We start from the raw sequence: 71,128 nt of genomic DNA, 5'->3' as shown, positions 1-71,128 counted from the left end.
AAGATAAACAATATTACTTTATGGGCTGCGCTGTGGTTAGAGCTGTTGCCTTGCAGCATGAAGGTTCTGGGTTCGCTTCCTGGCCTGGGATCTTTCTGCATGGAGTTTGCATGTTCTCCCTGTGCATGCGTAGGTTCTCTCCGGGTACTCCAGCTTCCTCCCACAGTACAAAAACATGACTGTTAGGTTGATTGGTCTGTCTAAATTGTCCTTAGGTGTGAGTGTGTGTGCTTGATTGTTTGTCCTGTGTGTCTCTGTGTTGCCATGCGATGGACTGGCTCGCTGTCCAGGGTGTACCCCGCCTGATTTCCCATTGACTGCTGGAGATGAAGTGTTATTTGGTATTTTAAATAAGGACACTTGTGGTTGAAGTTTTCAACATTTACTTCTTCAGCCAGCAACACACATACCACCGCGACAGACGTTGCCCGGCAACCCTCTCCTGTATCACTCCGCGCTGTGCGCCTCCTATTGTAAAATAGTCCCTATTACAACATCCCTCCTGTCAGCAAAGAAATATATGTTCACATTTCACATTTTACTTTAACTGTCTGTATAATAGAGTGTAAGAAATAAGTAGATACAATCTGCTGAAACTGAGATTGGAAAACATCTCCTAGTGATGAACAAGATTAGCTGGCCAGAGCATTTCAAACAAAGTCATTATAGTAGGCTGGCCTGCTTATGACTCTGCCACGTCTGGTGCGTGTTTGTAACATACTTTTGTCTGCTTCGAGGCTTTTTTCTTCTTCAAGTTGGGGAATGGTGTCTGTTACTTGGTCAGTTTTGTCTTTAACTGATACGGAAAAATGCTGTCGCTCCCCTGGGTTGGTCTCCGTGGTGCTTATCTCCATGTCAGTCCCTTGGTGTGGTCGGAACAGCTCCCGCAGATGCCTCCTGCAGCGTCTGACCTGATTTCCATTTGGAGTTTGTACTATGTAACTCCTTGGCTCGCTACACTTCTTTACAATGGTCGCTGGGTACCATGTTTTCCTTTCTGGGTGTAGTACAGTCACGTGTTGTCCAGGATGGAGTGGTGGAAGTTCCCTGCCGCTGGTTTTGTCATGTTGTTCTTTCATGTTTGTGGATCTTTGTTCCAGTTGCAACCTGTGTGCCTCCTTCCCAGGCTCAGATCGACTTGGTAGCAAGGTGGTGATTGGTCTTCCGAAAAGTAACTCTGCAGGTGATGGCAGTTTGCTGTCGATAGGTGTCGCTCTAATCTGCAATAATACTACCTGCAGATTTCCACCGTGTTCTAGTACCTTCTTCACTGTAGATTTAATGTGCCTCACATGTCTCTCCGCAAATCCATTACTTTTTGCATTGTGTGGTGAACTTGTGATGTGCTTTCTTCCCCAGCTTTTTGTAATGTCCTGAAATGGCTGTCCTGTGTACTGTGGACCGTTGTCTGTCAGGATTTCATCAGGACGCCCAAACATTGACATGCATGTTTCCATTTTTTGTGTGATAGCTCTACTAGATATTGTGCGTATTTCATCAAGCACAGGGTATTTGGAATATCGGTCCACAGTCAGGAAAAACTGGCGGCCATTTACTTCAAACATATCTGATGTTAGTGATTGCCGCACCTTTGTTGGTACTTTGTGTGGGTGCAGAGGTTCTTTTGGAGGTGCATCTTGGTGTTCTGCACATACTCTACAGGATCTGCATGTTTTCTCTATGTCCTCAATGATTCTCATCCAGTAGACACTCTCTCTTGCAAGTTTGTGCGTTTTCTCTATTCCTTGGTGACTTGCATGTAGCTGTTCTAGGATGTTCTTGGTCAGAGTCTGGAATAATAATCTGTCTGCCTTTGAACATTACTCCTGCCTCCATTGCAAGTTCATCTCTGAAAGGCCAGAAGGCACGCAGATCTTTGGCCAGATCGGTCATTTTCTCTGGCCAACCCTGGTAGATCACTTCCATTAGAGCATTTAATTTGAGGTCTTTGTTGGGTTCCTCACGTACGATGCTCTGTTTTTCTGGTGAGAAGTTTATAAGTGCCACAGTGTGCATCTCAGGGTCTTCTGTTTCTAGGGTGATTCCATCTGTGCGTTCATCTAGCTCTAAATCCTTTCTGTTTTCGGGGTTTGGCATCCTGCTGAGTGTGTCTGCTAGGATCATCTGTGGTCCCGGCCTATTCATAATCTCAAAATTGTATCCCTGTATTTGCACTAGTGGTTTGCATGTAGTGGTTTTCTGCATATAGTAACAAGCAGGTTGTGATCCTTTATCACTACAAATGACTTCCCATATAAATAGGTGGGATAACGCTGTATGCCATACACAATGGCAAGCATCTCTCGTTCCATGTTACTGTATCTCGATTGCGTTTTTGTGAGTGTTTTGGATCCAAAAGCTATAGGCTGGTTGTTTAGCACTAGGGCCACGCCCAAGCCTTTCAGTAACGCATCTACTTCCAGTGTCAGGGTCCCTTTGGGATTGTAGTATTTGACATGCATTCTCTGTGATCATAGCCTTTAGCTCATCAAAGCATTTCTGGTAGTTGTGGTCCCAACACCATATTGCATCTTTTCTTAGAAGACACCTCAGTGTGTGCACTTTGTCTGTAAACTTGGAAATATAGGGTGATAGGTACGTCAGCATCCCTATAAATCTGTGTAGCTCATCTTTGTTCTTTGGATTTGGCATTTCTTGGATGTCCCAGATTTTAGCTGGATCTGGTCTGATGCCGTTAGATGTGCACTGATTTCCAAAGAATGAGATCTGAGTTTCTTTTATGGTGCATTTATCACTGTTGAACACTAACCCTGTCTTTGCAGCACGTTCCATCAGTTTGATCAGGTTCTTGTCGTGTTCTTCCTCTGGCTTCCCACAGACAGCGATATCATCAGCTATGCTGACTACACCCTTCAGCCCCTCGAGGATTTGGTCCATCCTGGCCTGAAAGATATCTTGAGACACACTTAATCCAAAAGGTAGGCGTGTCCAGCAGTACCTATCAAATGGGGTGCGAAACGTGGTTAGGAGTTGTGATTCTGGGTCCAGGTGGACTGACCAATATCCTGCCTTAGCATCCAGTTTACTGAATATTGTAGCATTAGCAAACTTTGGGTTGAGTTCCTCTACTGTTGGAATCTTGTGTGGGCATCTTTTCAGGCTGCTGTTGAGCTTTTGGGGGTCTAGGCACACCCGGATTGTACCGTCCTTTTTTGTGCTGTACACTAAGCTGGAGCACCAATCCGTGTGTCCTTCCACTTTGCTTAACACACCCTGCTCCACGAGATCATTCAGTTCCTTTTGAAGCTTGTCTTTAATGTGGATGCTGCATTTATGCAGTGGGTCTTGGAACGGTTCAGCATCTTCTTTCAGTATGAGTCTGGTGGTTCCACTGAAAATACCAATTTAGTCAAATTGGTCAGGGTATGTTTGCTTCAGATCCTTTATTGTGGATATGTGTATTGGTGAATTGGATCTCTTTGGCTTCTCAGGGTCGTTTAGGCTGCTTATCGAGTCCACATTCACTCTGACAAGCTTCAGCGATTCACATGCAGTCCTACAATCGCTGGTCCAGGTACATCCACAAAGTAAAACATGGCTCTGACCCACTCTGAATCCTTCCACTGACATGGGAAGTCTATTTTTCCGAAGCATTGAATTCTATGGCCACTGTAAGCAGCTAGTTTTATAATGCTCTCTTGTAGCCTGTTCATAGCTTAACAGCTGTTCCCGTACATTTGTTTGCATGTGCGCAGTGGAAGGGTGCTGCCTGATGCTCCCGTGTCAATCTTTAGACGGAGTGTGTGTCCATTATCAGGCAAACCCGGTGGCTTTACATTTAGCACTGTGTATGCTTCTTCCCAGGGCTGTTTGGTTTCAACACTGTGCAGACACTTTTCACTAATTGTAACTGAGTAAAACTGTTTTTGATACATTTCCTCTTCTCCAAGTTCACTTCTGCATGTAATGTCAAAGCTGGGGTTCTTTGCCTTAATGTGGTTGTTTCTGTATGGTTGGTGCTGATGCTGGTCTTTATCTTTGCCTCTGTGTGGTTGAGCCTTGCTCTCTTGGTGCTGGCTATGGTGTTTCTGCTGGTATTTGTTTTTTCTGCAGCATTTTGCCCAGTGTCCTTTCATTCCACAGGCACGACACTCATCACAGAATGCTGGACGTGGTTTGTGTTCTTTACCCCATTTCTGGCATATTTGTTCCTGTTTTTTATTTATAGCATCAACCTTTTCATATTTTGTCAGCCCAAGTTGTTGTATTTGCATATTTCTTGCTGTCAGGGCTTCGTGCCTCCTCCCTTCTGTTAATATGTCAGCCAGAGACCAACTTGGGGCTTCCCATATAGCATATTTCTGAATCCTTCGTGTGGTGTGCTGGCTTTTATTAGCTCAATCAGGCGTTCGTTCAGCGATTTTTAAGTGAACTGGCACTTCAATGCAAGCGTTCTTGCTCTTGTTACAAAATCATCAATACTTTCATCTGACCTTTGTCTGTATTGCATGAGGTGAAGTCTGTGGATCCTGAAGTTCACGTCCAGCTTTAGTTGTCCCTCAAAAAACGTCCACAGATTGGCAGGTACCTTATTTTCATCATCAGTTAGCCCGCTAGCACTTAGCCTCTTTAGCCCCTGATCTCCTATGCCCTGGCATATTTTCCCTGCTTGCTTGTCTTCGTCAGTTATGCCCTCATCTTCTAGGTACAATGACATTTTCTGCTTAAATAGTGAAATAGCCTCACTCAGATCCGGGTCGGACCAGTTCATCAGTTGCGACGCCATGTTATCTAGCTGCTGTTAGCACTCCCGCAGCTCCGTCACGGTGATGAAAAAACTGGAGTACGCGTTTTCCACTCACATTCGAAAAGGAGCAGTTCCCTCTCTCTTTTTCCTTCCTTATGCAGGTCCTTCACCGCTGCCACCATGAAGTGTTATTTGGTATTTTAAATAAGGACACATGTGGTTGAAGTTTTCAACGTTTACTTCTTCAGCCAGCGACACACATACCACCGCGACAGACGATGGCAACGTCACGTTTCCCGGCAACCCCTCTCCCTATGTATCACTCCGCGCTGTTCGCTTCCTATTGTAAAATAGACCCTAGCTTGTTACTGTAAAGTTCTAATAATTCCACTGTAAAAACCATTGAATTTAAAATGTGTCTGTACAGATTCTGAAATACCATTTCTAAATTTTGTAACTGGCCTCATTGTGACTAATTGTGTTAACGAACCTTTGTTTTTCCAACCTGAGGTTGATATAAGTTCTATCTGTGAGATATTAATTTAACCTTTCCACAGAAATCAGCTTTAAAAGATGCAAATTGACATTTTAACATCCAATAGTAGTTTTTTATGTGATACTACATGAATTTTACACATGATTTATCCCAAGATTTGCTCATTTATTTAGCATGGTGATGTAATACGCCGTAATAATATAATTAGCTATCAAATAATTATCATTCACAAAACTCAAAACAATATTTTAATGAATACTCTGTTCCTATTTATTTGATTTGTGGGGCAAATTGCATTTAATTTTTGACATAAATGTCAAGCGCAGTTCATCAAAAGGCAGCAGATCAGTGGGGCGTCCCAAGTGATAAACAGCTGGGTCCATTAAACCTTAGGAGAAGGCAATAAAAGGCCAAATTTAGGGGAAATAACATGGAATTAGTGATGAAAAGTGACATTTATTTTAGTTCCGTCTAGCTATAAAGAGATTAATTACCTAACTGGCTAAAAGATAAGACTGCCGCCAGATTTGCTTTGATGCCTCTTTTAAAAATGAGTGGCCGAGTGGCCGAATGGACAGAAGAGGTGGTTTTCAGTGGATTCAAAGGGAAATTGATCAAAAAGAAAGAATTAGTTTTTCTGATGTAACTGGACATTTTTAGAAAAATAATAAAGGAGATGTTAAGAATACCCTTTATGTTTCATTCTTAATAAAGATTCTCACATTCTCATATTGGGATTTTAAGGAGAAAATGAGCTTTTTCCTGTTAGACAATGGAAAGTTAACTCGTCTGAAATGTCAAGCAGCATGGGCACATAGAATGTGTCAGATGACGGAACTGGTTTTATTTCAGATTACTGTTCTTGGAACTCCCGCAGAGGAGTCCGGCGGAGGAAAGATCGACCTGATCCAGGCAGGCGCCTTCGCTGACATCGATCTCGTCTTCATGGCTCATCCAGCTCAGCGGGATGTTTCTTTCCTTCCCACTTAGGTTCTTTTATATATGTCTCCCGCATATTTTATCCTTTCTTCCCTATAACAGTTGCCTTTATAATAAACACAATACCTTTAGTGCTTATAGACGGCTATATTTGTGTTACACAGGGTGGCAGTGAAGTATCGTGGGAAAGCATCTCATGCCTCTGCATACCCCTGGGAGGGGATAAACGCTCTGGATGCTGCCGTGCTGGCCTATAACAACCTCTCTTTGCTCAGACAGCAGCTTAAACCTGATTGGAGGCTTCATGGTGAGAAACAGAACATTCAAAATTTAGCTCGACCTCTCAAGTGGCAAAATGATGGAGATTTGCATTTAACTTTTACACTGCAACAGTTGAAAGAGCTTTATCCACTAAATAATTTGGTCAGAATAATTTTTCTAAGCTGGGTTAGAAGAGTCAGGAAATACTTGATGGAAGCATAATTAATTGGCCTATTCTGGATTTCTTGAGAACCCGTGGGAATTTATGAAGATTTCACTTAAAACGGAAGACTTTAAACTTTTGGTAATAAAGTCATTTCTGGTTTCATGTACATTGCAAGATTTATAAGACAAATCTCTCTTTCCCCTTCTCCTCAGGCATCATCAAAAAATGGAGGGGAGAAGCCCAACATTATCCCAGCCTATTCTGAGTTAGAGTATTTTTTGCGCACCCCTTTGCTCAGTGAACTAAACAATCTGAAGGCCAAAGCCGAGGCTTGCTTCAGGGCAGCTGGAGAGGCAACGGGCTGCCAGGTTAGTACTCTGCTTTCTTCTGGTCATAAAGCACCTGTCTTTACTTATTAAACTTACAAATACGGGAAAATACACCTTTAGATATATATACAACAGAGGGCGTAGTGCCATTCTGTGGTGTCCTGTCATGTATCCGGTCCAAGGTAGTGTGTGTTTTATTCTTTTAAGAGACTTTTTAACACAGGCAGATTTGTCCCTTATCCTCCTCCACCTCTTCATGTGCTCGCCACCTCTAAACCCATGTTTCCTGTCATTTCTGCCCACGAATAAAATACTTGCTGTGCATTTTTTCACTTCTCCAATCACAGGGGAATAAAAAGTTAATATTTTAGAGTTTTTCCACGAGGTATTCTTCAAGCTGCTCTGTGTCTGCTGCTAGATATCCTCGGCTCTCATGTTTTTGAAGGCGCAATGGCGGCACTGTAGATGACGGCGGCGTCCTGACCAATCACAAGCTTGTGATCTCCATCTCGACGGACGGATATTTAGAAAAGAGAGCTGGACTTCGTCCGTCCTAGCGAGGGCTCTCCAGCAGGCTCGTAAGGGCGGATGATGGCGTTGCGTGTGTCCGTTCTGACGCAGATGGAGAAGTATAAATTAGACTTAATACCATAATCAGAATGGGAGCCTTTATCCTGTTTGTCCTTAAGAAAATCTAACTACTGAATGAAGTGCGTTTGGTTCCATAGCAATAGGTGGTGACAGGCACCATTTCTCGTTAGCATTCTTCTGGCTAGCTTAGAAAAAAAAGGATGTAGAAGTATAATAACAAGATTACAGGTAAAAACCAAAAAGCAATAAGCTATTGCCTGACCAGCTAGCCCCATGCTTCCTTATGGGAAGCAATGGGTCTGGGAACGCTCCTATTCGAATAACTCCACCCCCCTGAGAATTCTAACCGAGCCAATCAGAGCTGAGCAGCATACGTCACACACCGCAGCACTCAGTTTCTCATAAACAATGAAGACGGCTTCTGAAATGGAGTTTGCTGCAGCTGTTTTCTCAGTTCTAAATGACTTGGACTTGTCTTTAAAACCACAAGTAGAAGTGCTAAAAGCCTTTCTTCGCCAGACGCCATGTTTGACTACAGCTAAAAAACTATAGCGTCGCGCGGTACGGTCGGCATTCCCGCCTTTTATCTGATTGGTTATTTTGAGCTGGCTAGTCCCGCCCCTCATGTGCCTCTCTGCCTGTGAGTAACCAGACTAGTTCTCTGTGAAGAATTAAACAGAGGACTAGTTTTGCAGGCCAGGCTAATAAGCTATTATTGTAACCTTCAACCAATAAGAAATATGAACAAAAGGGAAACTTGGGGTTCTAGAACTATGCAGCATGAGGGAGAAAGATATATTAATGTACATCAGATATTGAACACATACTGAATATTGCATTGGCGTTATTGTGTAACAGGATAATGCCAGTACCAGTTAAACTGAGGAGTTATACACTTTTACTGCAGAGGGGATCAATGATCTACAGTAGCGTTCTGTTTTGCATTTTGGATGTCTCAGTCCCAGTCTGTCACTGAAGACTGATACAGATTTTTGCAAATTCTGCTTTATTTAAAAGAAATTAAATTAACAGAATACAACTGTTCTTTTTTTAAATTTCTGATTAACTTGAAAACTGGGATTCTGGAAGTAAAACCTGCTAGCATGAGCGGCTGCTTAGCGAGGGCGAGACAAATCACTGATTAGTTCAATCATGCTGGTTTGTTTTGGATGATATTCTTAATAAAATATTTTTCAGGAACACTGATGTTTGAAAATAAACAAACCATATCCAAAAACCTGTGTGTTTTGTCCTCATTCTGTCATATTGACCCAAAACACGATTCACAGAGTTTAGCCTTTTGATTGTCTGTCATTCAGACGGCACGACAAAATCAAATATGCAGAATGTAGTAAAAAAAATGTACAGTAATGCTTTTTATTTTTTTTTTACATTATTTTTGTGATAATTTGCAGCTGAAATGAAAAATAAATAAAAGTATATAACAGCACAGCTCTGTGAATTTAATTGTTTCTCACAGGTGGAGATAGACTACATCAGGCATCCTTACTTTAACATTCTGCCCAATTCCACTCTGGAAAACCTGTATGAAAGCAATGGAAAAGCTTTGGGAATGGAGTTTCCCGAGCAGCCTGCCAAGTTCTCTGGTAGGTAAAAATGAAATCTGTTTAAAGTCATTATCATCACTTTAAGGTCTGCGCATTAGCAGCAGTGCTGTGATCTGGTTTGTTGTTTCTGCGGACTGCTCTTTGAGTCATCATAGAATCGTTTTCAGAGGGAATTTGTAATTATCTGGCAGGGTCCACAGACTTTGGCAATGTATCATTCGTGATGCCTGGTATCCATCCTTTTTTCTACATTGGCACTGACGCCTTGAACCACACAGAGGAGTACACTGAAGCAGCAGGTATGGCAGCTCGTAACTATTGGCAACAGAAATTCTTCTTAATGAAGCTGAACTTTAGCAACGATCAGACATCGTCTCGTTCCAAGTCACACAGTTTGTTTGCTTCTTTTTATAGTGTTTTATTTTCTCTCACTGCTCTCTTTCCTGTGCCAGGAGCCGAAAAGGCCCAGTTGCACACCCTGAGGACAGCCAAGGCCTTAGCGATGACAGCTGTGGACGTTGTGTGCTGCCCAGAACTGCTGCAGAGAGTCAGGGATAATTTCAGGCAGGCCAAACTGGAGCAGAAGTGACTGCAAAGCAATAATACAGCTCTAAAAGATCTAAAAATATGATGACCTTGACTAGATTTAAAGTTTGAATTTAAAACACTTAAATAATGAGCTAAAAAAACAAATGTAGGGTATTAATGGTCTAAAACTAAAAGTTATGTTTGCTTATTTGATTCAATGCTGACATTTTCTGGTCAAGCATTTAAATTAAAAAGGGCTACAACTGTAGCTACAGAGGATTCTGCAGGTGTTTATAGCTCGAGCAAAGCTTTTTTCAGGCTGTAACAGAATGAAATGACTGTTTTCCACCAAAAGTCATTTCCCCCCTCTGCTAGGACGCAGAACTAGTCTGCATGAGATATTGCCCCAAGGTCTCATGCATTTGCTTATAAACTGCTTCTTTCCAGCTCAAGAGAAGAATGAAGAATTGACTCTCTCCTTTTAATAAATCAAAGAACTCTATTTTAAATAAAGCTAATCAAACAAAGTGTTGGTCAATAATAAGATGTGACCAATCTGTGAAATCAAAATATTAATTACTTTATTATAATCCTATAGAATATAATAAGTAATATGACTTTAAATGTTTCCACTAGGACTGATCTCACGTAGCGTCAAGAGGCGACACGTTGCTTTACTGATCCAATCAGAATCTGCCAGATCTGATGGAGGCGTGGTTTTGGTGGTGCTTGGTAAATCTGTCATCTTTTCATTCGACCATAAACCAAAACATCTGAAGTATGAAACTATGCCCACGCCATCTTTAACGCCAGTTCAAAGCGTTCTAGAGAAGTTGTCGGAGTGGCCAATCCGTAACTTTCTCATTACAAGGTCTCATTCACCTTAGTTACACCATACATTTAGTGTTAAAGTTAGTCTAGTTTTAATTTGTTTAGTAATAAATCTTTAAACTTGACTCTCTCTTCTGTTGTCTCTGAATTAATATGAGGTTGTTATCTAATCCCTGCAATAAAAAGTTCCAATCTTCTGGTTAAAATAACCCAACAGATCTATAAGGTTGATTTCATATTTCCTATGGAAACCTATGTCTTATGGCTTATTAAATAACATTAAATTTAAATCAATAAAAGGCCAAGCATCAATTGGCTTTCCAAACACAACTTCACCTCTCTGTCTCCCTTCTCTCGTAGGGAAGTTTTCAACTCAAACAGGGTTTTGTACTTGTATCTGCTCAGTGGTGAGTAGCCAGCAAGTGAACACATCTGAGCACTTAACACCTAACGAATTGAGATATTTCCCTCAGGAGTTCCTAGAGATCAAAAACAGAGAGGAAAAGAGAGCGCAAAGTGGAATTATAAACACCAGGTGATCAGGGCCGTATCATATGACATGAAATGAATTTTAATGCTGCTCCCTGACCGCAGGGGGTCCCTTACTTTGAACCTGATTTGGCGTCCTCCACCTTGCAACTAAATTAAACCAAAATGGGGTTTATATAAATATATTTGGGTGTTTGCGTGTGTTTTACAGATTTTAGGGAAGCTTTTGGATCAGAACACAGGCATCTTTTTGATGGAGTGACCTCCCACCCTTAGCAGTGATCAAAACATGCGAGCTATTCACAACAAATCGAGCTGCAGTATACACAATTTCTGATTTATTCTTTTTGCATACATAGGTGGGCCCCATCTGGAGTATATATGGGTAAATGTAGGCTGCTCCGAGGTGGCCCCACAGGGGGGTGCCTATTTAAAGGTACACTAAGTAACTTTGTCATATTTAAAAATTATTGTTTTTAGCCAGTAGCTGCTAAAATGTGCCTTTACAGGATGAATGAATAGTTTCTCAGCTCTTTCCTCTGCTTGTCGGGAGAATATCACCTTTGCAACTTGAGCCTCTCCCGACTGGTGACCTAAACTTTTGCAAAGTCACGTATCTTGCGAGAAGCAATAATGCTAAACGGCAATCCCATGTTTACAGCTCAGAACAGCTAGACATGGTTGGTGTTTACTGCATCTTGTTCATCGTGGCGGAGCCTCAGAAGAAACAAAGATAACTTTTATCTGATTAAGCTCAAAAGTGAAAAAGAACTTCTGACTAAGGTAGGATCAAGATTGGGAAAGCGTCTTCTGAATGGATGGAGAAAAAAAAAGATTCAAGTCAGATGGAGAACTTGCAATCACGCTATTGCACTTGTGGTATGTGGTCATTTGGTTTGCGAACACGAGCGTACAGTGAGGGTAGGGGAGCACAGTTTGTTTTTACGAGTGATTTAAAACGGACACTTGGGGGTGCTGAAGCAAGTTAAAACTGCCTGTCCCTTTCACATGTATGAGTAAACTATAAGGTTGTTTCCACCATCAGAACTTCAGGGTAATCTTACTGGAGCTCTCCACTTCAGCGGGCCAGTCGAAAGGATCGTTTTCCGGGTCATTTTTATGAACCAATGACGTACCTTAACTGGGGTAGGAAGTCAAAATGGCCCGGAAGAGCTGCTGAGCAGAACCTTTGTTTAACTCACACTGATTGGTTGTAACACAGTCGGAAATCACATCAGAAGATTTAGCAAAAACAATGCATTTGTAACACTGGAGTTGCTGGTAAAGCGCAATAGTAGGAAAAGAAAATAAGCTGTGTTCACACTGCTTTAAAATTGCCATTATTAAACTCCCTACAGAGCACTGTAGAAATTGACACTTCTTCTGGTCATTGAATGCCACATTTTACATCACAAAGCTGTACTTCGACAGAATAAAACTATTAATGTCTGTGGATGGTTCTTGACGCCATCAGTGACATCACTCAGTGCTGTAGCAGTCGCGATATGATGATTTATTAGCAAAGTCCTGAAAGGGATGAATTTGTATGGAAACACAGAAGCTCTGAGGTCTGAAATCATCTCCTGCTGTAAAGTTTTTCCCCTCCCAGAAATTCCCCAGCACTACGTTTGTGGAAACACAGCGGATGACCCTCTGCAGGCACGTGCGGGGATGGGGGGGGGGGGCGGAGGGTGCTTGAGCACCTGCCTCTTTTGTCCGAAGTGCCCTTTTTCCGGTCGTTCGTCAAATTTTACTGTACAAAACTGTTATACTGTGATACCTATCGGGCACTAGGACCATGCGGGGGAAGCTGCCTCGAGCTGAAGCCTATTTTCCCTTAGACCCGCCTACAAGCTCACTGATTGGCTCTGCCGCACAATACTAATGTGTGATTGGTTGTCCCTGCTGTCGCTCTATCTTGTAGCCATGGAGACGACAGACCGGTTTTTTGCCTGCAGGCAGGAGTCTGCATTCATCTACCTGTAAGTTTTTTTTTCTGCCTGCTTCAGGTCAGCTGGATGGATTTTAATATCTGAGCTTTTGTTTACGTGCGTTTGAGTCCGTGGTTAGTGTGTGTGGAGCAGAGTGAGGTAGCTGCATGTCTGAGTCAGAAAATGGGACATGAGAGAGACTTCTTCTGAAGTTTTGAAGAAACTCACAACAAAGAATCACAGATGTTGATATTTCTCACTCTAGATTCTCCGGCTCATAACATCTGAATTACTAATCGGATAAAAATAATTCAAACGGTTTCTAAAAGTACATAAAACGAGCTTTCCAACGAGGTATTACATGATGTAATTCATGCTACTCCAAAAATCGCTATTAGTAGGAAACCAGCTTTGCAGCGTCACAGAAAGAAACGGAGCGAACCGCGACGGTAGAGCAGAGAACCAAAGGGAGGAGATATTCTGATCATCTTCATCAGCAGCTTTTATAAAGTTATGGAAACGTCACAAATAAAATCCACCTGGTTGGTCAGGTGTCGCAGAAGGCTGTTTCTGTAGATGGTGACATGAGGAGGGACAGATTACAGTCACACTGGCTTTTATTTGAACACTCAACTGTTTACTAAATGATTCAGCTTCATTCCAGCATTATTTATACTTACAATAAATATTTATTTAGCTGAAAATATAATTTGCCAGTGCAGAATTTTATTAGTTGACTTTTTGTAACGAAATGTTTACATTTAACCTTTTATCTGCTTATTGGTCTTCATAATGCCGGTAGAAATGTAGCTACAGCTGTGAAGTAGCCTATGAGTGTTATTTTATGATACTTAGTATTTATTTTACTGTATCCCGTTCTCTGGACCAGAGCGTAGACCTGTGGTCACAGACAGGCTGCAGTCATTAAACAGGTAATCGTGAGGTCAGGGGTCACACTGTTTTCTGAGTGTTTGCAGTTCTGAGTTTAAATTGTTCATTTGACATAGTTTGCTCGAGTCATTTTGAAGTTCCTGTTTAGTAATAAATGTAAAGAAAATTCAAATCCGTGTTTCTTTTTTCATTTAAGCTGCAGTTTTACAGACTTTAATAAACATACCGGTAAACACTAAATACAAACCAGACACTGAAAGCTGAGGTTGTTCTGAAAAAAGGAGCAGAGTTACAAACATTTTACACTTTTATTACAATTTTAAAGTCATAAAACAAAAAAAAAATACCTGTTATATTTATGGTCATAAGAGGGTTAACGTGATAAATTTTCTGCCTCTCACAAAGAGATGGTAAAAGTGAATGTGAGCATAATTATATACATTTTATTACTTTATTATGTATTTTTTATTATTGACTATTACTCCAAAGAGTTCAGATGAAGGCAGCTGGACTTCTTTGGTTTCTTTAAAACATTTCACTTCTCCTCTGAGGATCTTTGTCAGTTCTAACTGGAACATGGAAGAGTCAAGCTTATAAGCTGTAGCTGTCTGTTGTTATTTAACGAGCAGAAACTACTTGTGTTGATTAGATGCAGGAAGGTGTGACCTAGACTGAAACTGAATGAGATTCAAAGCTGCATTATTGGTACTGGAAAGGTGAAATGTAAGCCCCGCCCCTATTTAAAGTGGGGTCTTCAAGTTTTGACAGAGATAGCTTCTTTTACTTCTCTCTCAAATCATCTATCTTCTCTGTCCAGAATGTGGACTTTGTCATCTTCAAAGGTGTATCCCTTGTCCTTCAGGTGAAGGTGGACTGCAGAGTTTTGACCTGAAGAGGTGGCTCTCCTGTGCTGTGTTATGTTCTTGTGTAATTGTTGTTTAGTTTCTCTAATGTAAACATCTGGACAGTCCTCACTACAATGGACTGCATAAATGACGCCACTGAGCTTCTGTTTGGGTGTTTTGTCTTCTGGATGGACCAGGTTCTGTTTGAGGGTGCTGTTGGGTTAACGTTTACAGGGATGTTGTGTTTGGAGAAGATTCTTCTAAGTTTCTCTGAGACTCCTGCCACGTATGTGATGATGGTGCCTTTGTGTAAAGGGTGTTGTTGTTAGGTTGGTAGCAGAGCTCTCATGTTTAGTGTTAAGTTCAGTGAGATCATGGAATGGGATCAAGAATTTTCTACTGACAGGGAAAAGCTCTCAGCTAACATAGCTGTAAATCACACTGGATAAGTCTCTGTGGTTGCATTTATTTTACATTTATTTTACTACCTCTTACTTGAGCTGTCTTTAGTAAGCACAAAATATATTTGGTTGTACACCTGTGCAATAGCAATAAAGTATCTTGATTTCTGTTAAATGTACTTCCTGAATGAGTGACCTTTTCAGGCTAAAATAACAAATACAGACAGAAGGACAACTTCTTTCTTCTTTTATAATGCGTTGCATCACCACCTGGTATCAGAACAGGATTCAGTATTGGAAGATAATCAAAAATCAAACAACTTGGACTCGGATCAGGGGCAAAAATGTGGTTGTAACATCTCTAGATATAAGTCAGCTTTAGAAACTAAAACTATTATTTATGAACTAACATTAACACTAATGACACTAATTGATATATTTTTATTATGTTGTTTGAACCCAAGTTTCTCATTATCTGAATTTCCTAACTTGTTGGATTGCTCTATAAGTGCCTCCTTTTTTTTTACTTTGAGCACCCGCCCCGTCAAAGGTCTCTGCACGGCCCTGGCCCTCTGAATACCTAAACCCAGGTTATGCCAGTAACATCTATGTGGGCAAACATCCATGAGAGCAAACATCTTAGAGGGCAAACCCCTGTGGGCACCCATCATGTTTGCCCATATATATTCCATATGGGGCCCCATATGGGGCCCACCTATGTGCACTGGCTTCATGTTAACCAAAGACAGAAGTGAATGTCTGAAAAGCCAAACAGGAATTGTTTGTCCAGTTTGTGTCTCATCAACCTGATTTAAATCAAAATAAATAAACCAGCCATGCATCTTAATGCTTTTCATTTTGCTTGTATTACATGCAAGAGAAAATTCACATCAGCGGCGATGAACTAAGCTCAGAACAAAACTAAACCAAAAATAATAATAATAATCACATTTTCAGAAAACAAAACACAGAATAAACATTCTCATAAAATGTTTTTTACAGCTTTGAAATAAAAAAAGATTAAAACTATCACCTAACAGGTCAAAGAGAATCTCAATGCCTCACAACACCGAACAGAAGAAATGAGCTTCAGTTGTAAAAAAAATAAGAGGAAATAAGAGTATAAAGAAAAAAAGATCATCGATGCTTGGGATTCTCTAAACACATATTTTTACATTTGCCATTTTAATAATGCAGTAAAACAACTGCACTAAAAATCAAATATATGCTGCAAAAATGAACATGGGAGACTAAGAATGATCTGAAATCTCATTTAAATGACTTTTGTTGAATTTGGGAAATTATCTTTACTTTCTTTCAGAAAAATAATGGATCCTGCAATAATTCTCATAGGAACCATGTTAAAAACAGAGGAAATATTCGTAACTTATAGAAGAACTTCAGATGTGTGTTTATTTAAAGATTTAGTGTCTAAATGATTCATTTTTAGTTTGTTGATTCTGACTCATTTCCTGTTTTCCCTCTAGAATAAGTAACTGGTTTAAGTCTGCTGCAGCCAGTCAACTAAATCTCTCTGATCTTATATATTTTTAAGGTAATTATCCAAAACAAATCAAACATCACTGAAACATGAAACAAAACCCATTCTTTTTAAAAGTAACAGTAACTTTTATAAACTAATAAGACGTCAAAGTGCGGTTAAATGAAATTCCTATTTTTACCTTTTAGTTTGCTTGCTGAAACTGTGACACCTTTCACCGTGTAGTTTAAATGAGGGAAGATGTGAACCAAATTTAATTAAATTCTCTACAAACTTCCCTGACATTTTGCTGTGGCGGGACTGCATCGCACTAGCAGCTAAACCTAAGGGCTCCACATGTTTTATCACTAACTAATGAGTGAAGAAACGAAGAACATGAAGCTCCAGCTGAGCTGAGAAACTGGAACTAGAAAGCAGCTAGCTTTGATTTATCCTCCTGCACTAGAATTAGCCTGCTTCAGAAAGCTCAATAATTAAAGCAGCAATCCAGTTTACCCTTTTAAGATAATTATGTATGTTGTTTTTAAATAAATAAAAGTGATAGTCTCACCCTTTACAGTGGTATAATGACCCCAAAGTAATTTACTCATCGTTAGTCACTATAGGAGGATCTTTTGTGATGCCAATGTGCAATGTTGCTCGCATTGCATCGTAGGATCGTGTGGCAAGAATAAGCAAATGTTCCAAATTGTTCGACTGTACGTTTGGAAGAAGATAGCTGTGTGGTTGATTGTACCGCTCATTGGAGATGTGATTAAAAAAAAGAAAAATTTTCGATTTCTTTCTGTAAAGGACAGTGAAAACTGAAAGAAACGGTTTCGAGCTGGATTCCTGCAGCAACTGACAGTTTGCAAGGCTTGTTTTTTTATGGTAAGTTGTCGAAATGGCAAATGGGCTGTATTTGATGTAGCACCTTTTAGGATTCTACAACCACCCAAAGCACTTTACAAGCACACGCAAATTTACACTCTGGTGGTGATAAACTACAATGTAGCCACAGCTGCTCTGGGGCACGCCGACAGAAGTGAGGCATATTTTAAAATCCATCAAGTCACTGTTTTCACGTTCTGGTGTCTCAAACTGCGATCATTTCAATGAAGACTTGCCCGGCTTTGCGGTCGCAGTGAGGATTTAGCCATTTTCTTTGGTAGTCGCCCACAAGCTGTCTGTGCTTGGTCAGGTCACAACCACGGCTTTTTGTTTAGCTGAAGAAATCAGCCCAACTTTCCATAAAACAAAATAATCGTAGGCATCCAGACTTTTGAAAGCCTTTAATTTTTCATGAGTGAAGGGCTAGCACTTTTTCCAGCATTGGGGGTTCACTTCCGTACATTGCCTGTGTGAGCGGAGGGTGGGCGCAGATAATTTTGCTTCCGCATGTTGGCCGGAGTGTTGGGGTTAGTAGCCTTCGTTGCCAATCCAGATTTTAAGCTTCTCTGTTAACCTCTTCCCATCTTCACATATTCAAGTACTTATATATATTGTAGAATTTCTCCCGCAAACTCTTGAAGGTGTTCGTTGTGTCTTGACAGTAGGCCATTTTGCCACCTGCGCATTTGCTCAAAGAATTCAACAAAGATCCTCCAATAGTGTTTGACATCTGCATACGTACAGATTTGCGAAAGCATCTGGACTAAGCAGTCTAACAGGAGAAAAATAACTGTATTAGCTCTGTTGGCCGGCTAGAGGTGCGAATTTACAAACAAGAAGCGTTGCTTCCAGCCATGATTAGGAAGCAGGTAGAGGGGCTTAAAGATGCAATATGTTTTTCCGCCTCTACATGGCGTCCTCTTAGAAAAAACTTTGGATTTCTACTTGTATGCGTTGTTGTTTGCTAAGAAATCTGCCATTACTGCAGGGAATAATTACCACAAGCCAAGACGGTGCATAATTAGACATGTAACCTGTGAGACTATTCAAACCAAAAATGCTAACTTATTGTCTGGTTTTCAGTCAGTAGTTCTTTCAACCAGAGAGTAAATGAAGTTTTCACAAAATGTCAAACTATCGCTAAGAGTCTGTCATAGATTGTCACAAATATTTTATGTGCGGAAATGATCCGTCTGTGCACTGAAAGCAGCGGGAAGTGTCACTTTCTCCAGTTCATTTTCTAGTCAGAGTCGCTGCATTTTTAACGTTTATATTCGTGCAAGCGCTCGTGTTTCCAACGAGGTCCAACCATCCTTCCACCAACAGCAGACATCACACAGATTTGATGGAGTGATTAAAACAGTAAAACCACGGCCCTGACTGTCAGCAGTTCATCAGTTTTAAGCGGCTCGGTCATGAAGGCAAATGTTACTCATCTGTTAATGATGCGTATGCATTTAATGAGCAGTTGCTGTTTGAAAAACAGTCCATGGTCTCTTTTTTTTAGCCTCACAAATTAACAAATAAGCTGTTTTCCCATCATGCACTACTCCCACTGAGTTGAATGCATCATAGTTTATGAGTATATGGACCAGTAGATGATGTTAAAGAGGATGTATGCTCCAGGAAAGACCACCCTCGAGTACTTGTCTATGGCGTGGGTGTCAATCCAGATGTTGACGTAACCTCTGGAGGCCTTCACCTGGCCTGTGATCTGCGGGTCATTCAGCGCCACCTGAGCCAGGATTCGTTCTTGGCGGCTGCCGTTCTCAGGCATCCCATAGTTTCCTGTGGTGTTGACATCCATGGACCCGTATCCAGTGATCTGTGGGTCGATCATCATCTCGTCGGGGTTGCCGATGCCACATGTGCACGGCAGCTGGAAATGCAAAAGGACAACAAAGCTGTGTGTTTGATGTTTTTGCCACACCAGAAAAGAAACATCAGTGCAGGTTTCTTTTCTGCACATTCAAAGCATTTATAGGAAAAGATGTTGATGCTGGAAATCTTCCTCGAGGTATGCGGGCAACTTGGCTCCATATGCCACAGCAGTTGGCAGATGAAGAATAGCAGCCATAGCCCTTGGAGCAGCTTAAAGGAAGCCAATCTAGAAAATATTTTTCTGTTTATTGGCCATGTGCATGAATTATTAATCAAATTTTCTGCCGGTTTGGATAGATTTTCATATGAGAAATACATCTGACAGAAAACCAGGTCAGCATTGGCTGTGTTTAACTCACTAAAAATGTGTCGTTAGTTGATTTAAAGATGTGTGTCATTTAAAATTCACACTTTATTCAACCAAAAGAGCTTCAGTGCTAACGAGATGTGAAAAAGCAAAATACAAAATGAATGTTGAAACGTGTACATACAGCTTAAATGTCTCAGCTTGTGTTTTCACAGCTTGTGTTACAAATTAGGCTTGTCTCTGAGAATAAAAAAACTGAAGGCCACCGAGAACTGAAAGAGAAAAGCAGATAAATAAAAGCTCAAACAGATGAAGGGAGCACTTACTCTCTCACGCAGCTTCCTCTCTTTCCTCTCCTGCACGGTGGAGAGGTAGTTCACGGCTGCATACTCTATCACCGACAGAAACACAAAGACAAAGCTGACCCAGAGGTAAATGTCCACCGCCTTAATGTAGGACACTCTGGGCATGGAGGCGTTGACCCCGGTGATAATAGTGGACATGGTCAACACTGTGGTGATGCCTGAAGGAGATTAAAATAAAAATGTAGTCATCCTCCTCTCTCTGGGAAATATCTGACTTCATTTTTCCTAAAGGCAGAGAGTGCTTCTTTGTTTTATTTGTCGTTCAAAAGAAAACGTTCTTTTCATTTGCAGACAGGATGCTCAAAGATGCAACCTCCTTCTTTCAATAAACAGCTCTAGAGGGCTAACGGCAAATGCTAGTGCAGAGTCATCCCTCTACATTAGTTTACTCAGACTTGTTGAGTTCTGGCTCTGATGATGCTGCACCAACAGATGGCTGCAAACAAAATTGCACTTTCCGGCACAGACTAACAGAAATGTGTAACATTTTGGTGCAAGCACTGAACAAATGTTTACTTTCTTGATTTGTTTTGTCTTCAGTGATGCATGTACAGTTATCCAGGTGAGATATTACTCATATTTGTTTATGCACTGCCTGTTGGTTGTGGAAAAGATGTAAGCCTGTTTGAGAAGGGTCAGGGGCCTCATTTATCAAGCTTGCTTACGCACAAAACGGGGTCGGAAAATTGCGTAAGCAACTTTCCACGCAAACTTTGGGATTTATGAAAGAAAACTTAGCGGAAAAATGTGCGCAACTTTAAGTTGACTAAGGACCTGATTTACGCACATTTTGGACATGGAGAGCACCTGCAGAGCTGCTGCTGAGAAGGATAAAATTATGAAATCCTGCAGCATTATCTACGGAAGCGTATTACCGTCAGTGCGGGGGGAAAAACTCAGGACCAGTGTCTCGTAATCACGAGAAATGTTCTCGTTAAAACGTGGTATAAATATCGTTTTAACGACAAAGTTTCTCGTTGTTACGAGATACTTTCTTGTTAAAATTAGAAAACTTCCTCGTTAAAACGTGATATGTTTCGAAATAACGTGTTCTATAACTTGTAATAATGACATGAATAATAACGGTAAAACGGCGACATCTCGCGGGATGTTTGAGTCTCGACAGGAAGAAACGGCGGGAGAAGAGATGGAGACTCCAATGGAACCACTTTTTGCCTTTTTAAGTCAACGTAACTTGTCTGAGGAATGTATTTCTGCAATGAGGAGAGACAAAGTAGGTGACACATTTTAGACGCTTAGCCTACCTGAAATTAGAATCGATTTAACACAGTTCAATGTTACTGAATCTATCTGCAGTGTGGTACCATCTACTGGTAATATTAACACCCTGTTTTAAATGACATTTACTTGTATTTTACTCATCTAAGCCTAATGTGTTCATAACCTATGCTTGTTATAATGATTATTCATACATTTATTCACATTTTATTGTGTGGCACAACAATACGCTTCTGTAATTATCACTTGTACTGCTTCGTTTTCACACAGAACAAGACCCCCGACACGCACATACACACACGCGCGTGCGTGTCACACAGTGGAATGTGTGTTTTCTGTTGCTTTAAATTATTTTAATAATTGTTGGAATTTCTTAACAGTTTTGTGCTATTGCATGATTTTGTTGTGTGTTTCTGGTTTTATGTGCATGTTTAGTTTAGATTGTTTTGCCACTGTTGACATGACTGATGTTAGTCACCTGAAGAGGTGGGCGTGACTGTGAGAGCGCACCAGGTGTGCGTATTTGGCAGGCTGATAAAAGGAAGAAGATGCAGAACTGCGGGAGGGGATAGAGACAAAAAACAAGAAGGCAGAAGGACTGCACTACTAGAAGAGGACGTAGCACAGAACGGGTTGGATCGCAGGAGGAGCAGTTCATCCCTGGCGTCAAGTGACAACGAGTGGGAGTAACGCCTTTGAATGACAGCAGGGCAGAGGTTGGACCTCTGCCTGCATCCGTGAGTAGACTGCCTCCACTGTTGTATGCTGGGTGACGCTCCGTATGGGCCGATCCTACGGAAAGAGAAAGAGATTGCACCGCTTCACAGACAAAGGTTCTGCCCCAGTATTTTGTTCTTGGCAGGGAGAAGCGGCGAGAGCCCACGGGAGATCACGCCTGAGACGATCGCCTGATGAGAGCGAGAACAGAGACTGCTGGAGTCGGACGCAGAAGCTGGGGGGTCGCCTTTCCCATCCTGGAAATTCCCTCTGCGTGACGTTGTGGATCTGGGAGGAGCCCAAGTATCTTTGGGGTCTTCTTAAAGAACTAGTGTTACTTGCTTTTATGGACTCGAACTTTTTTTAGTCTGCATTGATTCTTAAGCATTTTTTTTAGGTTTTATATACTTTTAGACTGGGGATCATTTACTAAGCAAAGACTTCTTTATTTAGTTAATAAAAGAGGTCGCAGACAAACTTCTGCTCTCTGGAGTCTCTGTCCCTCTGGTTTTGCACACTCGCTCTCCACCTGTGTCGTTGCGAATCCCTGGTGTGACGCTTGAGCTCTGCAGCTCCAGCATTGCCAAGGTTACACACACACACACACACACACACACACACACACACACACACACACACACACACACACACACACACACACACACACACACACACACACACACACACAGCCTGAAGCGCAGAATACGGAATGCAGAATATCAGCAGGGGGGCCGATTGAGACAGAATGTCATGCATCTGTGACAGTGTGTGTGTCCTGTCACTGTGACTCAATTGATCATGCGCCCTGGCTACATGAACAAGGGAGATCTGTTTGGGTGACTGGTTAGCGCGCATGAATCTCACCCAGGAGTCTGGAGATCATATCCCGATTGGACCTTTTTTTTTAAATATCCGCCACAGATCTCTCTGAAGAACTCAGCATTGACGGCTTCAGCAACGCTGTACCACTCCGTGGATTTTCTCTTATTTGTTTTGCAAAAGCACTTCCTTTCATTTCTCCACCTCACCCACAGGGACCTGAATTTCTGCTTGTGAAATAGCACTTCCTTGATCTGCGGTCGTGATCGAAATGTTGCAACAAGCCGGCTTCTATATGCATGAGATCCACAAGGCACTTTGCATAGACTATTTATGGCAATAAGTGGGCGTGGTGAGGGCGGGATGTGACTAAAATGCAGCTGAGAAACTTTCTAGTTAGTCTCCGATTTATGAAGCGGAGATTGCGTGCAGCTGTGCGTACTCCATGTTTGATAGATCACAACCCTACTTGGCGTAAGGACATTTTTTTTGCTGAGCTTCAGTATGATTTTAGTAAGGATTCTACACAATGTTTGATAAATGAGACCCCAGATCATTGGCATGCATCAAGCAGAGAAAGCATCTAAGGAGATTGTAGAAATGACTAAAACTGGATTAAGAACTGTCCAATGCATTATTAAAAACTGGTCTGACGAGTCCAGATGGATCTTGTTCCAGAGGGATGGTGCATCAGGGTACGAAGAGAGGCAAATGAAGTGATGCAGCCATCATGCCTAGTGCGTGTACAAGTCTGGGGGCTGTGGTGCGCATGATTGAGGATGTAGAAATCAGTCGGAGGAGAAGACGGCAGGATTTGGAGTGCTTTTCCTGACATCTCAGCAACACGAGTTTACCACTGACTTCATTCGCTCTGCAACACTGACAAAGCCAACACAAGCCTGTAGGAATTCTGCTGTGTGGTGGAGTTGCTAATGCTAATGGTTAGCTTCTACTAGCTGAGACGTTCTCTGCTGTTTCCTGGACGCTAAAGAAACAACAGCCTTCCCCGTTGTGAGTCAAGGGCCCATGAATGTTAAGTGACATTGTGATGTAGATCTGTCAGGCTTCTCTGAACCGAGTATTTTTCTGTTTCTTTTCTATCAGAAGCTAATGCAGGAAATAGGGGAAGAAGACTTATTTTCCCCTTCAACCTGCAAGTAAAAACTGGTTTCTCAATTAACTTGTTCTTTAAAAAAAATCCTCCTGATGGTTTGAAAATGTGTAAAGATTTTTTTAAAGTATTTTTTATCAATAAATCAGATTTTTAACATTTTATGAAGCTCAAAAAATAATGAGGTAGTTCAGCAATTCTAATGTGGATGAGTAAATGTTAAATGGTTTCAATCTTTTATTTTACACAAACTTTGTATCCATCTGCATTGGATTTTAGCCTGAATTTGAATCTGGGATCCTGCAGCTCTTCCTCCTAAGCACTTCATCACATACAGCATAAGTAGCAACATGCTGGAAGATGTCAAAATCCCATTCACAATAAATGTAATGGCTTAACAATCTGTAAGTGTGCATGTGGAAACATTGGAGCAACATTTCATCATTCTATACAGTTCTGCATCTATCTATTTTTAAGCAAAATCATTTTTTTTAGCAGAGCTTAATTCCCCCTACATGTCAGAGTCTGGCCTACCTAGTGGCACCCTGGCAGGCACGGCCCTGCGATCAATCCAGAAGGACACCCAGGACAGCATGACCATGAGAGTCGCAGGGAAATAAGTCTGCAGCAGGAAGAAGAAGATGTGGCGCCGCAGGGTGAAGTGGATGTACAAACGATTGTACCAGCCTGGGAAGAAGAAACATCACCATTATATGCACATTGTCATGTGCTGGCTGCTGATGAACCGTGTCAACACTTGAAGCATTGTCCCAGCTTCTCTGGCAGAGACAGATAGGACACAAAATCCTTTTTATGCTTCAGGTGGCAGAAAAAGTGACATTTGGTTATGAGAACAGCGCAGTGCTTTCCAGCTGTGAACAAGTGGTTGGCAGCGGTCTGATTCATTCTGTTTTGCACAGGGGATTAAACACTAGTTCACTGTATTTGGTGTGACATTCAGGGGGTGATGATGAAAAAGCCTGATCCCTTTGTTTGAAAAGCTATAGTAAAAAGGTGATTCTCTGAACCTGGTGGTGAGCTATAGTACCTGTGCTGCTGTAAAAAGCCAGCTTTGTTGTGGTGTGAAATTTCTGAATCAGGAACTGAGACAGAGATATTCTGTCATCCGTGTTCAGGGATTCGTTGCCTTTCTTCCAGTAGAGCATCAGGTCATCATCTGTATACGCATCTGTAGGAGAGAAACATGCAGATGCAAGTTACACATTAACAATCAGGTCAGGGAACAACATGAACAAAATATGTGGCAAAACAGGCAAAAAAGGAGGATCTAACTCCCACTAACTTTCCCAAAAGGCTGTGATATTTGCACACTGTTCCTTGCACTCAGTGATGGAGTCATAGCGACGATGCAGGAGAGAGGAAAAAGCTTTAAAACGAATGCAATGCTGGTTCTTTGAAGCAGAAAGGAGCCCTGAAACTTTAATTGCATGATTTATCTAAGGTTTTATGAAATATCTGCTGTGCAAAGTTGACATGTCAGTCTCAGCAGGGCGCAAGATGAAAGCAAAAGCAGAGAATCTGGAGTGGGATATTTCTGTGTACACGCTTCATGGAGATTGCATAAGAAACATACAAAAATACACCAGAATGGATGTTCTAAGGGGGAAAATAATTGATATGAAATGGTATTTTAAAAGTTCTTAGAAAAATGTTTGATATTTCTGCAAGACCAGAAAAAATAGACTTAACAGTCAGTAAACAGAGTCCAATTAAACAAACTCAACTTCTATTTGTGCGCTTGCTCGTGTGTGATTAGTTGGCACTCAGCTGTCTGATTTAGTGCTTGCATTCCATCTGAGCCAGAGCTTCGGTTTTTTCCCCAAATGTATTTTTGCATTTTATGTATTTTCCTTTATTATACTGAGACATTTAGTTTTTGTTTTTTACATTGATTTCATTCTGCCATGTTGGAAAATGCCCATAGCATTCACAATTTAGCATTTTACCAAGATAATTTACAAATGTTTATTTCCACAAGAAAAACAAAAAATTCCCTAAAATTCAAGTTTTCAGCATCATCTTCTTAGCTTTTTCATCTTTAAATAGTTAATTAAAAGGCAAAAAAAAAAAAACAACTGTGTTAAATATTTTACCCACAATATATCCTGTAAGCATTTGAGATGTTCAAAATTCATTTACTTACAGCTCTCAATCTCCAGTGAGCAGGTTTGTGTGTCCAGAGGGAAGCGGCTGAGGTCCATGTTGCACATTGCAGTAACTGTTACTCTGCAGCAAAAAGCAAAAAAATAAATAAAATTTAAAAAGTCCAATAAATTTGCTGTTATTTATAGTGTGCCATTTATAGAGTCAAACAGTCATAACGTAAAAGTAGTATTTTGGGTTATTTAGCCTATCATAAGATAAAAATAATGGGAGTTAATTTTTCTAAGTCAAATTTTCACCATTTCATTCATACTCTTATAAATGTTGAAGTTCCCAGTTATACCTAAATGTTTATTTTTTAAACTAAATATTTAAGTCAGACCTAAAAATTAAGTTGGTAAAATAAATATTTAATTTACACACTAAATAAGAGTTAAATATTTAGTTACTAAACTTACTAAACTACTTACTTACTACTTTCTAAACTAAAAACTTAGCTCCAAATTAAATTTTTTTAGGCCAAACCTAAATATTGGTTTTGTAAACTAAATGTTTAGCTGCAAAAATATTTAATTTGGAGCTAAGTATTTAGTTTTTAAACTAAATATTTAGCTCTAATTAAATATTTATTTTACAAAGTAAATTTTTCGGTCTGACCTAAATAATTAGTTTGTAAAATAAATATTTAACCCTAAAATAAATATTTAGCTTGCAAACTAAATACTTAGTTGGAAACTTTAACATTTATAAATGTATGAATAACATGGTTAAAATATGACTAAAATAAACTCCCATTTTTGTTCTCTGATGATAAGCTAAATAATTTGAAATACAGCAGTTAAAAATATTTAGACTGCCAAAATAATTTTTAAAAAGGAACTCGGATGATGGCTAGAGTCATTAGCTGTAACATGTCGGGGAAAAACAATTTTTACTAAGTTGTGTAAAAAATGAATAAAGAAATGGATTATGAATACAGATCAAATGTACAAAAGAGTACAACTGTTGAGTTATGACTGACTTTACAAATGGCACCCCATCGATATTTAACAATGAGGAAAATTATTAAAGGTTATACATTTAATATATTCTACTTGTGTCTTTTGCGTTTGGCAATAAATGTAAAATGGTTGTGGTGTTATATGCATGGAACTCTTCCTTGCAGAATAAATAAATTATTCATATAAAAGGTTGTTGCCCTCCAGGCTTATTCCTGTTTTGATGGCTTTCTTTCTTGTTGCTTTTTTCAGGATTGCATTATAGCAGAACTGTAATTATTATTCATTATTTACTGCAATATGTTAATATTAAAGTCAGTTTAATCAAGTGTGTTAAAAAGTGAATGCTGTGAAATTCAAAATAGTGACTCTTTTAGACCTTTTTTTGACCTCTTAAAGCCTTCTCTTTCTAGAAATAAATTTATGTCTTTTTGCATTAGAAAAATAAAAAAAACTTGAATCAGAGGATTAAATCATTAACTGCTCTTAAAAGCATTTTCCAGGATTAGAAAAATTCTCTGAGCCTTTAAGACTGGCCGTGCTTCCGGAATAGTTGTGTTTACCGGAGACTGTAGAGAACGTTTCCATCAGGATAAACCCTCAACATGACGTTGTCAGTGGTGGTGTCGTGGATAAATGAGCGCTTTGAGTGGACAAAGAACATGTCAGGAACCCAGATTTTCTTCACCAGGCGGCTGTCAAAGGTCATGCTCTGGTTGGTAGTGCTCGGAAATGAAAGACGCTCATCCTTCCAGTAGTGACGTAAATACAGCGTCATGGTGAAGTCCTATGAGGATAAAATAAAGGAAACAAGTGGTTGCAAAATGTGCAACGAGGTTAGGCAGGTTTAAGGTAAAAATATAAGAGAGTAAAAGGAGGTGTGGGTGTAGTTTTATTATAAAAAGACATTTCATGTCACAGTTATTACAAAATGTGTCAATAATTAAATCAATGCAAAAGAAAAAAAGGCTAAAAATGAAGATTTTGTGTCAAAATAATTCTAAAAAATAAATCTAAATGCTGAAATGTCAACATAAATGTTACAGTTTTAAACTAAATATTCTACTAACCCCGCCCACTGATAGATGATTCGTATTTGGGTTCACCAAATCATACCATCAAAAAAGTATTTGATAGGGGTCTATTTACCATTTCATAGGGCATTTTTATTTTACAACACTTTGGATTCTTTCATTTGCTTAACATTTTTTTAACTCACATATCTGTCAGATTGCGATTTTGTTTAGATCTAAATCTAAATATTCAACTTCATTTTGGGGTTTTTCTTTAACTATATGGATTTTATTCTGAAAATCTAGATTTACATTTACACATTACGTTTTTATTTCAAATATTTAGATGTTGTAATTTTAGATATGAATCAAAATATTTAGATTTATCTTTACATTTTCAGATTTTATAACAAATAATTGGACTTATCTTGACATACTTAGATTTAAAATTAAATATTTAAGTTAATCTCTAAATATTTAGATATGTGATTTATCTTTACATGACAAGATTCTATTACACATATTTAGACTTATCTTTGTAATTTTAGATTTCAATCTAAACATTTAGATGTATATTTACATATCCAGATTTTATAACAACTATTCAGACTTATTTATACATATTTAGATTTGAATCTAAATAATTTGATTTATATTGACACATACAACATGTTATTACAAATATTTATACTTATCTTTACAAATTAGGTTTCTGTGTCAAATATTTAGCTGTGAATCTAAATTATCTTGGACTGTGGTTTTTAAATCATTTAATCAAAACCCACATCTTTGAAGTGAAAAAGGAGGTTCATTCAGTAAAGTAAAATATTTAAAGACACTTTTTCACAAAAGCAAATGTTTGCTACTTCATCAAGGATTTTAAACCCTGAGTAGCAAACCTTTGTGATTGGAAAGTCCTTGTCATGTTCCATCAGTGTGCATCTTGTAAAACAAGTGTGTTTAAATATTTATTAATGAACACGCTTACCATGTCCACCTCTGAGATTGTGTCAATACTTTCAACCTGAACATCTACTCCAACAGGGATTGGAGGACCTGAAAAAAAAACTAATCTCATCAGACACCAAAGCATTTTTTATCTAAACAAGGTTACCAAAAATTATTTTAACAAAGGGCTCAAATTTGCATAAATTTAGAGCAACTGTCAGTGTCACCACTGTGACAGACTGCCTTTGGTTCTTCTTTTGACCTATTTAAGCCCCTCTACCCTGCATCATCATAGAGCACACAGATACAATCAGGTCATAACAATGGATAAAAGCTGATGCAACACTGGATAAAATCCAGCTCTCTTTTCCACTTACGGTTGAAATCGGACATCGTTAACAAGGATTCTGCACTGTGTGTTTTTAGCAGCAGATTGCGCTGTGATTAAAAGCGGTCTGATAAAAACAGCACATGTTGCTAAGAGGTCACGACTGATTTGATCTTGCTTAATAAAGCTCCCGTGTTTGTTTGCTTCAAATTCGCCTCAAATTACAAAATAAAAGATACATGGAGATAAAAAGCATATTATATTGTTATCTTCCTGTGCGTTTATCTTTACTGATCACTCTAACATAAACAGAAAAAAGGGTGTAAAGATCTAAGCTACAGTAGGAAACCGCAGAGATGGTGTCAACAAGGTCTCTGGGAGCTTAGCATTAGTGTAGACTACAGACAACTGATCGGATCTTCTCCAGCTGATGAAAAACTTTCATTCAACTGGTTTTATTGGTGCTTCTGACCTCCAAATGCTGGCCTCATGGTGAAATCGTGGTCGTCTATTCTCAGGAGCTGCTCAGATTTGGTCACTGGTGATTTAGTCAGGTCTGGGCTTCGTTTGTAAATGGGACTGCATGGAAGAAAATATTTTGACACAATTACAAAAAAAAAAGTTTTTGTGGATTCTAATTTTGCCTTTTTCAGAACTCACCTCCCTGTTTTGTGACCACCACCACCACCTCCTCCATCCATCCTGGTTTCTCTCCGTGACCTGCTTATTGAGAACAGAAAAGATAATACTGAAGGAGGGAAATAATACTGAAATTGCAGTAAATGTACCCTTAAAGTACCCACAATGTGTAGTTTTCTGCCACTAGGGGGCAGTGCATATATTTCAGGGTAGTTTTACACCGCATCGCCGTGACTGTTGCCAGTTTATAAAATGTTACGGTAAATATTGTTACCTGTGAAGCAGAAAGAATGCAACCTCAGCGTGTCTCCTCAGAATTTCCTTGAGAGAATGCAATGTTGATTGTAGTTTTCCGGCGCTGTAGTTTCCGGATCTCCTCAGGGTCCTGCGCCTGCTGGTGATGTCATCATACTATGGCAATACTGCTCGGCCAAATTATATTGCATCTATTTTTCTATTCTGTTTTTTCACATATTTTCTTGAAATAGAAGCAGTTTTGTTATTAAATTTGTGTTTCTCACTGCCTAAATGTTTTTCAACGTAACGAACGCAACTTCCGTAAGTTGTACGTCCAGCCAATCATCTAGCGTGATGTCATCAATAGGCGCAGGACCCCGAGCCGGCTAGAAGGAAGCATGGCGTCCCTCAAGACACGCGCCCTATGTGCTCTAGACCCATTTTTTTATAGTTATATGTTATGAATCCTTACTTTTCAAACACTGGACATCATTTTATTCATTTTCAACAATGTTTTGATTGATATTTCCAGAGACTAACGGTAAAACTACACATTGTATCTTTAAAACAAAAATAACCCAAAATTTGGACACATTTCACTCCCCAGTTTAGTTCTTTTTCCAAGGATTTTTCTCTTCCCACACCCCACTGTCACGTTTCAAGATGGCCACCTCTGCCGAGCTATTCTTCATGCCTCGTTTTCAGGCCACGAGCAGAAAAGAGTGCCAGAATGATGAATTCCAAAAACCCTAAAATGGATTAATAGAGTAGAGCATTGTGTGACAGAAAAAGCCAAATCCCTGTGACAACCGCAGACATGCATTAAGGAAATATCAGAGACGAGAGGAAGAGTACTGCACAAACTGAAAGTAAATAATAAAAAACAGAGCAAAAGAAGAGGGTTTCACTTGTAGGGGAGTTGGCTGTAGTGGTGAGAGCCAGAGAGTGCTGCACATCTGTGTCTACCCAGCAGCTGGTTCCTAATCCTCTTGGCAGAAATGCCTCTCCAATCCCCTCTATATTTGCCTCCGGCACATGCAGACTGCCTGTTCTCTATGCTCTGTGTGGTCCGACATTGACTCTGACACTCTCTGCAGGCGTACGTCGCCATTGGGGCCGCATTACGGTTACTGGGCCAGATTTTTTCTTCTTTTTTTTTCATCAGAGGTCATTCTGGACACGTTTTTGCACGTGGGCCCTCAAAGGCAGCAAGAAAAACTAAATATCTGCACATTTAACAAGATTATAATTGTTTTCCTTGCACTGAAGTCTTCGAGTTAAGGCTGCACAGAAATCACCCAGCGACCGTCACCAACGATCACAGAGGTTTTCTCTCCTCTCTGATGCATTTCTTATGTCGGGTCTCTTCTGTGCTACACAAATCCTCCCTCTCAGTTCGCCCTTCTAAAAGCGAGGAAACTTAATGCTGCAAAAAACTCCTACAAACCCACGCCAGCAGCGCCCAAACGCTTTAGCAATTTCACACTCAGGAGAGGAGGAGCTGGGCTGATGAGAGAGGAAGGGGTTTGATTTTTCTGCATAAAATCAAACCCCTTCCTATCCTGGGAAAGCTGTAGGATTTACATTTGGTTTGCAGTCACAGAGCGTGCATGTCAGCAGGGAGAAAAATGATGTGAGGTGACTCTAAACTAGTCGGGAAAAGCAAACAGTGACACGCAGACTTGATAACAAGACGACACAGGCATTTAGCTCTGAGCCACGAGTGCTTTGTGCCTTTCAACAGCTGATTATAATTGTTCACCCTCTCATACTCAGTGATCGTCATAATCACCACGGGGCACCAAAGATCACTAGAATAAAGCTAATTCATTAACAGGATTGTTTAGATGTAAAAAGGAATCTTTCACCTTTGATCCAAACTTCATATTAACAGGATTTTATTTCAATCAAGTGGATGATTTTCTGTGCCTTTATTAAGTTTTTTTTACCTCATCTAAAAATATCAATTAAAGCATGCAAAGTGATTCTGTATCTAAAAGGCAAAGGGGGATTAGGATATGACAGGGTTTGTTGAGTTTATTAAGTGGATGCAAATTATTCAATGCTGATAGCATATTTGAGGCTCCGCTAAGGGAGAATCTTATCATCTTCTCCAGATATTAAAGCAAAGACAGTTTCTCACTTAAGGCAGCTGGACTCGCTCTACGAGCCGAGGCAAACTTGTTTTCAAGAAACTAAATAAAAAAGGTCCTTTTAACTTCAAACTTTTAAAGTTTTTCCTCATATCTCATTCACATCTGGTTAAAAGTGTCGGTCCTTTGAGTGCTTTCAGGAAAGTGTATATCTGTCTGAGAAGTGTTCCACAAATTCACAGCTGAAACAACTACTTGCACTGATGAGGGTTGAAGCAGGGCTCGGTTGCCAGGGCAACCATCTCAAAAGCGTGGCCCGAAGCACTGCTAGGAAAAAGCACCCTTTCTTGCTTATTACAGCATCCCCCCAGGTGTCTAATGATGCAATTATATTTGGACAGGTTCCGAAATCAAAGTCTGACATGAATCTGTTTCTGAGATACAAACATCCTCTCTGATAAAAATATGTTTCTGAAATCTAAACCCCATCTGAGAACTTTGGATATGGCTCTCCGCTAATTTTGGTGACAGGTTCCACGTCTCAGCCTTGACACTAAAATCACATGTTTTGGTCAAACACACTGATATTTAAAGGGGAAAGTGTCCTTTTTATGCTTTTTGTTTGGTAACATTTATTTTTCAGGTCTCTCAAAACTCAAAGTGCTTCATTTTAGTAAATGAAGCATTTAGTAAATGGTTTCCAGATTTAAAGTTAATCTCTGGAAATATCCATCAAAATGTTGTTAAAAATTAATTAAATGATGCTCAGTTGTTGAAAAATATTGATGGCTTTTTACATATAACTGTCAAAATCATATGTAAAATACACGGGAGTGGGTGTAAGTCTCTGGACGACGCCATATTAAATGCCATGTTTCCTTCTACGGGAGCCCATGGGGACAAAATGCATTTACTGATTTGTAACAAACGGTTACAAAACTTTAATCGTTCTTAAATGTTGTTGTTTTACACATCTACCTCTTTACTCATTGCCACTGATGAAAGGGATTGTGATGTGCTTGTCATTTTGCTGAGGTTTGCACTCCCCGGGGCTTTTTGACCCTAATGGAGATCCGTTGGTAAGGTCTTACTCCAACACAAAAATACAGTTTGTTTGCAGCAATTTAGGTATCTACTGCCCCCCATTGCCAGGAAAAATACACACTGTCACTTTAAAGTACAATTTTCACCAGAAGTCTTTAATTGATAAATCTGTCAGCATCCTTAAACCATATTAGTAGTTTTGTGTGATAGATATTCATTAATATAGACATAGATGAGCATATATTTGGTCATTTTTATATGCCGGCTGGCCCCAAAAAATCAGATGTGATATCTGAGTTATTTTCTTTAGATGCAACAATACTTAGTGGGATGTCCAGAAATTAAAAGTAATTGATACCAGATTGTAGAAGACAGTCATAAATGGATGAAATAAACAAAATGGGAGTTTTTTTGTTTGTTTTTATCCTGCTTTTATTTAACTAGTACAATTATTAATATTAGATTTCTCTAGTCAAGGATAATTGGGGTTCCTCTTTATGGATCAGAAGCTTAAAAATTTGGAGCAACAACAACAAAAACAATGTTTTAATTGTATCTCAAATTAATAAAATTCCAGCTATGCACAAGTGTCAGAGTCATTCAGCAATGTTGAGATTACTGTTTAAGAATCACAGCGATTTAAGAGAATCTGTCTCATTTTCGTTTTAGCACATCAAGGGTGACAAAAAAATCTAATTTTTGGCTAATTGCTTATTGAAGCAAGTATGTTTATGGCTCAAAGCTACATTATGTGACCAATACTATATTTTTGTAGTTTTCTTTAAATTCAACTAAATAATGGCAAATATCTAGTTATAGCTGGCTGAAAAAGAACATCACCAGCATTCAGCAGGTGAGGATCTGATGGGTGTTCATTCCTTGTACACTGTAAGAAATTAAACGTTGAATTTACTTAACAAAATTGGGACAACTGGTGAGACTAGACCTATAGCTGCTTAACTATAAAGACCCAACCAGCACACATAAGTGGGCTCACACTATGTATGGGCAAGCCATGTGGATCCCAACAGGGTTTGTCTGCGGTTTCTGTGGTGGCCCCACAGGGGTTTCAATGAGCCAATGTTTGAGTCAAACCCTCTGAAAACCCATGAAGGGCCCATTAAAGTCTATGTGGGCAAACATCTTTCTGGACAAACCACCAATGGGCCACTATGGAAACACTTTAAATGCAAGCAACATATAGTGGAGCCAGTAGTCATAAATTTGTTGAGTAAATTCAACGTTTCATTTCTTGAGTGTAAAATATATCTAGAAAGTTCGTGCTAACTTCCCGTTGTGTTTGAAAAACCATTACCTGGATGTTTATAAGACACTAAATGTTACTACTAGAGGGAAAAAAAATTTCCTTATATTGACATTTCCTTTCTTCTAATGTATCACATTTTTCCTCTTTCATGGATATCGTTTCATCTAATCTGATCCATCATTTGTGTTTGAAACAAATAGTTAATTATCTTTAAATTACCAAAAGACAAAAATTAAAACTTTCAGTGACAAGAAAAAAAATCCTTATTCCTGACATTTAAAAGTTAAACGATTGTTGTTAGGCTCCAACAAATCTCACATTACTTCAGCCGCAGTCAGAAAAAAAAAACAATCAGATGCAATCCTCTATAGATCACTTCCTATGTAGATCAATCAATAATGTGGAGAAACACCGATGTTTTATTGATGGTCACATCCAGTTCTGTTCCCACTAAAACAAGCCAATCTAATGCACTAACAAGGCACCAATTAGCCTAAATAATCGCCTGAAAATGGCATTGACTTCAGCTGCAGCCAGCAAAAGAATCAGTCAGTAACTGCCCTGCAGCAGTTGTGGGGCAAGAGAACACAGCTTTCACCCATAGTGCATAAAAGATGTAGGGATTTAGGTCTCCCTCTCTCCAATCTGCCGTCTGACTGAGCAGGGAGGGGGTGATGAGACAGGAAACAGGAGACCAAACTGAACACACCTACACTAAGTCCCAAATGGTAAACAGGACTTATACAAGTAAATCTGAGTGTTAAAAAGGAAAGTTTTTAGTCTTCCAGGTGCATAAAAGTTACCTGCTTTGTTTGTAGGTTTCCAGTTTGTGACCTCTCGGCTGGAGCATCTTCCCAGCTGCAGCAGCGAGCCAAGCACACAAGAGCACAGCGACTGTATCCACCTGCATGGTTCACATTCCCCAGAGGATGACCTCCTCCGCCCCCCACCCCCCACCCTCACCCCCACCCTCCTGTCAATCAGAGTCTACTTCCCGCCAGGGTTTTGAAGCGATCTGCCCTCCCGAGACATTCCTCTTCTCCAGCACCGGGGGAGCCGATAAGAGGGAGGAAAACCAGACACAGCAGCAGCTACGCCGGGGCTATTCTACGGCCTGAGAGGAAAACATCCTACTGTGCTTAATCTCCACAGTGGGAAAAGCAATTTTGACTAAACCCGTAAATCCTTGAGCGTCAGATGGTACAGATTTGATCCCTCCAGCGGCGGATGTGTCTCTGCTGCTCTCAGCTACCCTGCACTCTGATGCACTCCACTCCACTTTGCGCCGCCCAGAAACACAAATTCTCACAGTGATGCAGCATGCTCATTTGTAAGGTCACTCGTCTGGATGCAGAGAGGCTGACAGGGAGGCTGGTGTTATCTGAGAGGATTCTCAGCTCCTTCTGTTCATATGCTGGGAACAAAAAGTGGGAGAGGAAGGGAGAGAGAGAGGGATGCACTGCTTTTAGTTTGTTTAGAGCCTTTTTATTGCTCCTTCCTGTGGTGTTTTCCACTGTTTTCTCCTCTCAGGAGACCCATAGCAGGGACTATGTTTAGCATCTATTAAAGAAATACGTACGGCACAGGTAAATGAGTCTGCAGATCCTGCAGTAATAAGGTCAAGACATTTTTCAATAAGAACAACCCTTTAAATTCACAAATTAAGAGTCTGTAACATTTATATCAATAAAGGTTGCGACTTTTAAATACAAGTAGTCTAATTATAAGTGATAAATTAATAATAAAGTGTTAATTTAATTCAGCAGAAGCTGTTAGAAACGTGAGGTCTGTCTGAACGGGACAAAAACACGTTTCATCCCTGACGTCACCTTCTGGCTGGTCCATGTGTCTACGTTTTTTTTTTTTTTTTGCATCTGGATTATAAGATCATGAATTTGGGTTAGCTGCATCTACGTCAGTCTAAACATTGGTCGGAGTAATCACAGGCTGTTGGACACTTTTTTGATTTGTGCTTGCTTGTTAGCAACTGAACTACTGACCATGCAAATGCACGGCACATGCATACAAACACGGGTCTGGTGAAAACCATCCTTTTTTATTATAAGAGGTTTATAAGTGTGCTCTTTGTACTGAATTTATGTGCACTTAGTCTTTGTGTGCAGGCAGAAAGATGAGGGGGAAAAGCTTGAATAAAATAAACAAAAATATAAAAATAAAATATATCACTTTATGCAAAAATTCTATTTTTGTTTTTGTTAGCCCCATGCAGAGCCATTTGAACACAAATAAACATGTTTCAGAAGAAGTTAAGCCATTACTGAAATACTGAAATCATGATGAGCCATGCACATTAGCACAATTACAATAACCAATCCACTCCAGCTTCCACAGGAAGTCCAACCTTCTTTCTATTCTTTATGATTCCATGCAATGTTGCAAAAGGTTTGCAAGGGAAAGCTGCTTACCTAACACCAATTTAAAGGGGACATATTCAAAACTCACATTTTACATCCTTTTGTGCTGCCATGTGGATCTTTACTACCTTTATAAACACTCTAAACGTAGAAAAAACAATGTACATCCATTTTCTGTTAGGATTTGTGTGCCTAAAACAAGCCGTTTGAAAACGTTCCCATTTCTGATGTCACAAACAGGAAAATTTGCATTAACCCCTTTAACTTGCAAGAGAGAACTGCTGCTAATGCAACAGTATGGAACTAGGATTGGGACAATATTCAGCATAACTTGTACCAAGTTTTGTAACTTCGAACATGTTTCATCACATGTAACTTTGAATTCGTAACTTGTAACTTTAGTTTTCTAACTTGTAATTCTCAATTCGTACTTGTATTTCTTGTTTTGTAACAGGAACATTGTATTTGCTGGGTTCCTTATATAGGAAACATTATTTCTGATTGGCTTAATGAACTGACCTGAATTGGAATGTTTATTATGTGAAGTGCCTTGAGACGACTCTTGTTGTGATTTGGCGCTATATAAATAAACTTGAATTGAATTGAATTGAATATTTTGTACATGTATTTTTTTATTTTGTAAAATCAAACTTTTATTTTGTACATTTACTACTCATTTTGTATATCAAACATTCATTCAGAAACATGAAACTTTCGTTTTGTAACTAGCAGACTTCCAAATTGAAAAAATCAAGGTACAAGTTTGAAATCAAAACTCTCAAAACACACATTTCATTCTACAGGTACAAACCTCAAATCTACAGTGTTACGAATCTTTTTGTCTCGATTCTAGTGTCAGTGGGAGGAACTTGGGTGGAACCAATGACAGCACGAGTCTTAGCTACCAATCACGTTTCTCGAATTCCTGTCCAATCGGAGGGCAGGGTTCTGTCAGAGCTGTAGAGAGTTACGACACTCCAATAGACTCCCATGGAATGGGGAAGTCATGTGGTTTATGTAGCTTCGAATAGTTCCAAACAGCCCCGCTGCTGCATTGACTGTATTTCATTTTCGGTGTTTCTGAAGGATTTTCTCCGGTAAGTTGAACCCTCATTTTGTTGCATTGTGAAGCGTTAGCTAACCGCTTCGTACTAAAATAAGCCAACGGCAATATAGCTCCATACAACAGCTCTTCTCCAAGCCTCTACCAAATATCTGAGCTCCTCGGCTTATAGCAGCCTGAGCAGTAGGTGGGTGGGTGTGGCCAGTAACAGCTTGTGACAAAGCCCTGAAACGCCTCATTCTAGAAGGTCCTGAAACTGTCAAGAATAGAACTGCCGAAATCATTTTATGTGAGAGTTTTGTACAGACAATAAAATAATTATAACATATGAACTAAGTCATCACATGTTCCCTTTAAATATAAATACTATTCATATTGCGAGAGATTATTGTTCAAAACTACAAGGAGCTCCTTCACACTGGCTGATGAGGCACAACTTGCAGAGCCTGCAGTCTTTCTGCAGCTTCAATTGTGTGATTTCTTTCTTATACAACCCTAACCCTCCAGTCATATTTATTGATCAAACATCTATAAGGTTATAAAACATTATTTGACCTCCAGCTCCAGCACCTTCTCTGCGGTTGTCCCAAAACTCTTAAAAAGTTCAGCAGAATCCAGCAGAATTTATTAGCATTGTTTCTAAGAAGACCCTATTGGGTGTGATGTGATAAAATAATAAAATACAAACAAAAAATAAATAGTAATTTCAACTCAGCTGCAGCATACTGAATTATTTCACATAATTTGGCCCCAGCAGCAAAGGAGTAGCCAAAGCCAACAAGCTATAATGTTGTTTATGTTTCTCTACTTCTCTAAAATCACAGCAATAATACTTGTGCAGAGACAAGCTCGTTGTTGCAGTAACATATAAAAAAGTTGTTGTTTACAAGAGGAGAAAAAAATCAATCACTCATCAGATTCTGTGATAAAGGTTAAAAAAGCTTTTAAATTATGAATTAGTATGAATCATTAAGCTTTGCTCCGATGTAGAAATGGAATTTTCATATTTATTTATATTTTTCATTATTTTATTTCCTAAAACATTATTGTTATGAATGTTGTTTAAAATGTGACGTGATGCTTGAAGAAAACATCAAACAGGTTGCTAGAGACATGAAAATGCAAATGCCCCAAACTTTTCAGACAATTTTATGATGTTACATCAAGACAGAAAACATTTAAATTTCACTGATATAAGAATTTATACAAATGTTGGTGTAAAACTCCTATCCTGTAGTGACTGATGACACACTGGGAATATTTTGAGATTTTTGTACAAAAGCATAGATTTTTAATAATTTTTTTTCACTTCATGCCAGTTTTTCTGTATAGTTGGATCTTTAGGTTTAGTTATTCAGTGTTTTATATACTTATCATTTGTAAGTCGCTTTGGACAAAAGCATCTGCTAAATACATAAACATAAACATAAACACAAAGGTCCAATCTTTAGTCCTCCAATTGATAATAATATGATCTATTTTAATCAGCATCAAAACAGAATTTATTGGCAGGGTAAAGCCATCAAATGAGCATGATTTTATAGAATATTCCATAAAAACCAGCTATTATCATGTGGTTACATAAAATAAAATTGCCAGAATTATTGATCCAGTGTAAGTTTTTAAAATGTGTAGGTAATTGAAATTATTTTTTCTTTGATTGTGCTTATTTATTTTCAACTTTACTGTGATGAGTTCATTCAATAGAAAATGTCAGGTTAATTAACCTAAACACAAACATTTTTAACCTGGAAAGTTTGATATCAGCTTTTTAAATGATATTCGGTACACCAATGTAGTGATTCTTAATAATCAATACCTATATATGGGGTTCCTTCAGAAAAATAACTAACATCACATATCTCTCATCATTCATACTCTCTTATCATTCATACTTAAAATTTGAACATTACCTTTCTCAAAATATGACAACTACTTAAATTTCAAGGTGCATTATGTAAGAATGTAGACTGACATCCTGTGGTCAAATTTAGGTACTGCAACCCTTTTTCAAAACAAATGGATACGTTTCTCACCACCATTCTATGAGTTTCATGGCTGTTGCCGGTCGGTGTCAAATTACAAATGTCTGTGCAGACTCGGCAACCCCACAGACCCACAGAATGTAAACAATAACTACGTCCCTCTTTGGCCGTTTTGAAAGGAGAAAAGCTGGCAAGCTCCCAGCTGGCTCAGAAGAAAATCTGTTTCAGTATAACCTTCCTTCCAACATTATTGAGGCACTAGACTGATTTGTGATTATTTCACTGTCAAATTCTTGCCAGTGGTGGGTGATTTTTTTTACACCATCTGTAGATGTTAGATGTGCTAACTACATATCACCACTAGGGTACGCCAAATTACCATTCTTATGATAGAATCCACATCTTCTACATCATTAATGATGCCGCCCTGCGATGGACTGGCTCTCTGTCCAGGGTGTACCCGCCTACTTGCCCGTTAACTGCTGGAGATAGGCTCCACTCCACCTGCAAAACTCAAGGAACTCAGCAGCAATACAAAGAGCTAATTTCATGAAGTCAAAGCATAAATTCAGTCCTACCTTTGTTGCTTTTTGGTCATAATAATCTGTGTTTTGGTTTAAAAGAAATAACACTTGGTTTGTGTAATCCAACGTCCCAACATTCCTGTCTGTCTTGTGCTTTTTTATTTTTTTTTACCCGCTGGACAGTGTTTACATACCACATTCCATCATTTCCTGGTTCTTCATAATAAAAAAAGGAACAGGAAATTTGTCACAAGATGATTTGATCATGGAAAAAGTGTGAAGTCACATTTTGAAAATGCACTAAATGCAGACTAAACACAGCACGTTTGGTTTGTGTGATGTATAGATTGTTTAGTTTAATTTTCGAGTTTTTTATATATATTCTCTGATTCCTATCTTCTTCTTCTTCCAGGGAAACTAGTGAGGCGATGCTCTAGCGCCCCGCTATGGACGAGCCACCACTGATTCTTACATATTGCACCTTTAATTTAGGCTGTTGAAAAAGTCATTTATTTTGCAGCTGAATCACATTCTCCCTGAGATACAGACGTCTACTACACAGAGACATTTTCTAGTTCTTCCCCAGTTGCGGCAAACATACAAAAATACCTCAAAAACTATCAATCGGATCTGACATATTTTGACATTAAGTGAGAGGAGAAGTAGCTGAAGAGGGGGATGTATAATATGTGCATGGTATGTACAAGTTGTGTCATTAGAAGTTAAACCCAAAACAGAAATTGCAGATGTCAGCTGGTAATTTGGGACATCTCTCTGTTTCTCTCACCTTCACAAACAGGATTCTAATTGTAAAAACTGTAAATACAAATCAATTTAAATAATCACGTAATTGTTATTCAGAGGGATCGCAGTGAGCTGAGTTCTTGAAGGTCCAAATTGACACGATAGATAAAAAAATCGTTTTAGTGTTTTATGAACTTATAGTCAGTGGACTGAGTTGATACTCGTGCTACAAAATAAACATTCTGGTATGACATTTATTGTGTGATCTTTCTCAACAATCAGAAAGCAACTACTCCCTGGAAACGTTCAATTATCATTGTATCTGAGGGCAGAGTTGATTTCTAGGTTCAGATGAGCAAAGATTTCATACCAGATGACCTCAGAAACACACCCGACCCTTCAGAAAACTGTCCCTCAGTTTGGATTATCGATAAGACTACCGGCTCTTTTCCAAATATTGGTATTCCGGTATGAGCTCCACTCAGAAGCTGGGGTTATTATTTTTATCTATTTTCCTTGACACACAACTTAAACCTTGTATTTCCTTGTATTGTCGAAGAAAGACTGATATGCTTGCAGGATGTTTATCACGCTGTTGCATAGTCAACATCATAACAAGAATAGGTCCCCACCTGTCGCCGTGGTAGAAGTCAGTTGTCCAGTAATCGGAAGGTTGCAGGTTCGATCCCGGCTCCGGACAGGGAATTCTGCTGTTGTGTCCTTGGGCAAGACACTTAACCCATCTTGCCTGCTGGTGGTGTTCAGAGGGACCGGTGGCGCCTGTGCTCGGCAGCCTCGCCTCTATCAGTGTGCCCCAAGGCAGCTGTGGCTACATCGTAGCTCATCACCATCAGTGTGTGAATGTGTGTGTGAATGGATGAATGATACATTGTGGTGTAAAGCGCTTTGGAGTCCTTACTCTGAAAGGCGCTACACAAGCGCGGGTCATTTATTTACCACAAAAATTGGGTCCTTTGGTGATTCACTTGCAACTTTATAAATCCAGTTTCCTCTTCTCATTTTTAATATTAATTTTCTCAGGAGGACGAAAATATAGTTTTTTAAAGCTTCATTATAATAAGTAGACTAAAATATTGAGTTCTAAACGAATGAAAATATAAAACGTGCAATTTCAGACGCGGGGGAGCAACTCCCCATCATAACTTCCAGAGAATTGTTCTAGCATTGGCCAGGAGAGGGCGCGAAATCCCCGTTCTTTCTAGGCAACAACACATGCTGAATGGCGGTAGCCTGGCCTGCCAGACTCCTCTGTACAGAGAAAGGGTCTGGGAACTCTCCTATTCAAATAACCCCACCCCGTGAGAATTCCAACCGAGCCAATCAGCATCCAGGCTAGAATAGTGGCCCTTGAGGAACCCGGGTGCAACACAACCGTGGGTTTTGAAAGCTGGAATGGTCATTTTTATTGTGTTTTTAGCTACTAAAATGAAATCACTTTTATAATGAGTTTCCCTGTTGCCAACACCAAAATTAAAAATTTAAAGAATTTAGAAAAAGTATTTCTAACTTTTGCAAATTTATAAATCCAGTTTCCTCGTCTCTTTCTACGATTCATCATTCTCCTGCTTAATATTCATATTCCCAAGAGGATGAAAAGAAATACAGTTTTTAAAAGCTTAATTAAAACAAGGAGGTGAAAATATTCTGTTCTAAATAGATGAAAAGGTCAAAATTGCAGTATCTAATTTCAGACACTGGAGGTCAGTCACTCCCCAACCGCCCTTCATCACCACAGACACTGCCACTGAGCAACACCCATTCTTATTTTGCTTTGTAGCCCTACGTAATAACTGTCAGGCGGTTAAAAGCCTAATTGCAGGGAGAAAAAATCAATTATATTTTTACAATTGTTAAATAATATCAGACTATTGAGTTGAAGGGGCGTACTTTGATTGTTGACCGGCGTTCTCATAGTTTGAACCTGGAGTTTATGCCTGACAGACATTACAGCGGGCAGATAAATATTATCGCTTCATTGAGTGACGTTTTCCTGGCGGGGCAATGCGAAACCAGAAACTTGTAAACGCGAAGCTAAACATGAGTGTTTACGCAGATGATTGATACATGTGAATGTTTTCTTATTGCATACAGTCAGAATCTGAGGCTAATTCTAAACGTAGGCAAACGTATGACGTTGCTAAACAGTTATGAGGCAAATGTCCTGTTAACCGCCAACAGGCAGAGCTAAGCTAACGTTTAGCGCGCTGTTTGTCATTCACTACCAGCTGTCAGTTAAACCAATATGAGCTCTTCACGAGAAATCAAACGTAAGTGTTGCTCTATTTACAGCTGATCTGTTGGTTCCAAAAGGCTAAGATGGTTGTTTTGACTGCTCTTCTCTGCAGAGCTGCTGAAGGCAAAAAGCAAAGCCCAGACCAGCAATCACTTAAAGGAGGAAGCCAACATCTGCAACCAGCTAGGAGAGCTGTTGTCCAGGACTGGTATGAACCTCCACAGTTTTATATTTTTTATTATTATCACAAATGTGCTACCATCGCTTTACATCTTTATGTGACACTCTCTCCCACACACTTTCTGTTGCATATTCTCTGCGCCTTTGCAGCCTTAGATTTTATTATTTATCAATTAAATTTGCTCCCTATTTGTGCTGATGCATATAAAGGTTGTTGTGTTTGATCTGTGCATACCTCAGGTGACTACAAGGCAGCCATCAGGGAACATCAACAGGAGCTAGCTCTCTCTGAGGCTCTAAAAGATGTGATCGGACGCGCTGTGGCCCATCGGAAGATAGGAGAGTGCTATGCAGAGATGGGAAACATCGAGGCTGCTTTGAAAGTAAGCAGACTTGAATGCAAAAATGTTTTTTTAATGCATACCTAAAAGGAGTGTCTTGCTTTTTTTTTTTTTTTTGGTTTCCAGCATCAGCATCATCACCTGGACCTGGCTCGCTCTGTCAGAGATCATGCTGAAGAGCAAAGAGCTCTGGCTACCATTGGTCGTACCTACCTGTTCTGTTATGAATCTGACCAATCGAAGAACAGTTTAAAGCTGGCAGAAGATGCTTTCAGGAAGAGCTTGGCCATTGTGGATGAGCGTCTAGGTGGTGTGTATCGATTGTTTGGGTAACTTGGAATAATCGCGCTCTGGTTAGGTGGTTACGTATGAAGGTTCTTTCAACGTTTAGGGATGGTGTCCGAGCGAGAGATCAGTGAGATGAAGGCTCGGCTTTTCCTCAACCTTGGTCTGGTGTGCGATCATCTAGGGGAGCCCAAACGCTGCAGCGAGTTCATCCGACGTAGCGTCTTCATTGCAGAGTAAGAAGAACATCTCAAAACGATCTCCTAATCGTGGTCATAATACGCTTTAATTCATTTGCCCTGCACAAAGTCTTATGATTTCGTCTTGGAACAGGAGGAGCCAGCTGCTAGAGGATCTCTACCGGGCCAACTTTAACTTGGGCAACATCTACTTCCGCAACGGCCAACACTCCAACTCTGTCCGCTGTTTGGAGCAGGCCAAAGAGTGTTCCCGGAAGATGAAAGACAAGTTTGCTGAGAGTGAATGCTTTCACTGCATTGGCAAGGTAGGAGTACCCTTCTACTGTTCGTCACTGCATTTTCACAGGCTCTGATGACTCAGACTCACATCCAGGTGCAGCTGTCTCTGGGGGATTTTGTAGCTGCCAGACGATCTCTAAAGAAGGCTCTACTGTTGGGTTCTCAACAACCAGCAGACAAGCAGGCAGTGAAGAAAGCTTTTAAATATGGTGAGAGGGTTTTTGTTTGTTGGTTTTTGATCGTATTTCCTCACAGATGCATTAACAACATGACGTGTGTGTAATACCGTAGCTGATCGAGGCTGTAGGTTAGAGGAAGAGCTGGGGGAAGATCAGGAGAAGAGTTTCTGCTCCCATCGGGCTGTGGAGCTGTCGGAGCAGCTAGGGGATCTTTACTGTAAGGTTGGCTGCTACAGCAAAGCTCTGGAGGCTTACCAGGCTCAGGTGAGACACCTAAGAGAAAACAAAATGCTCCATTTTAACTTTAGCTCTTGAAATTAGCTGGATTGTAATTTCTCCTGTGAATTAGCTGAAAGGTGCTGAGATGATGGCGAAACCGGCGCGGGAGCTGGCTGTGATCCACGTGTCCCTGGCTGCTACCTGCACAGACCTGAGACAACACGACAAGGCCGTGGAGCACTACAGGAAGGAGCTGGCTTTACGACAGGGCAGCTCTACAGAGGTGCACCTTCACCCCATAACACCAAGATAGATAACTTATTACTGTGGAAGAAACGACAGATTTCCTCTGTTGGACTGAATTAACTAACATATTTGCAGGCATGGTTGTTAAAAATCTACTCTTATTAAATCACAGAGCTTGTTTTAACCAACAGCTAATGCATGCGCATAACTACTGGTGTGTGTGTGTGTGTGTGCGTCAGGAGTGTAGCACATGGCTGAACATCGCAGCAGCTCAGGAGGAGAGTGGCTGCATATCTGAGGACATAGAAGGCAGCTACAGATCAGCTTCACGCTGTGCAGAGGCGTCCGGGGAGGTCCGACTGCAGGTGAGGAAATGTGACATAAAGTATTTAAATAGAAGCAGCATTTTTATCACAGCTTTACTACAGGTCTATGTAAAAGTTCATCTTACGTCCCACAGAAACGCACGCTGAGACTCTGGCTGGCCTTCCAAAGACGGAGCGGCTCATCGGAAGCAGATGACACGGCGGCGAAGCTGCAAGAGCTTTGTGCCTCAAAGGGCTGTGATCCAGAGGAGAGTGATGGGGAGGAGGATGAGGAGGAGGAGACGGACAACACCGAAACTCTGGAGGACAGCGATGTCGTTCTCTCAGACTCAGGTAGACAGATTCATCTGCCTTGTTGTCGTTCTTTTTTAAAACACAGAAACGGTTTTGTTACCTGTTACTGACGCTACAGTTTCGCCGACGGCTGCCGGCTTCTTCAGGCTGACGCTGATAAAGGAGAAGGAAGACTTGGAATTAGAACATGGAATTAGAAATAACGCACAGCAAGAACACACCTAAGATTCATCTGCCTCCCTACAGGGGGCTGAACTTGTGATATTTATATTTATTTGCCTTTCAGATGATGATTTAGAGGGTTACGACAAAATGGTGTCAGGAAGAAGAAAGACAGGGAGGGTGAGTTAATTCATTATCAGTTAAATTATCTTTGGTTTCCTTAATTCAGACGTTAAACTTTTTGCCTTTTTTGCACTCGTGTGTTCGATTTAGTGGAATAAGAGGAACGAGAAGGGAGAGACGTCTCTCCACAGAGCGTGTATCGACGGAAACCTGAAGCAAGTCCAGTGTCTGGTAGAGCAGGTGAAAAACCGTTGAACTGTGAATCTTTTATCATGAGTGAGCTTCATGAAAATAAAAGTGTGTGTGTGTGTGTGTGTGTGTGTGTGTGTGTGTGTGTGTGTGTGTGTGTGTGTGTGTGTGTGTGTGTGTGTGTGTGTGTGTGTGTGTGTGTGTGTGTGTGTGTGTGTGTGTCAGGGTCACCCAGTAAATCCCAGGGACTACTGTGGCTGGACTCCCCTCCACGAGGCCTGCAACCATGGTCACTATGGTAACCGAGCTCTGTTCTGTTGTTAGAAATCAGTCCAGTCCAGATGTTTTCACTTACATTCTGTATCTCCGCTGTCATCCAGATGTGGTGGCCTTGCTACTGGAGCGTGGCGCCAACATCAACGATCCCGGCGGGCCCCTCTGTGAGGGAGTGACTCCTCTGCACGACGCCCTCGCTTGTGGGAATTTAAAAGTTGCACGACTGCTGGTGGAACGAGGAGCTTCTGTCACACTCCGCAACTCCAAGGTTGGTTGGATTTCTGTAGAGGTTGCATTACAAATATTTACTTTTGTAAATCAAATCAAAGATACTTTATTAATCCCAGAGGGAAATTAGAGTTATTAGTCAGCCTCATTTCACTCAGGTATCATTTTACACATAGAAACCATCTAAACTTGATGAAATCACAATTTTGTTTGTATTTTCTGTGCAAATAAGTCATTTGATTCTAAGAATTTAAAGATTTAATTAAATGACTAATATTACTGTATTTTTTTATTATTGTTTTTGCAACTTGGAGGAAAAAAAGTTAAACTAGTTCAATTTTAATGCAATTAAACAACGCTTCATGAAATACATTTAAATATGTCTGATTTAGCCTGACAAATAGTACAATTTTCCACTAAATGTAAGATTCATGGTCTTACTTTTCTTCAGCTAAGCTAACGTTAGCCACAACATGCTACCGTTATACAACACATCTTCCAAAAGATATGACTTGTAAATTACAAAAAAACTCACTTTTGTTTCTGTTTATCCATCACGTCTTGCTCCACAAAAGTATTTATGAAGAACTACCACCGCTTTGGAGGTCACATGACTTCCAGGGGAAAGGATAACGTCCGGTGTGTAGTGGAGCTATCTTGTCTGCAGTTTGGTGCCTCTCCAGATTTCAGCTCCAAATGATCACAAATGTTATGTCATCAACCAACAAAGTAGAGGTGTGAATCTTCACTTGTCTCCCGATTTGATTATGATTATTGGGTCAACGATTGAATTCGATTCGATATCCCGATGCATCACGATTATTTCATATTGATTTGTTTTCATTGATAAATAGATGTCAGATAATTGCTTTTATTTTATTTTATTTTAGTATTATTTTTTTTTAATCAAAAACGTAATTGACACAACCTGCCATCCCTCAAAAGCTCTCCATCCACAACAGGTTAGGACAAAACATTTAAACATTTAAGAAGATTTAACAAAGTAAAACATCTGTTTCCTCGTTCAGCACCACGCCTCAGGCTGAGAAAAACACGCTTTGCAAAAACTCACAAAATCTAAAAAAGTACTGAAAACCTACAGGACACATAATGTAATAATAAAATACATAATGGGTTCATATATGAGTGTTAAATATCTCTGAGCAGCTCTAGAGTCAAATATTTATGCCACAGTTGAAGTCTGTCAGAAATAACACCAAATGAAATGTTTGACTTAGTTTGTTGTTTTATTTGAACCCAGTGGTTCATTTCTGAAATGTTGGAGAATGAATCAAGTTCAGTTTGTTGCAGAAAATAATAAAACATCAAACAAATTCTACACTTCCAATAATATTTAAGATGTGTGTTTTATTCTTGCTGATAATAACACCAGCAGAAGGCTGTGGGCTGGATTAGGATTAAATTACCCAGATGATGGATCTCCTTCACTAACCAGCTAACTACAAACCTTTCCACTAACCTGTCCTGTGGGACCCTCACCATGTAACCCTCATGTCCATGCTGTCTCTGGAGGAGCAGATAGGAGAGAAGACCTCCTGTAACCTAAAATGAACCAACGCTTCCTCCCAGTTTCTCTTTAAGCTGAATTTAACATCAGTTTATCATCATGAAACAAAAGAATAAAGTGGAACAAGAACTTCTATTTCTCTATCCTTTTAACTTCTCCGTGTCCCTAAATAAAAGAGACAGACGATCACGCTGCAGCCGCCGTCATTGACCCCGCCCCCTCCCCAAGACCGGATCTCCCTACATTACAACAAGCTGTCTGACTGAGCGCTTCCAGGAGAAACAATAATGAAATTATGAAAATAATAATGCGTGTGTGGAGCATCGGTTTGGAGGAGCGTCCTCCGATCCTCTCTCTTGTGTGAGCAGACAGTCTCTCTCTCTCTCAGTTGCTGTGCGAGCGAGCGGAGCGCGCCGCTTGACAACCCGCTCAATTAACATAATTCACGGCCCAAATCCAACAGAACCGGTCGGGCTGATTCGGTTCCGGTTCGGTCTCAGGTAACAACTCTAGCGCTCAGCCCTGCAGTACCACATTAAGGCGGAACCACTTGGTAAATGTGGAGGACACTCTGACAGATTTGGATGCTGCGCTGGTGCCGCCATTAAAAAAACAAAACTACATTCCTCTATAATCGATTATGGCGTACTCTTCTACGATGCAGAATCGTTTATGTCCGCATCCCGATGCATCGATTATTTGATTATTTTCCTCAGCTCTACAACAAAGAGTTTTATTATTGTTGGCCATCTGGGCTTCTGTATCAGCTCTTCTCTACTTTTATAGCAGCCCTTCCCGTTATTTTCGTGCTCCATTCTCCATCCATCTTCCACCTTTTCTCTCTTCAATCAGGGGGAAACTCCCTCAGACACCCTGCGTCACTGGCAGAAGATGTACAGCAGAGAGCTGGACAAGGAGACCCGGCAGGAGTGTCTCATCACAGAGAAGCTCCTGAGGAAGGCTCTGTCACGGGGAGGTGAGGGTTTATCTACATATGCTCTTTTTTTTCTTCAGTCGTTCATTTTGAAAATGACATTTTCTCATCTCTTGCCCATTTCAGTTCCTTCTGCTCCAGCTGCGGCCAAGCCTTTCGATGCGTTGCAGGACAGCCAGCTGTTTGATGCAGAAAATTCAGAGCCGCTGGCGACCACTAGAGGGGGCTGTTCCTCCAGCCAGGACTGGTCTAGAACCGCCAGAGACTCGGGAGTGCAACCTAGCAGCCCAAAACGACGGCAGAGCAAACCGAGGCACAGAGCCAGAGGAACCGAGGCTGCGGTTCTATACGGGGTAACGTTTGGGAAACATTTTCTGTGTGGACAAAGTTTCCACAGAAAGGAATCGTAAAGTTTTCTAGATTCTGATATTAAATCTGCGTTTCAGGTGGCCAGCAGCAGCTCGGATGACTCTGATGGCTCGGTTAGTCCTCTCCGTCCTGTCCACCCCAGACGCACTTTCCTAGCAGCGCAGAGTCAAAAGGAGATCCCTCCTGAAGAACTTGCTGCCGTCCCCAGCTCCAGCCGAGATGGCACCAGGGAAGCCCCCGCCCCATCTGTTTTCGGACGAGACGAGTACCACAGCGCCATCCGCGGTTTAGGCAGCTCCAAAACTCTCCAACAGAGTTTCGCTCATCCTCAGTTCTCCAGCACGCCCGCCGCTTCGTCCATTAGCAAATCTGCTCTGGTTCCAGAGGACGAGTATCTGGCAGACGACTGGCTGGAGGACGATTTGTTGGAAATGCAGCCGAAGAAAAAGAGGAGGCTTCGGATGGAGCGCGGTGAGCCGAGAGGGGAGGAGACGGCTTCATCGTCAGCAGCAAGGAGTCAAAGCAAGCCGTCGAACTCCAACTCAACCTGCAGAGGTACCTGATCTGGGTTGGTTTTATTTGTTTTTACTCTTTTCTCTTCATGTTCTTTTATTTTTCTTCTTCCAGATTATTCCGTAAACTCCTCCTCATCCAGCTGGGGAGTCTCTCAGAGGAAGAACGGCTTGCTAAGGCCTCGTCAGGTGAAAATGTCTCAGATGCCGGGGATGGTGAGATTAGGGAGGCGAGAGGTCAACAGGTCACACAGTCCCAATGTTACAAGTGACGAGGACATGAGACCAGAAACGCCTCTACAAATTCCCCATCAGGTACGAAGGCCGGCCTGAACCAGAACGGGACACGTCGTCTTGCTTTTTGAAATCTTGTAGCTTTTCCAAGCTGTTCTTAATCATTTACTAAGATGTTACTTAAAAAAACTCATTTAATTGGATCATCTCATTCAGTTTTTGTTTGTTTCAGACTACAGCTCAGGCTTCAGCTGCTCCCACGCCCACATCACTGCCTCCACCAATCAGGATGAGGGTCAGAGTGCAAGAGGACGTGTTCCTCATCCCAGTTCCACAGAGGTTGGTGTAGAGGTCCACTGAGGAATGCAGGCTAAGCGCTGCAGTGATGAATGTGGATGATTTACCATTTTGACCCTTATGGTTTCTCAGTGAAGCAGAGTCCTGCACCGTGTCGTGGCTTTGTGATCAGGCAGCGCGGCGTTACTACCAGAAATGTGGCCTCCTGCCTCGTCTTTCACTGCAGAAGGAAGGAGCTCTGCTGTCTCCTCAGGACCTGCTGCTGGCTGTCCTGCAGACCAATGAAGAGGTGATGAATCCCCCATCCTATTATCGTTTCTCTAAATTTTGAGGGTCAAAATGTCAAATATAGAAGTTTTTACCTCGGATTTTGACCTTTTTACGAGTCAGGTTCTGGCTGAAGTTTGCTCCTGGGATCTTCCTCCTCTCCCTGAACGCTACAGAAAGGCGTGTGAGAGTCTTGCAGTGGGTGAGCAACACACACACACACACACACGTTTTTTTTTTTTTTTTCATATTTAATTTTCCTTTTATGACCGGAAGTGTCTCTGTTTCCACACAGAGGAGAACAAACGTGTGACCCGGTTGTGTGAGGTCCAGGACAGCAGCTCCTCGGTGTCGGTGTGTGGTCTCAGTCTGGGCCCCGCCTCCCTCAACCCGCTCCTCCGCGCCTTTAAACTTCAGGCCAGTCTCAGCGAGCTGCGCGTCTCTGGCAACCGGCTCTCAGATGACCTTCTCCCTGAGCTGGTCGCCGCGACAACCACCATGCCTCATCTTCGGCTGCTGGACGTTTCTGCTAATTTAATAACGGGAGATGGGCTGGAGAGGGCTGTTGGCGCTCTGAAGGGACAGAGTCATCCCGCGTTTCCGGTAAGTCTGCTGCTTTTTTTATTCCACCTGCTCCTATAGTCTAATTATTTATACCCCCAGACACATTTTTACACCTCACAAGCACAAACTTTGTTATTTAGTGAAATTTTCCACGATAAAAGATCCACAAACGCATCTAAGACGGGAGGGTGTGGGTAATTTCACACTTAAACGAAACAAACTCCATTTTTTACCTGTAAATGTTTTCAGCCACTTTGAGTTTAACATGCAGGCTGAACATGAAAATTGTCTTCTACCCCTATTTCCTGTATTAGCTGCAGAAGGAAAACGCTCGGATTACAAAAGCCCGACGTCACGCTGTTAACTCGTTCACTGCCAATGACGACTAAAGTCGTCATTTGCATTTTTTTACTGTTTGAGCATCGGAACGAGCCCCCGCGCTGAGAGAACAAACATCTCAGCCCTGTAGCCAATCTTCATCCGCATACGTCACAGATCACATGATCAGGAAGCAACACATCCATGTGTTTGGAGATCGTTTTGGGCCGTTCCTGTGAAAAAAGTGAGGTGCGAACCGGAAAAGCGTCTGCCGATCACAATTCGACAACGGATTATGAAAGAACAGATAACGCTCGAAACACGCGGCTTCTTCCTGATGTAAGAGGTGAGTCTCCTCTTTGTTTTGGTTGTTTTGGCATCAACATCATGCTAGCGCGCAACGTTCTGTGGCTCTTAAAAAAACAGTAAAAACGGTGAGAAACGCTGGCAGCGAAGGCCGTTAGTGATCAGGAAACGGCTGGCAGTGAATGAGTTAAGTATCATTCATGGACACACCCATCTTGGCTCATGACGGGGAAGGATGTTGTTGGTTTAGCGTCCAGGAAACGGCAGAGAACATCTCGGCTAGTAGAAGCTAACTGTTAGCACTAGCGACTCCACAACACGGCAGAACTCCTTCAGGCTTGTGTTGTTTGTGGAGATAAAACATCAACATTGAAAAGCAAACGGAGTCAGCAGTGGAGCCAATCAGAGGCAAGATGTTTAAATATCAGGAAATAAGACTCCCAAGTCCTGCCGTCATCTGCTCACCTCTGCTCTGGCTAGCTTCTACTTCTTGAAAAAGGAGCGCCAGAGCTTTTTTTTCCCCCACAGATCGACTCGCCTCTTACCCTACCTCCTGACTGAGGTATTAAATAACAAACACTAAAGGGATTTTGTAGTAAAATTTTCATCACTCTTTCCAATATGTCATCTTTTCCATTGATAAATACACGCCACACTTAACCGATTTTAACGTCTTAAATGTTGAAAACTGTGTATCAGTTTCACTCCACGTCAGCGATGTCCATGTTTGTGTTGGTTTGTGTCAGAAAATCTATTAAAAAAAAGTAAAGTTTGTGGCTTTAATGTGTCAAAATGTGTAAAAGGGGTATGGATGCGTTTGCAAGGCGCGGTAATACCAAGCGTGTGACCTTGAAGTAGCTGCTGCTGAATTTAAGATGTCATCGAAGCCAAACTCATGAGGATCTTAGTAACAGCAGAGGTGGAGGAAGTCCAGCTTAGTTCGCTCTTTTGACTCCTTTTTTCTCATGTTCACAGGTAGGTGTTTGTTTCACCGAAGTGTGATGATGACCACACTTTCCTGTCTAAGATGTGTTTGTGGGTGTTGGACCTCACAAAGCAGCCTTTAAATATTTCCTTTCACACCCTCCTACACTGATGTGAGCATGATGGAGAAATGTCTTCATTAGAGCTCCTGTCATCGTTTCTGCCCCTTTAGTGCCTGGAGGAGCTGAATCTCAGCATGAACCCTCTGGGAGACGCCGTGTCCGAGTCTCTGTCCTGTCTGCTGTCCCTCTGTCCTCTGCTTTCCAAGCTGTCCCTGCAGGCCTGTGGCCTCACCGCTCGGTTCCTTCAGCAGCATCGGCTGCTGCTCGCCAGCGCTCTGAAAGGTGAATCCTTTTTCTTTTCCTCAGGTTTAAAAACACAAAAAAGGACCTCTCCTGTTTCCAGTAGGGATTTAAGCCCGAGTCACTCTAACACATATTCAGAAAGCATATTTTACTGTTTTGATCCCTTAGAATTGGGTCACCTGAAATCTGTGTCCCTATCCCACAATGCACTGGGCTCCACTGGCTTTGAGCTGGTCTTGAGGACTCTGCCGCTCCACTCTCTCACTCACCTGGACCTGTCCGCCATTCGTAGGGGTCCTACTGATCACCCGGCACTGGAACACCTCACCAAAGTCCTCTCACAGGTACACACACACACACACACACACACACACACACACACACACACACGGGTCATTAATGCCTGCTTTTCAGACAAATTAAAGCACACATTTGCTTTTTCAGGAGGAGTGTTCTCTGACCCACCTGAGTCTGGCCTCAAACGGACTGACGGACAGCAGCATCATCGTCTTGTCCAGGTTTGTGCTGTTTTAAAGGTCGTGGCCACGCGTGATCATTTGTCTTCATCTAAGCAAAAATATATATCAATAAACCCAAAAGCAGTGATGTTTTCCTTTTGATCTGTTATCAGTTTGATGTCTTTTTTTCACGAGTTTGTCCTGTAAGGAGTTTACTTTGATGTCATCTTTAGGTGCCTGCCTTTATGCCCGACTCTCGTGAGTCTGAACCTGTCAGGAAACCCGTCTGTGACCTCAGTGGGACTTCAAAGCATCCTGATGTCCATGAGAGAGGCGTCCCGACCGCTGACGCATCTAAACCTTCAGGGTGAACATCGTTCCGTCATCATGTAGCTTCTTCAGTAGCAGCAAATATCATGAGATTAGCTTTTCTCAGACTTTTCCTCATTCATTCATTTATTTATTTATTCATTCATTCATTCATTCATTCATTCATTCATTCATTCTGTGATTACATTTAATACCAATCTAGCATTATTCTGAGCTTCTAATCAAATTATTAGCCTGAATTCCCTAAAACAAGACTGAGTCACTCTTTATTTCAGTTTATTGTCTTTTTAAATGACAGAAAAATATATAACTATAATTAGAAATGTGAATAGTTGAAAATTTTGTTAAAGTCTTCAGAAATGATATAAAAAAAATTAACGTCAAACAATCAGCTTTGATTTTTTTTAGGTTTGTCTTTGTTTTATTTATTTTTCTGTTTTCTCGACGTGTTTCCCAGTTTTTAAATTTGTGGCTCATTGATTTTTTTTATTCCAGCGTTTAAAAATTCTTATTTTAACAATATGATACAAATAGTTGATTTTCATCAAATATTTAAAATATTATTGCTGTTTTAGTCATAAAATTGCATTTAATGAGCTTTTTTATACATTTTCTTTTATTATAGAAGCAGGAAAATTCCATAAAACCAGACATTTTCCCTGTTTTATCCCCAGGATGTCAGGTGTCTGGCCCGTGGGATAGCTATGCCCTGGATGGTTTATCCACACACGTTCAGGAGCTCCGCCTTTGCTCCCGGAGCCTGAACAAACTGAACCGAGACGCCTTAAAGCAGAACTGGGTCAAGAACCACCCAGATGGATGCTTCCTGAACCAAAACTCCAAGTTCCTGCTCTCTGCTGCAGACTCCTCTAGATGACGATCGTTTTTAAATTCCCTTCGTCTTCATCACTGATGCAGTTTTAAGCCACGTTTTTAATAAAGCTGCTTTTTAAGGGTTTAATCAGTGAAAGTGTGAGGAGACTAATAAAAGCAGATCCATTTCATGGAGTTTTGAAGGCCCCCATTATATGTAAATATGCAAAAAAGTTGTTTTTCTGTCTTCAACCCATGAAATAACTTTGTTAAATAAAAAAAATGAACGGATCGTTGAATGCTTTATATTCTCTTCAAATAACTCAAGTTTTATTTTCTTTTTGTTTCTTTTTCACTTCTTTTCTGCTTTAGTTGATGGTAATCAGAGCTGATTTCCATAACGGGTAAGGAAAAGGTTTTTACTTGCATAAAAAATACAGAATTACTTAAATCTCCCACTATTTTATGAGGACAAAGTGCAATATTAGATTTAATTGTAATCTAGACAACCTATTTCTGTATTTCGCAGTCTAATTAAAGTGGCCTTTAAAGGCAAAAAAGCCCGCAGGCGACCAGAAGTTTATCTGGGCTTTAAACCTTTTTTTTTACTCACAAATTTGATTTAAATATAAAAAATGATGAATAAAAATAGAATAAGTTAATTTTCTTACAGATGTGATATGAATTATGTGCATATTAACTTATTTTGATTTTACCCTCAGAGGAGGAAAGCATCACTAATATACTGATCTCTAAGTCATAAACCTCATATTTTTATATAAATTATTATACATTTTCATAAATAAAATTTTGGCTGAGTAGAACAGCTGCACCAGTTTTTGCCTTTTCTGAATTGGAAGTCATTTTTTCACTTATTTATGCAAAAAGACACATGATGTTTATCTTTGGTGCACAGAAACGGGTGGAAATCAGAGCAAAGAAGCATTTAATGACTGACAGGTTCTGAGAATGATTATCGATATATCGACTCCCCATTTATGGCCATAGGGTGTCAGAGGAGAAAGGCTGGTCCTGATCTTTTGCTCTAAAAAGGTAATAAAAGAGAAAAAGATTAATGAAAAAGAAGACATAAAACTCTTTCAGGTAAAAATTCTGCATTATTCAAACAGCTGTGACTCACTTGCACGCCCCTGTGTTGACGCAGATCGTCCTCACATCGTCAGTGGTGGTCATCTCCTCCACCAGCTCCCCCAGGTGGGAGGTCACAAACTTGTGACACTTAGATTTCAGGAGTCCCATTTGATCACAGACAGTCTTCAGCTTCTTTATTATGCTCTACAAAAGTTATTTTATTTTACAGACGTAACTGATCGCACCGTTGTGGCTCAATCTTGCCATTTTTTAGAAAAACAATTTTACCTCTGAGGTGGCGTTTTGTCCGATGGCGTTCTTCACCTTCTTCAGAGCCCACTTGCATCCCCAACAAATTCCTGGAATCTGTAAAATAAGGAGACACAAACACCGTTTAAACTATTTTGTTTAAATCAGTGCAATGTATGATTGAGACCACATCCACCAGATATTCCGTCCGACATCAAATCCCAGTCAAGACTTTTTTTAGGCTCACTTGTGCTTCCCCAGAGGCATCCACCTGCTCCTCCTCATTAATGCTGACCTCAAAGCTTCTCCCCTGGACTGTCCAGACTGTAAAAAACACAAAACAGATAACACAAACATTCTAATATGAGTAATAAAAATAATGTGATAAATGCTGCAGCCCTACCTGAGCAGGTGACCAGGATGCAGAGAAGGAGGACTGAAGAGGTTTCCATCGCTGACTGACTTGTCCTCTCAGAGTGTGATGAGTGTTTGTGCTGAGCGCTTTTATATGTGACAGAGGTATGTGACGACCCTCTGCTGACCAAACATTGTTCCAGGTAATGCACAAACTGCTGTGGGAGGAAACAGCAGGTTGATTCTCAGTCACACTTCTTTTCCTGCTAAGTTCAGGTGACAATAAATGAGGTTTGCTGTCTGTCATCAAGATGAATTCAGAAATGAATCAAAAGCTTTAGTAAATTCATGCTAAAGATTTTTCACTCTGGTCTAAAAGGGAATCTGCTTATGTAAAAGTCTTCATTTTAAAGAGTAACTAAACCCCAAAATAACAGTTTTTTGCTTCTAAACTGCATAGACCAATATCTAACCTTCCATTTTTATCCAAAGTCCTTGAGAAAATAGTGGCCATCCAAGGATGTGAGCATTTAAACACTAATGATCTGTTGGAGGAATTTCAGTCTGGTTTTAGACGGTATCACGGCTCTGAAATTGAATTAGTGAGAGTTACAAATGATATTCTCATGGCCTCAGATAAGAATCTTGTGTCTGTTCTAGTCTTGTTAGATCTCAGTGCTGCCTTTGACACAGTTGATCACAATTTTCTTTTAGAAAGGATTGAACATGTTGTAGAGATCAAAGGAACAGCGCTAGGCTGGTTTAAATCATACCTGTGTGATAGATTTAATTTTGTAAATTTCGTCGTCATCGTATTCCTCCGCTTATCCGGGTCCGTGTCGCGGGGGCAGCATCCCAACTAGGGAGCTCCAGACCTTCCTCTCCCTGGCCTTCTCCACCAGCTCCTCCAGCAGGACCCCAAGGCGTTCCCAGACCAGATTGGAGATGTAACCTCTCCAACATGTCCTGGGTCGACCCGGGGGCCTCCTGCCGGCAGGACATGCCCGAAACACCTCCCCAGGGAGGCGTCCAGGAGGCATCCTGACCAGATGCCCAAACCACCTCAACTGACTCCTTTCGATCCGGAGGAGCAGCGGTTCTACTCCGAGTCCCTCCCGAATGTCCGAGCTCCTCACTCTATCTCTAAGGCTGAGCCCGGCCACCCTACGGAGGAAACTCATTTCGGCCGCTTGTATCCGCGATCTCGTTCTTTCGGTCATTACCCAAAGCTCATGACCATAGGTGAGGATTGGGACGTAGATCGACCGGTAAATCGAGAGCTTGGCTTTCTGGCTTAGCTCCCTCTTCACCACGACAGATCGGGTCAGCGTCCGCATCACTGCAGACGCTGAACCAATCCGCCCGTCGTTCTCCCGATCCCTCCTACCCTCACTCGTGAACAAGACCCCAAGATACTTAAACTCCTCCACTTGAGGTAGGACCTCTCCCCCGACCCAGAGTTGGCAAGCCACCCTGTTCCGGTCGAGAACCATGGTCTCAGATTTAGAGGTGCTGATCCTCATCCCAGCCGCTTCACACTTGACCGCGAACCTACCCAGCAAGAGCTGAAGGTCAGAGCTGGATGAAGCTAGGAGGACCACATCATCCGCAAAAAGCAGAGACGAGACTCTCCTGCCACCAAACTCCACACACTCCACACCACGGCTGCGGATAGAAATTCTGTCCATAAAGGTAATGAACAGAACCGGTGACAAAGGGCATCCCTGGCGGAGTCCAACCCTCACTGGGAACAGGTCCGACTTACTACCGGCTATGCGGACCAAACTCACGCTCCTCTGGTAAAGGGACTGAATGGCCCTTAACAGAAAGCCACCCACCCCATACTCCTGGAGCGTCCCCCACAGGGAGCCCCTGAGGACACGGTCATAAGCCTTCTCCAAATCCACAAAACACATGTGGATTGGTTGGGCAAACTCCCATGCCCCCTCCATCACCCTTGCAAGGGTATAGAGCTGGTCCACAGTTCCACGGCCAGGACAAAAACCACATTGCTCCTCCTCAATCTGAGATTAAACTATCAATCGGACCCTCCTCTCCAGTACCTTGGAGTAGACCTTTCCAGGGAGGCTGAGGAGTGTGATCCCCTATAGTTGGAACACACCCTCAGGTCACCCTTCTTAAAGATGGGGACCACCACCCTGGTCTGCCACTCCACAGGAACTGCCCCCGATGACCATGCAATGTTGCAGAGACGTGTCAACCATGACAGCCCTACAACATCCATAGCCTTGAGATACTCAGGTAGAACCTCATCCGCCCCCGGGGCTCCACCGCTGTGTAGTTGTTTGACTACCTCAGCAACTTCTGCCCCTGAAATTGGACAGTCCATCCCCAGGTCTCCTGGCTCTGGTTCCTCCTCGGAATGTGCATAGGTGAGATTGAGGAGCTCCTCAAAGTATTCCTTCCACTGTCCGACTGTAGCCTCAGTTGACGTCAGCAGCTCCCCATCCCCACTGTAAACAGTGTGAGCGAGTTGCTGCCTTCCTCTCCTGAGGCGCCGGACAGTTTGCCAGAACCTCTTTGGAGCCGATCGATATTCTTTCTCCATGGCCTCACCAAACTCCTCCCACGCCTGAGATTTTGCCTCAGCAACTGCCACTGCTGCATCCCGCTTGGCTATCCGGTACCTGTCTGCTGCCTACGGAGACCCACAGACCAGCCACGCCCTGTAGGCCTCTTTCTTCAGCCTGACGGCTCCCCGAACCTCTGGTGTCCACCAACGGGTACGGGGGTTGCCACCACGACTGTCACCGGCCACCTTGCGACCACAGCTAGCAACAGCCGCCTCAACAATCGCAGAGTGGAACAAGGCCCACTCGGAGTCAGTGTCCCCCACTGCTCTCGGGACGCGGTCAAAGCTCTGCTGGAGGTGGGAGTTGAAGACCGTCTTAACAGGTTCTTCTGCCAGGCGTTCCCTCACTATGTGTTTGGGTCTGCCAGGTCTACGCGACATCTTCCCCTGCCAACTGATCCAACTCACTACCAGGTGGTGATCAGTTGACAGCTCCGCTCCTCTCTTCACTCGGGTGTCCAAAACATATGGCCGCAGGTCAGATGATACGACTACAAAGTCTAACATCGACCTGCGACCTAGGCTGCCCTGGTACCAAGTGTACTGATGGGCATCCTTATGTTCGAACATGGTGTTCGTTATGGCCAAACTGCGGCTTGCACAGAAGTTCAATAACAAAACACCACTCGAGTTCAGATCAGGCGGGCAGTTCCTCCCAATCACACCCCTCCAGGTCAAGCTGTCATTGCCCACGTGAGCATTGAAGTCCCCCAGCTGGACAATGGAGTCCCCTGATGGAGCACTATCTAGCACTCGTCCCAGGGACTCCAAAAAGGGTGGGTACTCTGAACTGATATTTGGCCCATAAGCACAAACAACAGTCAGGACCCGTTCCCTGACCCAAAGGCGCAGGGAAGCTACCCTCTCGTCCCCCGGGGTAAACCCCAACACACAGGCAGAAAGTCTTGGGGCTAACAAAAAGCCAACCCCAGCCCTCCGCCTCTCACCAGGAGCAACTCCAGCAAAGGAGAGTGTCCAACCCCTCTCAAGGACTTGGGTTCCAGAGCCAATGCTATGTATCGAGGTGAGTCCGACTATATCTAGCTGGTACCGCTTAACCTCTGCCACAAGCTCCTGCTCCTGCTCCTTCCACGCCAGCGAGGTGACGTTCCATGTCCCAAAAACCAGTTTTCTTCTCCAGGGATCGGACCGCCAAGGCTCCCGCCTTGGTCTGCCACCCGATCCACAATGCACCAAACCCTTCTTCCTGCGGGTGGTGGGTCCATAGTTGGATGAGCCCATGTATCCGGTTCAGGCTGGGCCCAGCCGGGCCCCATGGGTGAAAGCCCGGCCACCAGGCGCTCGCTCACGGGCCCCAACCCCAGGCCTGGCTCCAGGGTGGGACCCCGGTGACCCCCCGGGCAGGGTACTCCAACTCTTTGACTTTACCTCCATGAAAGATCCTGTGATCTTGTAAATGTACATGACAAATCGTCTTCATACTCCAGGGTTACTTGTGGAGTACCACAGGGTTCAGTGCTTGGACCAATTCTTTTTACTATATATATGCTCCCAATTGGTAAAATCATTAGACAGCATGGGATAAACTTCCACTGTTATGCTGACGATACTCAGTTATATCTATCCATTAACCCTGATGAACCTAATCGATTAGTTAGATTACAGGCTTGTCTTGAAGACATCAAAAATTGGATGACTCAAAACTTTTTGCTTTTAAATCAAGACAAGACTGAAGTTCTCCTCAGAGAGATTAGTCTCAGAGAACAAAGTAAGGAACCTTGGTTTGATCTTTGACCAGGACATGTCATTCAGGTTTGTAGGATTTCCTTTTTCCACCTTCGTAATATTGCTAAGATTAGATGCATCCTTTCCAGGAGTGATGCTGAAAAATTAGTTCATGCATTTATTACATCAAAACTGGATTACTGTAATTCATTACTCTCAGGAAGTCCACAGAGTGTAGTTAAAAGTCTTCAGCTTGTCCAAAATGATGCAGCTAGAGTTCTGATGAGAATTAAAAAGAGAGATCATATCTCACTTGTCTTAGCTTCCCTACATTGGCTACCTGTTAAATTCAGAATAGATTTTAAGATCCTCCTTCTCACATATAACAATCGACCTCCATCATATATCAGTGACCTGACTGTTCCATACACTCCTAACCGAGCACATCACTCTCAGACTGCAGGTTTACTGGTGGTTCCCAGAATATCTAAAAATAGGATGGGAGGCAGATCTTTTAGTTATCAGGCTCCTCTCTTGTGGAACCAGCTCCCAGCTTTAGTCCGTGAGGCAGACACCTTGTCTACTTTTAAGACTAGGCTTAAAACATTTTTATTTGATAGGGCCTATGGTTAAAATCTGATGTTAGCCTAGATCTGGACAAGTGGGGGAGTAGAGGGAGGTGGAGTGTACAGTCGGTAAAGACGGCTCTCCCTTGCCCTGCCTCCAACATGCCACTATCTAAAAGGCTGGGTTTTCCAGAGTTATCTCTGTAGTTATGCTGCTATAGGCTTAGACTGCTGGAGAACACACTGACCACTTTCCACACTCGACTACTTTCTTCTACAATCTGCTCTTTAACTGTATTATTTCCTGCTATTTCAGCTGTTAACTTTATTTTTTCTTCAAGTGTTTTTCTCCCCAGAAGAAGCTACAATGGTGTTCTGCTGAGCTGTGGTGCCCTCATGGAGGGGGCCATCGTCTTGAACACTGTTGCTAACCATTTAATCATTCTCCCTCTCCTGATAATAACATTTTACTTTCCTTGACATTGAATGCACTACTACTAGTTTACCCGTTTAATTATAAATACACTAGGATAAATACAATAAGGTTTATCTCTCACCATATAGAATATTTAGTAAGAAAACACAATGTAACCATAAAAACACTACTTGGTTTACATGTTGTGTGTGTGTGTGTGTGTGTGTGTGTGTGTGTGTGTGTGTGTGTGTGTGTGTGTGTGTGTGTGTGTGTGTGTGTGTGTGTGTGTGTGTGTGCTCTTTCTTCTCCATCCCAAGTGAGTCGTGGCGGATGGCTGCTTATACTGAGCCAGGATCCTCTGGAGGTTTCTTCCTGTTAAAAGGGAGTTTTCCTCTCCACTGTCGCTAAATGCTTGCTTAGTTTGAGGATTGCTGTAAAGACTCTGACACTAGTCAGTGACTTGATGCAATTTACTGGGTTCCTTATATGGGAAACATTTTTTCTAATTGGCTTAATGAACTCTTTGGAATGTTTACTATGTGAAGTGCCTTGAGACGACTCTTGTCGAGATTTGGCGCTATATAAATAAACTTGAATTGAATTGAATAACTGGGTCTTTACCAGAGACGTGGACTCGAGTTACATGACTTGGACTCGAGTTACATGACTTGGACTCGAGTCTTTATTTTAAAGACTTCTGACTTGACTTGATAAAATCTATAAAGACTTACGACTTGACTCGGACTTGTACGCCAATGACTTGCAACTTGAATCGACTTGCATCTGTTGACTTGATGATGACTTGAGCATATTTGATATTTTAGCACAACATGGACAAAACTCATAAATCATCCTTCGTTCTGGGTTTGAGCTTGTACTGCTAAATGCAGCAGCCCTTAGTTTATTATCCATTTTAGTTGCACTTTCTGCTTGTTTGAGCAAATAAATGAAGCTTTAAGAAGCTTTATTTCTGGAATTTATTTATTATCATTGTCACTAAATTGAAGTTGGACAGATGACTTGATTATGACTTGAAAATTCAAAGTTAAGGACTTGGACTTCCACATTATTGACTTTGGACTCTGTAACAAGAGCAATGTTATGTACTTGTGTGTTTCTAGGGGGAACTGTTTAGAGGGAACACAAAGAAGCAAGAAACAGGCCGGGCTTATGTTTGTACCTGTAGTTGGCACGGATGTTAATAAAGTTTCACGTGTAAGCAACGATACTGCTTTAACCGTCCATTCTGTAAAGTTGAGTAACAGAACAGAATGAAACATGGTGGCAGAGTCCAAGCAGAGAGTCGGGGGTGGTCGGATACCTTCCATCATGACGCCAAGCGCCTCCTTCGGCTACGTCAGTGGCTCCGTACTCGTCGACACGCTACCGCCTGTGCTGGTGTGCTAGGCTAACAGCCTCCAGCTATCGGCACAGTCCGCTCTTCCCAAAGCAGCTCTCTCACCTCGTAGCTGCATTTACCACCGCTGCCACCATGTTTCATTCAGTTCTGTTACTCAACTTCACAGAATGGACGGTTTAAGCAGTATCGTTTCTTACACGTGAAACTTTATTAACATCCGTGCCAACTAAAGGTACAAACATAAGCCCAGCCTGTTTCTGGCTTCTTTGTGTTCCCTCTAAACAGTTCCCCCTAGAAACACATAAGTACACAACATTCCTCTTGTTACAGACTCGACTTGGACTTGGTTGTCTTTGACTTGGATTTGACTCGAGACTTGACTGGAAAGACTTGTGGCTTGCAAAGCAGTGACTTGGTCACACATCTGGTCTTTACAAATGCAATCCTTCTGTGTCTGTGCATTTTTTGACAAATGTGTCAAACATATTTGTCAACCTGATTAAATCTAAAATCTGTTGCTAACCACTTAAACATTCTCCCTCTCCTGATAATGACATTTTACTTTCTTTGACATTTAATGTGCTACTACTAGTTTACTGTACCTGTTGAACTAATAATAGATTCACTAGGATACAATAAAGTTTAGCAATAGAATATCTACCAAGTAATCACAATGTAGCCATAGAAACACTACTTGGTATATAAGTTGTGTGTGTATGTGTGTGTGTGTGTGTGTGTGTGTGTGTGTGTGTGTGTGTGTGTGTGTGTGTGTGTGTGTGTGTGTGTGTGTGTGTGTGTGTGTGTGTGTGTGTGTGCCTGTGTGTCTGCTCTGTCTTCTCGATCCCCAGTGAGTCGTGGCGGATGGCTGCTTATACTCAGCCAGGATCCTCTGGAGGTTTCTTATTGTTAAAAGGGAGTTTTCCTCTCCACTGTCGCTAAATGCTTGCTTAGTATGAGGATTGCTGTAAAAACACTGACACCAGTTAGTGACTCCATGAAATTTGCTGGGTTCCTTCTATAGGAAACTTTTAATTGGCATAATGAACTCAATGGGGAATGTTTTACTTTGTGGAGTTCCTCGGGGCAACTCTTGTCGTGATTTGGTGCTTTATAAACAAATTGAATTTAAATGAAATAAAACAGAATAAGCTACATTAAAATTACAAGCATTTATGGCACAACACCAACAATATTTCATTTTCATGAACATGATAATTAAGAAAAAAGAACACACAGGCTCATAGCTAACTTTGTGAATCTATATCAATATTATAAATATAACCAAAATTTAGAGACGTGTTCTTCAAAATGTGCAGAAAGCGAGCGGTCGACAGCTTCAACTTTAAACTGTCTTGAGTCATCCTCACCTCCCTTTCATGATAATTTCTCTGCAACCACCTCTGAAGGTTTTAACAGAAACTCCCTCTGATCAGACCTCCAGACACGCTCATGACTCAGAAACTCACAAAATAAAGACAGAGAAGAAAATTATATCAGCTTTTCTTTTGGTAAGATGAAGAGGAGTCATGGTTACTTTTTTATTTTAATTAGCAGTGTTGCATCTTTTTACAAACTTAGATGCCCGAGTCGACCATCGTTGCTTTGCATTTTTCCTTCCCTTCCCTTTTTCTTTCCCTTGAGCCCTATTTTGAAAATTTGTCTTGATTGATTTTTCATTGAACTTTTGAAGGAATTTCAACCTTTTCTGCACTCTTTGCCTGCGTTTTCATTCATTTTCTGTCCAGTTCCGGGATCTAAACAACTTTATTTTACACTAAAAAATGAGAGACGTACAAAAGATGAAGTGTCAGAACTAAAGGCTGAATATGAATTTAATTGATTTAAAATGAAGAAAAAACATCAAAGAGCCAATAGAAAACTATCCATCCATCCATTTTCCTTATCCACACCGGGTCGTGGGGGGCTGGTGCCTATCTCCAGTGGTCATTGGGCAAACAGGTGGGGTACACCACGGACAGATTGCCAACACTGAGACACACAGAACAAACACCCCCACACACACACACACACACACACCTAAGGACAATTTAGAGACCGATCAACATATTTTTGGACTGTGGGAGGAAGCTGGAGTACCCGGAGGCAACCCATGTGTGAACAGGGACAGCATACAAAATCCCTGCACAGAGACCCAGGCCCGGGTGTGAATCCAGCACTTCCTTGCTGCAAGGCAACAGCTCTACCCATTGCACCGCCCTAAAGAAAGCTAAACTGTATTAAAAATATATTGTTGATCGTGTGAAATTGTTCTGAGCTTTGGGTGTTTGTGGTTTTCTCATATCTGTGGTTTAACTGATGGTAAATGTTTGCACTCTGCTTCAAGAAAGGTTTCTTTTGTCTTAACACTGGTTTCAGTTTTAATATTAATAATAAAAAATTGTGTTGCTCGCTTAACAGAAATACACTGATCATGACTCATGCAACAAAAGATAGAACTCAGGTCACAGGAGGTTTCGAGTGTCAGAGATGCAGGACTGAGCCAGATTCTCACAGCCCTGAATTTCCTCAGCTAAGATTCTCCCTGGAAAAACAAAAATTCTGCCTTTTTAGTTTTTTTCAGTCGGCATATTTTATTAAGTATTATGTAGCTCATATGCAACATTCATGACCCGAAGACGTCTCATTTACCCAGAAATATCACCTTTGTTATGCATGCTGACGACTTTTGCGTCTTAAAGTCTTGTGCAAAATAATTTATGTAAATAAATGCAGGAAAATCCAAGACAGTTGCATTTTTTTCTGAAAATTTTAACTGTCTGGTGTTTATATTTTGGATGTCACACTTTAAAGAGACAATGTGTAGTTTTTACCATTGATTTCTTGAAATATCCATCAAAATGTTGTTGAAAATGAATTAAATGATGTCCAGTTGTTGAAAAATATTGGCGGCTTCATAACATATAACCATAAAAATCAGGTCTTAAATACATGGGAGCGGGTCTTATGGCCCAGTCTCAATACTCGCACTTGCACCCTCCCTCGCACCCATCATTTGCGTGTTCCTGGCCAGGGGTGCGAGGGTGTCCCGATTATCAAGTGTGGAAGTTGACCACGCCCCCATTGCACCTTTAATATCTGCACTTCACCCAAGTCCGCAATGACGCAGACCTTGGGAAAGGGAATTACCCACAAGTCATTGCTGCAGGGGAAATGGATCAAGCTCCTTTTCTGAAAATATGTATTTTATAATGAAATTAGTTCATTTTAGGATGATTATTTGATGCTCTGAATGTTTTAGGCAAAGCAGCATCCATCCATCCATCCATTTTCATCCGCTTATCCAGAGTCAGGTCGCAGGGGCAGTAGCCTAAGGCGAGAGGCCCATACTTCCATCTCCCCAGCCATTTGGGCCAGCTCCTCCAGGTTGGACGTGCCCGGAAAACCTCACCAGGGAGGCATCCAGGAGGCATCCTGACCAGATGCCTGAACCACCTCAACTGGCTCCTCTCGATGTGGAGGAGCAGCGGGTCTACTCCGAGCCCCTCCCGAATGACCGAGCTTCTCACCCTATCTCTAAGGGAGAGCCCAGCTACTCTTCGGAGAAAACTCATTTCGGCCACCTGTATCCGCGATCTCGTTCTTTCAGTCACTACCCAAAGCTCATGACCATAGGAGAGGGTAGGAACGTAGATCGACCGGTAAATCGAGAGCTTCGCCTTCTGACTCAGCTCTCTCTCCACCACGACAGACCGGTACAACACCCGCATCGCTGCAGATGCAGCACCAATCTGCCTTTCAATCTCACGCTCCAGTTTTCCCTCACTCGTGAACAAGACCCCGAGATACTTAAACTCCTCCACTTGGGGCAGGACCTCATCCCTGACCCGGAGAAGGCATTCTACCCTTTTCCGAATCAAGACCATGGTCTCAGATTTAGAGGAGCTGATTCTCATCCCAGCTGCTTCACACTCGGCTGCGAACCGCTCCAGCGAAAGCTGAAGATCATGTTCTGATGAAGCCAACAGAACCACATCATCTGCAAAAAGCAGACCTGATCCTCAGGCCACCAAAACTCCACACCTTGGCTGCACTAGAAATCCTGTCCATAAAGGTTATGAACAGAATCGGTGACAAAGGGCAGCCTTGGCGGAGTCCAACTCTCACTGGGAACGAGCCCGACTTACTGCAATGTGGACCAAGCTCTGACACCGGTCATAAAGGGACCTAACAGCCCGTACCAGAGGGCCTGGTACCCCATACTCCCAGAGACCCCCCCCCCCAGGGCCCCCCGAGGAACGCAGTCAAACGCCTTCTCCAAATCCACGAAATACATGTAGACTGGTTGGGCAAATTCCCACGCACCCTCCAGGATCCCCCTAAGGGTATAGAGCTGGTCCAGTGTTTCACGGCCAGGACAAAAACCACATTGCTCCTCCTGAATCTGAGGTTCAGCAATCCGACAGACCCTCCTCTCCAGAACCCCTGAATAATTAGTTGGTCAAAGTGCCTGTCTAGTAAACAGGAGATCCTGGGTTCAAATCCCAGCAGTGCCTTTGTGGTTAATAATATATAACAGATATAGCTGTCGGAAAGCAGAACAAACTCGGGGACTAGACAGTCATATTTTGACGGTGCTAAATAAAGCACAGGTAAACAATATGTCTGCTACATGAACCCCTGAATAGACCTTACCAGGAAGGCTCAGGAGTGTGATCCCCCTGTAGTTGGAACACACCCTGCGGTCCCCCTTTTAAAATAAGGGCACCACCACCCCGGTCTGCCAGTCCAGTGGGATTGCCCCCGATGTCCACGTGATATTGCAGAGCCGCATTAGCCAACACAGCCCCACAACATCCAGAGCCTTAAGGAACTCCGGGTGGATCTCATCCACCCCCGGAGCCTTGCCACAGAGGAGCTTTTTGACCACTTCAGTGACCTCAGCACCAGAGATTTGAGAGGCCAAGCCTAAGTCCTCAGACTCTGCTTCCTCACTGGAAGACGTGTCGGTGGGATTGAGGAGGTCTTCGAAGCATTCTGCCCACCGATCCACAACGTCCTGAGTAGAGGTCAGCTGCACACCGTCCCCACTATAGATAGTGTTGGTAGCGCACTGCTCCCCCCGTTCTTAAATGTTGTTTTACACATTTACCTCTTCACTTGTTGCCAGTGGCAAAAGGGAGTCTGATGTGCTTGTTATTTAGCTAAAGTTTGCACTCCCCATGGCTTTTTGACCCTAATGGGCATCCCTTGGTAAGGCCATACTCCAACACAAAAATACAGCTTGCTTGCAATGACTTAGGTATCTACTGCCCCCTATTGCCAGGAAAAATACACACTGATGCTTTAAGTAGACTGCATTATTCATCACTGACAAAGACAGGAAGGGCTCTCCAAATCAAACCAAGTGTGTTTCCTGTGCTTCGACAGCTGTAACATCTGTGTTGACCCGCTGAGGGCGTTCAATTAACTTTCTTCTGATTGCTCTGACATGCACACAAGTTGCATCATAATTACACAAAAATAAATCCTGGCAGCTTAAAATATATTTATTAAAAAAAATTTTTTTTTCAAAATAACAACTTCAGCTTTTGTTTGTTTATTCATTAAATATATAGCTATATGAACCGCATATCTATATACACACACCTTTCATACACTAAAACATTAGTAGATTTGTGTTTGGCTCATGAATAATTAAATAGAACCTTAAAGCAACATTAAAGGGTCTGTAACACTTTAAAGGAGCAATGTGTAAGAATTGGGCTGGGTTTTCCTAAAATAATGTGTTAAAAGGTATAAAAGATGATAATACAATAAAGATACAATAAAGAATTTTCTGCTTCATTAATTTAGAGGCATTTGTTTAAAAAAAACAAGAAAACATGAACTATAGAGTCTGATAATTTAGGAAAGTGAAGCAAAAATTAAAGATTATTAAAAAATTAAAGAGAAACTAGGCAGTGTTGGCTTGCTTTTAGCACCCCCTAGTGTCCTTTTAGTAGAACCAAAAGTAAAACTTATCTCCTCGCTGTGCGTTCGTCCTTTTAACACCCTAATCTAACAGTTGAAATGTCTACCAGCTTTCCTTAGTGTCTACAGGAGCGGTTCATGACTAAATTAAACAAATCAGCTGTGTTCATGATCTAAAACATCCAGGAGGTGTGCTGGAAACAAACAAAAAAGAGTTTTCTCCTGCTTTCTTACTTTAACCACATTGTCTATGTAAATTTTTAACACTTTTATTGAGGAATTAAACCTACTGAAATGTTTAATCTTTTATAAATCAGTCATGTGAGTTGAGAAGAAAAAATAAAGATACAATTTCAGGATTATTATGCAACATACACATATAAACTATCGCAACTGATTTTAGCGGATTTTCAATAAATCATTAAACAAATTGGGTTCTTTTTTAAAATATTTTTTCTGGACATTTTTATTAAAGCAAATATAAATATAACAACTGACGAGAAGCAAAAGGAATATGAACTTTTATTTGCTGACAAAAATGCAGAGATACAGCAATTTAGGAGTACAAAAATAATCACTGCACACAGCAATTTCTTTCTAACAAAGACAAAAATTGTAATCTTTTTTGTACAAGAAAGTGTTTATCGGCACTGAAAAAAAGCCAAGTTCTAGTAAAGAGCAATCTTTAACAGATTTATCTACAACAAGCATTATCTTGCCATAAATGAACTGCATCACAATCCAAAGAAATATTGTTTAGAGCCGTCTGTGAAAAAAAAACATGTAGTTAAAATTAAAGGGACACTTTTTTATACTTATAAATGTTCTGTGTGCAGGACTGTATAAAGCACTTTGATGTTGTAAAAACTTCAAACTTAATCAGACAATTCCTCCATCAAAACAAAATAAGAATAACCAACAATCCCTTTAAACATAACTAGAAATGAATTATGTTTACAAACCAAACCAGGAAGAATAAACTATTTATTGTTATTTCACAAAACAAAAGAAAAACCGTATGTTCTGCTTATACTGTAGGTGTGTCCTAAATTATTGAGAAAAACAAAAAACAATTAAAAAGTTATTAAATCAATAAAAATATCTTTTCAAAACAAGACCTGAGAGGTAAAAGACATTTAACTTACTGAAAATGTTCTAATTTGTCAAATAAAGTGAAAGAAAAGTAATTTTTCATTTACGCAGCTCTGATTTCTGAATTCAAGCTTCAAAATGTTCTTGTCATGAGTTAGTATTGAGGACTTGTTCTTCTCTTGTTTCAAAATACTTTTATTTTGAAATGTTCTTTGAAAATGTTGTTTTTCTTCTTTTTGTTACTTCTGGTCCCAGATCCTTTTCAGAGGAAGAATCCTTGTTTGTTAATCTACAGAACATTTTTACATGAATCATTCAGGTACAATAAAGCACAAAACCCAGTGACGGATCTAGGATTTTTCCGAGTATGGGGGCCATCAAGGGGCCACAATATTTATTAAGAGGCCAATAATTACAATTACAATTTGGCTCATTTGCACTTCTAGTACTTGGATTTGGAATTGCATCCACCTATAATCTGATTATCGTGCAAAAGACAGATGAGTGACTGGGCAAGGGTAATGCAGCTGGCCAATCAGATTTCAGCAGGGGCCAATGACCCTGTGGTCCTGCCCCTAGAGCCACCAATGACAAAACTCAATATAAAATCAGACAAATTAGCCA

At 41.2% G+C, this 71,128-nt stretch overlaps 4 protein-coding genes across 5 annotated transcripts; 2 read left to right on the top strand and 2 right to left on the bottom strand.

The window, feature by feature from the left end:
• The first annotated feature begins 6,023 nt into the window (after positions 1-6,023).
• Positions 6,024-10,758, top strand: LOC107392038 (peptidase M20 domain-containing protein 2). Its single transcript, XM_070546779.1, is given in 6 exon segments — positions 6,024-6,208; positions 6,308-6,453; positions 6,787-6,938; positions 8,971-9,097; positions 9,250-9,357; positions 9,511-10,758. Coding segments are annotated over 6 exon segments (855 nt in total). The 3' UTR covers positions 9,648-10,758.
• A 5,063-nt stretch (positions 10,759-15,821) lies between these two features.
• Positions 15,822-35,423, bottom strand: LOC107392250 (gamma-aminobutyric acid receptor subunit rho-1). Of its 2 annotated transcripts, none has more exons than XM_015969932.3 (10): positions 35,279-35,423; positions 29,856-29,918; positions 29,668-29,774; positions 28,908-28,975; positions 27,470-27,693; positions 25,949-26,031; positions 24,833-24,973; positions 24,319-24,471; positions 19,860-20,056; positions 15,822-19,224 (listed from the first exon to the last, which is right to left on the bottom strand). In XM_015969932.3, the coding sequence occupies exons 1-10, from the start codon at positions 35,383-35,385 to the stop codon at positions 18,922-18,924; spliced, it is 1,446 nt and encodes a 481-aa protein (XP_015825418.1). In that variant the 5' UTR covers positions 35,386-35,423; the 3' UTR covers positions 15,822-18,921. The 2 variants fall into 2 exon arrangements, with proteins under 2 accessions (XP_015825418.1, XP_015825419.1); XM_015969933.3 differs by having other exon boundaries at positions 29,856-29,915.
• Positions 35,424-42,992: 7,569 nt separating this feature from the next.
• Positions 42,993-55,457, top strand: tonsl (tonsoku-like, DNA repair protein). Its single transcript, XM_015969931.3, has 28 exons — positions 42,993-43,454; positions 43,533-43,628; positions 43,841-43,983; positions 44,068-44,251; positions 44,333-44,462; positions 44,560-44,731; positions 44,800-44,914; positions 44,997-45,148; positions 45,234-45,386; positions 45,589-45,714; positions 45,810-46,008; positions 46,256-46,311; positions 46,405-46,494; positions 46,669-46,741; positions 46,824-46,987; positions 49,328-49,451; positions 49,536-49,762; positions 49,856-50,333; positions 50,406-50,605; positions 50,757-50,863; positions 50,954-51,110; positions 51,212-51,290; positions 51,384-51,691; positions 53,433-53,604; positions 53,734-53,909; positions 54,010-54,083; positions 54,257-54,390; positions 55,028-55,457. The coding sequence occupies exons 1-28, from the start codon at positions 43,430-43,432 to the stop codon at positions 55,228-55,230; spliced, it is 4,317 nt and encodes a 1,438-aa protein (XP_015825417.3). The 5' UTR covers positions 42,993-43,429; the 3' UTR covers positions 55,231-55,457.
• Positions 55,458-56,095: 638 nt separating this feature from the next.
• Positions 56,096-56,993, bottom strand: LOC107392247 (antimicrobial peptide NK-lysin). The gene is made up of 5 exons (XM_054741639.2): positions 56,911-56,993; positions 56,755-56,831; positions 56,547-56,624; positions 56,308-56,462; positions 56,096-56,211 (listed from the first exon to the last, which is right to left on the bottom strand). The coding sequence occupies exons 1-5, from the start codon at positions 56,957-56,959 to the stop codon at positions 56,163-56,165; spliced, it is 408 nt and encodes a 135-aa protein (XP_054597614.2). The 5' UTR covers positions 56,960-56,993; the 3' UTR covers positions 56,096-56,162.
• Positions 56,994-71,128: the final 14,135 nt, after the last annotated feature.

Source organism: Nothobranchius furzeri, chromosome 18 (genome assembly GCF_043380555.1).
Source record: "Nothobranchius furzeri strain GRZ-AD chromosome 18, NfurGRZ-RIMD1, whole genome shotgun sequence".
Classification (NCBI taxonomy): domain Eukaryota; kingdom Metazoa; phylum Chordata; class Actinopteri; order Cyprinodontiformes; family Nothobranchiidae; genus Nothobranchius; species Nothobranchius furzeri.
Note: the sequence above shows the minus strand (reverse complement) of the source record. Positions and strands in the feature narration are given on the sequence as shown.

Coding starts and splice junctions, on each gene's coding strand:
- LOC107392250 (XM_015969932.3), bottom strand. CDS start 35,385: ATGCAGGTGGATACAGTCGCTGTGCTCTTGTGTGCTTGGCTCGCTGCT. Junction 27,694..28,907: donor CAATCTCAGAGGTGGACATG/GTAAGCGTGTTC, acceptor TTATCCTCATAG/GACTTCACCATGACGCTGTA. Junction 19,225..19,859: donor AGAGGAAGCTGCGTGAGAGA/GTAAGTGCTCCC, acceptor TTGCATTTCCAG/CTGCCGTGCACATGTGGCAT.
- tonsl (XM_015969931.3), top strand. CDS start 43,430: ATGAGCTCTTCACGAGAAATCAAAC. Junction 46,009..46,255: donor TGTCGTTCTCTCAGACTCAG/GTAGACAGATTC, acceptor TTTGCCTTTCAG/ATGATGATTTAGAGGGTTAC. Junction 50,606..50,756: donor CTCTACAAATTCCCCATCAG/GTACGAAGGCCG, acceptor TGTTTGTTTCAG/ACTACAGCTCAGGCTTCAGC.
- LOC107392247 (XM_054741639.2), bottom strand. CDS start 56,959: ATGGAAACCTCTTCAGTCCTCCTTCTCTGCATCCTGGTCACCTGCTCA. Junction 56,832..56,910: donor CATCCTGGTCACCTGCTCAG/GTAGGGCTGCAG, acceptor TGTTTTTTACAG/TCTGGACAGTCCAGGGGAGA. Junction 56,212..56,307: donor GTCAACACAGGGGCGTGCAA/GTGAGTCACAGC, acceptor TTACCTTTTTAG/AGCAAAAGATCAGGACCAGC.